Source organism: Chrysemys picta, chromosome 4, assembly GCF_011386835.1.
Source record: "Chrysemys picta bellii isolate R12L10 chromosome 4, ASM1138683v2, whole genome shotgun sequence".
Taxonomy (NCBI): domain Eukaryota; kingdom Metazoa; phylum Chordata; order Testudines; family Emydidae; genus Chrysemys; species Chrysemys picta.
The window spans coordinates 28179322-28240706 of record NC_088794.1 but is presented as its reverse complement, the minus strand read 5'-3'; the positions used below and the strand labels follow the sequence as shown (position 1 = coordinate 28240706).

The following is a 61385-nucleotide window of genomic DNA, read 5'->3' as shown; positions in this document are numbered from 1 at the left end:
GGTACCTTTCCCTGTCTAGGCAGCCAGTCCTCTCTCCAAAGCCCCGCAGCTTCTTATTGGGCACAGCCTGGCCCTGATTGGCTTCCCTCAGCTTCCCTCCAATTGGTTTCTGGCACAGCCCTCTCCCAGGGCTGTTTTTAACCCTATCTACTCCAGTGCAGGGCAACCACCTCATCACAACCCCCCCTCAAGCTCACCACCCCTGGGGGCAAAGGGGTCTGCGAGCCTGGGAGACCTGAAGTTGCCCCTTGAGCCTTGCCCACCTTTCTTCAGTCTCTGCTAACTGAGCATGAAGACCTTCCTTCTCCTCAACGACCTTCTCCATTTCTTCCTTCACCTGCATCAGGTCTCCCTCTGCCCACAGGCAGGCAGGGGCTGGGTCCCTACCATAACCTGCTCCACAATGGCGTTAGTCTCGACCTCTCACTGGGCCCTCTGCCCCATTCCCTTTGTCTGCCACCTCCTGTAGGAAATGACTCCCTGGCAGATCTACTGTCATCACCGTGGCGTCCACCTTGCCTAGTGTTGACCCTTTTGATACCAGTCAGCTCTGTGTTTTCGGGAACCAGGGCACAGTATCCAGCCTGTCTGACTCATGAAGGCCACCCCCACCCCCACCCTCTGCTTGAACCAAAACCGCTCAGAGAAAAGACTTACAAAAAGCAATGAAAAGGCCGTGGGAGAAACACCTAAACCCCTCAGGACAAGGGTGACAGGATTAAGGCAACTCCCCTAGCCTCATCTGCATCAAAGATGGGACAGGGAGGCATCTCCATTAGCATACAGGATGGAGAACAAGAGATTCCAAGGCAAGAACCGCACTGAACTCTGGGACCAGAAAAGCAGGGAAGCACTGCATCATGGGGCATCTCGCTCCAGATGTTAATGCACCTATGCCTGCACACACCCAGATCAGCAGTTATCAGACCAATTCTAGTAATGAATCCTTGATTGATATCCAAAATACTGAAGCTGCCTAATTGCATTGTGAGTTCCCTGGAAGGAACACCACCCATAGCCAGGAGTGATCAGCTCCTATTGTCTAGCCTAAAGAAAACCCTTGAGTCATCAGTTTACCCATAAAAAAAATCTAGTGTTCTCCCTCGAACCATTGTTGTTTCCCTACAAAAACCCTACCCACGCTCAAGTGTTCTGATGCCTGGATTCAAACTCTGCATCAGTTCCACTGGGACTTCATCTTCTCCTGACTGATCGTGCTGGGGGCTCTGCCTGTCTCCAACACTCAGGATCCTGAGCTACCACCATCATCTGGGAACCCCAACCAGTTCAAGCTTCATGGAGTGGTGAGACCCCAGCTCTCTCCCTCTCTCTCTCTCTCTCTCAATGTGTTTTCTTTTCTACCTCAGGTATAACTTTTTAACCCTGACTTGTTTGATCAGGTATAGTTTTCTATATATGACTTTTGTAACCTTCAATAACTTTTATGGTTAAGCTGGTTGCTCCCCTCCCTCTATCTCTGAACTTTACTCTTTTGTGTTTTTGGCTTCCCCATTTACTCTGCAGCAACGCTTCTTTTACCTAAGCTAAAGATCCCTGTAGCACCCAAAAATACTGTGGGGTTTGCTCATCAAGTGGGTTACTACCAGAACAATTGTAACATGTAAGTGGGGATAGGGACGTGCTGAAACTGTGACATACGAGGGTGGCAGCTTGAAAGTGCTGCTCAACCCAGACTACTAAGCCCAGGGGCATATAAGGGTGGCAGCTTGGAAATCGTGCTTGACCCAGCCCACTGAGTCCAGGCAGCCAGTCCCTGTCTAGGCAGTCAGTCCTTCTCTCTCCAAAGCTGGAGAGAGACTAAGCTCCCTCTCAGCCCTGAAGCTTTTTGGCTGCTCTCAGCTTCCCTCCAATCGGTTGCTGGCACAGCCCTCTCCCAGGACTGTTTTTAACCCCTTCTACTTCAGAGCAGGACAACCACCCCATCACATATACAAACTGGGTATCATCCCACAAATAATACTTGGGTTCAACGTGAAAACAGTAATTCATTGTCCTCAGCCAGTGCCACACTAGGAGGCAGCTTTCAGAACAAGACAGCCTAAAATACAATGCCACCCAATGTAATTTTCCCAGTACTACTTCCTCTACTTCAGTAGATTTTACACCAGAGTGGTTTTCTTTTACATAATAAAAGCTGGCTGCCTCCCAGATTGCAGTCAGAATGAGATAGGGTATGTGGTGTAGAATCCATACCCTGGGGGAAACACTGCAGGGCTTGGCTTTGCACTGTGGGCCATGTGGAGAGCTGAGGGTAGAAGCACAAGGTTGAAAGAGGTGAGCAGGATGGGGAACATTGCACTGTTCATCCTCACAGTTGAGCACTCTACTACCTAGGAGGAAGGAGGCCTAAGAGGTCAGTGTAGCATCCATCATTCATGACTTTGCTGCAGCTAAAGCTAGGAGGAAAAAATTGTTTGTTTGAAGAATTGAGTGTAGTGAGAGTAGAATAAACTTATTAATTTTACATAAATAATGTGTAAATATTGATATATAGATAAATGTTTGATGATTTTGTAATTTTTTTGCAATATGTAGTTCATACTTAGGCCCTTCCCTCCCATTAGCCTTAGACCTCTCATAATCTTAATCCGGCCCTGAACGTAAATGTTCACTACTCCATTATAACGGGATACAGATAAGTGAAAACAATGCAAGTAACATTCCACTAGTTTTCATAATGTTTAAACACCAAATACACTCTTATACATTTAACAACCACTTTGAGCTATACTAATACACAAGTGAATTGGCCATCGGCTCTGGCATGACCTGGCATCTGGTCTGCCAGCGTCACACCTGTGTCCCTGAGAAAAGACTTGGGGTGAAGCCCCCTGGAAACAGGGGGAGCTCATTTTATTCATTGTATTTATTTGCTCTCCAACTCTTCAATGAGGAACTTGTTTTTGGCCTTCAGCGCCTGGTAAAGCTGCTCTTTGCAGTACCAGTTCCAGCTCGGCATGAACTCGTACAGCTTCCGCATCTTGTCTGGATTGGTTTTCTCGGCTCTGATGCTCTGGTATTGCTCTTCATCTAACACGGTGCCATACAGCATGTCTATGATGCTGTCCACCATGCAGACACGTTGGATCAGGTCTGCTCGGTGCCGGTTCACAAAATGTTCCCCTGAGGAGGACACACCATAAGAGAATGAACTGACAGAGTCTTGAGCTGTAGGTTTCTAAGCAGCCTTGAAGCTCTGACCACTGTCTGACTCCTGTCCTCAAAATCTCCTACCCCACATCCCCCAGGTTCTAGTGTGCTGATCTATCTATTCACTGTAGATTGCTGCCACATTTCACTGGCTACTCAACATGATTCTTAAAAGAACAGTAGAGTTACAAAAATAAACAAAAATATTAAAAAAATCACAGTGAAAAACTTTTCAACCCATGCCTCCAGATACCCTTAAATCTGGCCCCAGTGGGATCTCAGCCTACTCTTTCACCATCTCGGCATGTAGTCATTGAGTTTATGATTTGTTTCATGCATACATCTCTCAGATACTAAGACAGCTGTGTTGTCACCATGGTAAACTTTCCTCTTGACAGTAACAACAAGGAGTCTGGTGGCACCTTAAAGACTAACAGATTTATTTGGGCATAAGCTTTCGTGAGTAAAGACCTCACTTCTTCGGATGCATCCGAAGAAGTGAGGTCTTTACTCACAAAAGCTTATGCCCAAATAAATCTGTTAGTCTTTAAGGTGCCACCAGACTCCTTGTTGTTTTTGTAGATACAGACTAACATGGCTACCCCCTGACTCTTGACAGTAAATCATCTAATTTCAGGACCTGGGCATATCAGGGTTGTGCATAGAAAGATACTACCTATGTGCCTAATGACACCTGAACAGAGTCTTTGCTGCCATGTAGAATCACAAGAATTGATTCTGAGGGGTGGCTGAGCATTGTCCATGAGTTACTGAATCACCCTCAGTGGATGGCAATGTCATGCTTTGGGGAATGATGAATACTTGCCTTCAGCTTGCTGTGTCTAGCTAGGATTTTATTCCATGGTGCTGTGTATAGTCACACTGAGAATGCAAAGCACTGCAGCCACAGGACTAGGGGGTTACTATAGTCAGGGCTGTACTGTGATAGATAGATATAGCACAGTCGCATGGGCCTTCCTTTTGTAAATGGCAGAAAATCCCTGTGGGTGAGAAAAGGAGACAAATAGCAGGGAATCCCTAATGTATTGTCAAGGCCCATCACACTCTATGGCAAGTTAGGCCTACATTCTGTAGCAGGGTCCCTGGATTCTGTGCAATTTCTACACAGATACAACATTACAATCCCAGAATCTTATTATATAGATTGAGGTGGGGGCAGTATAATAGAAATAAGCATTAGCAAAGACCAATGTTTCCCAAGTTTTTGAAAGCTGAGCCCTGCTTTAGGAATGAAACCCTCCAACCTTAACTCTGTCCCTTGTAATCCTCTACTAGCCAGCAGGGGCACCATTGCAGATTTCAATAGCAGGAGAGGGGCAACTTTCCATGGAGGTCCAGGGACCACTTAGGCATGACAAAGAGGTTGACATTGACGTGAGCAGGGGTCTGCATGGCTCTCCTCTCTGAACCCTCTGCTCTCTGCCAGGTCACAATGTTACTCAAATGTGGGGTGGCTGAGCAGATAACCTCCTTATAAAAATTCTGGTTGGGCCCCTGGCTCAAACACTGGTGGGACTGGTCCACTTTCCAGAAGATGACTTCATGCATAAGGAGTGGGGGGACTGTTCCTATTGAATTAAGTTTAAGTAGTTTAGGAGTTCATAGTATTAAGAATGCAAATGTTCGTCTATTATTGTGTAAAGGTGTGTTCTTTATGGCTAGGTTTACTTGGTCCTGCCTCAGTGCAGAGGACTAGACTTGATGACTCCTCAAGGTCCCTTCCAGACCTATTTTTCTGTTCTTCTAACAGCATGTGTGTAAGCTCTTTTATTGGTTTTAATACACTTTCTGTGTAATTTCTGTGCTTTTATCATAAGAATAAATATGCTTGCTTAGAAAGAACTGTGAGGTAACTTAACTGTGGGCAATTATGCTGTTTACTATATGTGAAGAGACAAGTACAGCAGGCTATCTTAGGCAATGTGGTTTTGCCAGGGAATTCACATTAAAGTCTGGGAACTATGCAGCCTGGAAAAACCCCTTTTAGGAGGGAGAGAGATGCAGGTCTCTGCCCAAAAGAGGTGATGGCTGGGAGCCAGAAGTCTAAGTGTGGGTGCTCTTGCTGACCATGGAGGGGGAATACAGATGCAATTGCCCCAAACTGTGACATCTTCCTCCACATTATGCATGAACCTATTATTGACTAGATGCCCCTCTCCATCCTCCCACTCGCGGTCAGAGATCTCATACACAAGACAGAGAGAAACTTCCCCCCCTTCCCTTGTGACATACAAGCACAGACCTCCCAGCAACCTAAGATGGACCTAAGATCTCTCTGTTCCTGATACAGGATCCAGTCCTGCAAACTCTTGGTAAAGTTAAGCCTGTGTGTAAGTGTTTATAGATTGGGGCTGGGAGTAGGTAGTGATACTGCTGTACTCGTGACAGCCTCTAGTCTGGGGAATAGATGGGGAACCCTGTACTAATGGTATGATCTGGAAAGCCATAAAGATTTTGTTAACTTATAATTTCAGGTGTCACAAGGACAGTTCCAGGAAAGCATGCAATTGAGTAAGTAGCCAACCACTGTATGGGGGTAACTTCCCATGTAGGTACCACATATCTTTTGCAGACAACTCTAAGGGTTTTCCATTTGGATGCAAATCTGAAAGGGAAGTTACATTTAAATAACATGGAAAGAAATGTAATGCTTTTCAATACAAGTTCATTGTTATTCTGTATAGAGCCATCTAGTGATGGAATGATGCATTTGCATCCTGCACTAAACTGTAATTCTTGAAGAAAACACTGCTACCAGCAGTCATTTTTATGAAGTGCCATTTGTGAAATACTGTAATGGGAGTTCTGTTTGTGTGAGCTCTCTGCCTGTTTCTATTCATAATTCATCTGCAGTTATGCACTTTACATAATGAGCAGGCTACATCCTCAGAGAAACACAGAACAATGTGCACTGGGGCAAAGAGTCAATTCAGGAGCATTTGTAAGGAGAGGGAATCCCCTTAGAAATAGTTGTGTTCCAAAGCAGATTAGATTAAACTATTAAAAGGTCCATAGAAAGGACAACTTTGCCCTAGTGCAGGGAATGGACTAGATGGCTCAGAAGATCCTTTCCAAACCTAGGGATCTAAGACACTGAGTGTTGGCAGAGGGACATTTTTATTTGGGACAATTATAATCAAGAAGGAGACACTGAGGGTGGACTAAGGGGGGCCTTTCCTCAATCCCAAACTTGTTACTATATTGAATGTTTATATTATGCTCATTGCCCAGCTCAATTAGATGCTGCTTTACAAAAAATACACACCTCTATCCCGATATAAAGCTGTCCTTGGGAGCCAAAAAATCTTACCGCGTTATATCGAACTTGCTTTGATCTGCCGGAGTGCGCAGCCCCACCCTCCCGGAGCGCTGCTTTACTGCGTTATATCCGAATTCATGTTATATCGGGTCACGTTATATCGGGGTAGAGGTGTATACTTGTATAGACAACAAGAATAGTTTGTGTAGCGTTTCATTACTTTTGCCAAGCATCTGTTAATAATTCAGTCAGGGGAATAAAGTACCCTCTGCCCACATCTCAAAAATAAGGACCTACATCATTCATTATTTGCATCTGGTAGGAGTTTAAGCCCCAGCCAGCGATCCAGGCCCCATACTAGGCACCGTACACATGTACAGACTCTTCTTGCCTGAAAGATCTCTCAGCCTAAAACAAATAAATGACCCCTGCCTGGCACTCTGGGGGCTACTAAACTCAAGCCCTTGGCAGGGGCTCCCAAACTGTGAACTGTAGCCCAAAGGTGGGCCGCAACACAGTCCTGGGTGGTCCACCAGCAGGAGCAAAGATTGGGGAGGCATGGGGGGTGTTGTCCCCCCAAACTGTATAAGTTGGCAGAATGGCGGCTGCCAATGGCCCCTGCTCAGGGCTGGAGGAGTCCAGCGCCCTGGAATGCAACAGGCAGAGGGCAAGGAGAAGGGGCAGACCCTGAGAAGCAACAGCTGTCAGGGTGTCTGGAGGAGGCTGGAGGCCTGGCTGATCTTATGGGTGGGTGACTGCCTAGGGAGCTGCAATCGCAGGAAGGGCGGCTCCTTTGGCTCCCCAGGGTGCAATGCAACTCATGGGGTCTAACACGGAGAGTGGCAGATGGGGGCTGTCTCGCCTGGCCTGGCTGCAGCGGGCTCAGGAGGTGCAGGGCTGAAGAGCTGCTGTGAGACTCCCTGCTCCAGCTGCTCCCCAGCCTGACAGTGAGCAGGTACCATTAAACCCAGAGCCCGAAGCCACAGGCAGCCCCTTCCCTGCCCTGCTCATCTCTCACCTTCTCCAACCCGGATGGCAGCAGGGAAGCCGCCTCCACCTAAGTTGAGAGCTGTGCTCCCAGGAGATCTTCCTCTCTGACTTCCCCCACAGTATCTATCCAAAGTTTGTTCCTGTGCCTGCTCACCTAGGGAACAGGAGATGGAGGGGGAGGAGCAGCTGCACACCACTACAGAGCAGGAGCAGGGGAGGCGAGGAGGAAGGAGAGAGCTCTATTAGAGAGCTGGCTCTGTCCCCCTCCCCCTGCCCCCCAACCCTGTGTAGAATGGCCCTGCAGACTGCTATGGTCTGCCCCCATGGGGATGCTGAAACTGCCCACCTGCCTCTTCGGCAGGAAGAAGGTAGGGGCCGCTGGGGGAGGGGGCTTGGGGCACCCTGGGCAGAAGGGCACCAAAATACAAGTTCTCCCAGGGCACCATTTTCCCTAACGCCTCTTGCTGGCCCTTGTCCCTGCTGAGGTGAGGGGCCGCGCATGCCCCGTGGTGTCCCTTTGCCTGACGGACCACTGTCAATAGTGGGCCACACAGTGCCTACTGCAGCTGCACAGGAGGGCCTCAGGGAAAAAAGTTTGGATACCCCTGCCCAGGGGGACAGTCCAGGGGAGTGAATTCCAAAGGCCTCTAGGGAGAGCCCCACTGCCAGCCCTGGAGCGTTCCATCCCAGGGACCCCAGGCAGAACCAACCCAGCTGAGCTCCATTGTCACCATGGGGTAGAGGGGAGAGAAACAGGAACAGGAATGACTAACAGGGTTTGAACTTAGCTCCATCACAGAGCACAGGGATTCTAACACTGCCTCACTTGAGTGGATCCCCATAGGCAATCACTCTTACACTTGTGTGTGACACTTAAAAGCAGCCTGCGGCCATAGGAACTGCAGCTGTCCAGGTTTGTTGGTTACTTAATAACTCAGTTAGGAGAATAAAGTTCCCTCTCCCCCATCTCAAAAATAAAGACAAAAAAAAAATGTTGGCTGTTTGTATTACACTGAATGTGTTTCTTTAATGAAAAATAGCCTTAAAGATAAAGTTCCTGCCTGGAACCCCAGAAAGGTCTCATGGGGCCAGTCAGCTGTTTGGGGAGAACACACTGGGCCAGCCTCTCTGCTGTGATCAGCTTCTAGTTACAGATCCTTGATTCTCTGTCCCAGTCCTAGCACAGACTAGAGCAGCCTTGGGATTCTTCTAACTTGTGCCAGCTGCCGCTGGTCCCCAAAGAATGGTGCTGCAGCTGGGGATGCCCTCCAGTCACTCCTCCTCCCCACCTCTCTCTTTCCATGGCAATCCCTCTGCATTGCTCTGTTGGCTCTACATCCACTGGGGACGTCGCCACACCGAGGATTTCCTCAGATGCAGAGTTACAGGCTGACTCTGCTCCCCTTGTGCCAGCTGAGTGGTGAAAAGGGAGGGGTTCAGGTCAGAAAATCTGCTGTGGGCATCTCGGCTTTGAGTCCCCCTCATTTCCAGCTGGGATTCACAATTTGTCATTCCTGCCATCAGCCTGTTTTTCCTTCTGCTCCCGTTGCTGCTGCCCGGGGGAGACTCCCAGGTTTTAGAGTAACTTTAGATTTCTTACCTTTCTCTCTGTATTTTTTGAGGTTATCAGCAGACCCTCTGACATTGATCTTAGCTAAAATTTCTATGGTTACATCAACTGCAGCATCTCCACCATAGAATGTGATCAGGCTGTTCTTAGTATCTATCCTGTCAGCCTTCTCCAGCCGACCTCGGGGGATGGTACCTTTTCCCTTAAAGACAGAATGTGATAGTTTGTCTTTAAATCTTTTGAAGTCTTCCTCAAGAAGATCGTCAAGGGCATCTTGAAGCAGGTCACTGATTCTGCTTTGGTTTTCCATCACCAGGTATCATGAAACAAAACTAAAATACAAAATAAATTGCCGTTAATAATAATGAATATGGAATAAGCACAATATTTCCCATGTAGAGAAAACCCACGTAACCTTGGGGCTCATAACTCCTCACAAAGGACTTTGTTGTTCTGTGCCTCAGTTTCCCCCTTTCTAAAGTGGGGATAACCATAGTGCTGTAGTACACAGTGGTGTTATACAGCTTAGTTAATGTCTATAAAGCCTGTTGAGGACCTAGGATAAAAGGTGATATAATAATAATATTTATCATCCAAATGGATCTGAGAACTCAAAGGTGGGACCACCCCCACCCCCGCCCCCGCCAATTTAAAATATTTCAGAAAACAACCAAATACAATCTGGAATCTGTACATCACACTCCTGGAATATCAGGACCTGTGTACTGAGACACGGTGTTAGCGTTGCATGGCCTCAGGAGGGTTTTGGATATCAGGGCAGCAAGATGCAGGGCAGCAATGGTAATTTCTGATATGCTGAATAGGGCCCACTCTGACAGGTCCCACTACTGTATAAACTGTAACTTGTTCAGATTAGAAGTAGCCTATCCTCAGAGAATGATGTATTTACCGTTAGCCTGACAGCTATTAGAAACAACAGCTAGTAACTCTCCGCTGATTTGTTCACTCTTCTCAATGCTCAAACACAGGCACCCAGAGACTCTAGAGGGAGGAACAGGAAACAATTTGCTCAAAGTTTATTTCTGCAGTAAAGAAAATGTAAAGCATCTCCAGTTAAAGCTGCCCTTCAGAGCTCTCTGAATTTCTATAGCAGCCTTCATATTTTTTTCAGCCTTCGTAGTACTAATTACACACACACACACACACACACACACACACACACACCTTGTCATCCGTTTTTTATTCCTGTTGGAAGCTTGCCTTTTGGACACACCCCTTTGGCCTCAGCAATTTGCACCACTGTTTTCTGTGACTACTATGTCACAAACTCCATAGACGTGTTCATCTCTTTCCCCCTCTCACATACTCTGTACGGGGAGAAAATAAAGTAGCAGATTGACAGTAGTGTAGAAGTTTAACCAAGAAAACAATGTGTAAAGTAAAGGGTGTGACAGAGAGGAGGGAAATGTTCTCTGCATCTGCTTAATATGCAAATAGGAGTGATATCAGCAAGGGGTGGGGCTTCAGTCTCTCTCACTCGGGTTTTTCTGTGACTGGGAGGGCACATTCATTGTTTTAAATAAAAAATAATGAAAACAGGTTTGTTTGTTTGTTTGTTTGTTTGAAAAAAAAAAAAACATTAAGGAACAGGGGTAGATCTTCATGGACCAGGAATTTCATAAGCTTACAAAACAAACATGAATCAGCTTTACAAGTCTCTTTTACGGTTACTCAGGAGGAAGTTGCTGCTTGATAAATGGAGGCTGGGAGGAGTAATTTCTGACACAGTTCTATGAGACTCTTTATTGCCATTGTTTTTCTGGGGCAAGCTCCTTTATTCCCTCGAAGATTTGCTCCTCTTTGGGTGCAAAGCCCCCAGTGCTGGCTCACACCCTGACACCATCTGGAGCTTTGGGCTTGTCTACACTGGCATTTTACTGTGCTGTAACTTGCTCGCTCAGGAGTGTGAAAAATCTCACACCCTGGAGTGCAGTAAGTTTCAGCACTGTAAAGTGCCAGTGTAGACAAGCGCAAAGCTACTCCCCTCGTGGAGGTGGATTACACACAGAGCTGGGAGAGCTCTCTCCCCAGTGCTCACATACAATCACACAGCAGCAACGCTTTAATGTTTTCAGTGTAGACTTAGCCAAAGGGTCTCATTTTGGTTTCACTAACAATAAGTGTTGACCACATTTGTTGTTTTCGTTTGCAGCTCCCAGAAACTCCTGTCCCCGCTGAGAAGTGGAAATGGGACATTCGCCATTCATTTCAGCAGAGCAATGAGAAGAATGGTCATAAGGAATCCACTGGATGGGGCTGAAGCACCCATGGAGAAAAGTTAGTGGGTGCTCAGCACCCACTGGCAGCCAAGTTCCCCCCTTTCAGCCCTCCCCCCAGCCTCTCACCCGCCTGCGGCCCTGCCGATCAACTCCTCCCGCTCCTTCCCAGCACCTCCTGCCCACCACAAACAGCTGTTTCACGGCTAGCAGAACACTCTGGGAGGGAGGGGGAAGAGCGGGAATGGGTCGCACTTGGGGGAGGGGGCGGAAAGAGGTTGGGTGGAGTGAGGGCAGGGCCTGGGATGGAGGGGAGGGGTCGAGCACCCCCTGGCTAGAGGAGACGTTGGAACCTATGGCTTGTCCCGTCCTGGGAGAAAACTTCATCCAGTTCTCTGGGATCCAAAACACTCACTTGGACTCTGGATTTTGTCACTCAGGTTCCTTTATATGGCAAGCAGAAAAGCTACGCTGAGTTGATCAGAGTGAAGCAGAGGGGGTGGGTATAGAGCGTTCCACAGATCCAAACTTACACAGACATCCTCTTCCTTTATATACATTTACACATTGCACTGCATTCACTATACATTACACCACACATTTTGGATTGGATTGGTTACTCTGCAGGAACCAATCCCTATACAGCATTCTCTGTCCATGTGCTGTTCATGTGGAACTGGTGATTTACGTTCCAGGTGTATCTTATCCATAGTCCCTAGCATCAATGTGTTTCTACTTAGCTTTCACACAGACATCCTCACTCCAGCATACTGTATGTCAAGCCCCTATTTACAACTTAACCTTCCACTCCACCTTCTCAATTACACCCACTAAGAAATGAGGCAAGTTATATATGTCAACCCAGGCCTAAACTTAGCCCCCAATTCAGTAGGAGAGTGTGGGACTTGGCTTACCCCCGATTGTCAGGTACCTGGCCCTGTTCCATGATCCCTCCCTTCTGGGCCTGTGATGCAGTCACATCACGCAACTAGAATCCCAAAATAAGATCTCCCCTCCTGGGGTCTGGTATATTAACACACAAACTATACCCCTCCCCTTGCCCAGGAAACCCCCTCTCACCCACACCTTGTCCACAGGCTTCCACAGCCCCCTCACTAGATTTTGTGCACAAAGTCCTTCAATGCAGATGTTCCACAAACCTTAACTCTTTGTGTCAGGGTTTCCCCAGCTTCTTCTCTTAGATTCCACGGGGCACAGATGTCCTGGCAGGGGTTCCCAAAGTCCTACACATCTTGGTTGCAGGGGTCCCTTGAGCCCTCACATAAGGGACAAAGTTCTGCAGCCCCTGGTTGCATCTCTAGTTGGTGCCTAAGCCCTCCCTGTACTCCAGGCTCCAACCGTGGGACTACGTGTTATCAAGCAGCTACCCACCTTGCAATTCCAAACTGTTCTGCTTTACAAGGCCCAGGGCTACTTCAAACTTTTCCCACAGGCCTCCTGCTAGGCCTCCTCAGACAGTGTCAGCCAATCACAGCCCCTCATAAGCCGCAGTCCCAGATTCTCCCTTAGAAAAGGGCCAAACCAGCCCCCCTTGCCACTGCTTCGCCTGGCTTCCCCCCTGCACCCACAGAGCTGTTTTATATCACACTTCCACCTTCCCAGCAGGCCTTGCTTCCTCTGAGCCACATGTTCCCTCTGGGAACGCGGCCCTGAGAACGCCCGGCCATACAGGGGCTGCAACCTCACAGCAACAGCACTGGTTAGACCAGGTTGAGGCAGCGTAGTCATTTTTGCCTTTAGTAGGGTTACCATATTGCAATACTGGAAAAAGGGGACACTCCAAGAGGCTCCGGCCCTGGCCCTGCCCTAACTCCGCCCCTTCCCCTTCCCCGCCCCAACTCCCCCCCTTCCCCAAAGTCCCTGCCCCAACTCCGCCCCCTCCCCTGAGCACCCTGCATTCCCCCTCTTCCCCTCCCCTGAACGCTCCGCCCCCCTGCTCCTCCCCTTCCCCTGCTTCCCGCGAATCAAATGTTCGCGGGAAGCCTGAAACAGGCAGGCAGCAGGTAAGATGGGGCGGGGGGGGGGCGCGAGGAGGCGCGGCCCAGTCTGGCCCCCCTGGCCAAGCGGCTCCCTCCAGCGGCCGGTCCCGGCGAAGAGGCTCTGGCCCCAACGGCTCCGGCCCGGCTCGGGCCCTGGGGCGCCGGCCCCGACCGAGTGGCTCCGGCCCAGCCCCGGCGGTTCCGTCCCTGGCCCTAGCGACTCCAGCTCGGCTCAGGCCCCGGGGCACCAGCCCCGGCCCTGGCCAAGCGGCTCCGACCTGGCCCCGGCCCTGGCTGAGTGGCGCTGGCCAGCAGCCGAGCACCCCCAGCCCCGGTCCCAGCAGCTCCGGCCCGGCTTGGCTCGTGCCCCAGTTCCGGCCGAGCGGCCCCAGCCCCGGCCCCGGCCCAGGCCAAGCGGTGCCGGCCGGCAGCCGAGCACCCCTGGCCCCAGCGGCTCCGGCTCCAGCCCCAGCGGCTCCAGCACGGACCCAAGCCCCACGACCCCGGCCGGAACTCCAGCCGGAGCGCGGCCCGATTCCTGGGGGAATCAGGCCCCACTCTTGCTAAAGCCGGCGGAGTTGTTAGTTTTGTGCAGCCACTCCACTTGCACTCGGGGTCCCCTGAGCGTCTTTTGCCCGAGTGCGAGTGGCTGCAGCAAAACTAACAACTCCCCCGATCTGCGGGGGCACAGAGGCAGCGGGCGGCATCCGAGTACACAGTCGCCTCCTCCCCGGGCTCCAGCTGCTGCTGCGCTGGGGAAGTTGCTTCAGCCCCGGCATGCAGTGGAGAGCGGCGGGAGCTGGGAAAGTTGGAGCCCGGAGAGGAGGCAGTCCCCTTACCATGCCTCCCTATTTTCCCGGACATGTCTGGCTTTTTGGAAATTCCTCCTGGACGGGGATTTGAGGACCAAAAAGCTGGACATGTCCGGGAAAATCCGGACGTATGGTAACCCTACCTTTAGAATTCTGCACAGAACTACAAACCAACCCACATTTCCACCACCAGTACAAAGAAGCCAGGATCAAAATGAGAAAAAGGGAGATGGTGCAACAGGGACAGTAAAACACTTAAGAAGAAAGGTGATAAAACCCAACCAAACACAGATTCAGAGATGTGAAGGCCAGAAGGGAGCATCAGACCATCTAGTCTGACCTCTTGTGTAACACAGGCCATAGAACTTCACCCAGTTAGCCCTGCATTGAGCCCAATAACTTGTGTTTGATTAAAGCAGATTTTCCAGAATGGCAGCAGTCTTGAAGACTGTAAGAGATGGAAAACCATCGTGTCTCATGGTAGTTTGTTCCAGCCCGTTAATCACCGTCACTGTTAGAAATTTGTGCCTTACTTGTCTGATTTTAACTTTCAGCCATTGGATCTTGTTATGCCCATCTCTATTTAGTAGCTGGTACTGTCTTCCCCAGGAAGATACTTCTAACTCCATGATCAAAAGGACCTTTTGATCATGGAGTAGAAGTGAAAAGGATCAAGAGGTGACTTCATCAACTGAACAGATTGAGCTCTTTAAATCTCACTGTGAGGAATTTTTCTCGAGCCCTCAAACAGAACTGTGGCTCTTCTCTGCAATCTCTCCAATTTTTCACCATCATTTTTAAGATATGGACACCAGAACTGGACTCAATATTCCAGTATTGATCTCACCAATACCATATACAGAGAGAATATCATCTCCCTACCCCTACTCACTATCCCCTGTTCACATTTCAGAAGGACTCCTTTAGCCCTTTTTACCACAGCATCATGTTGGGGTTCATGCTGAGTTGCTCATCCTCTATTACTCCAAAATACATTTCAGAATCACCGGATACAACCCCCCATACCGGGGGCTCAACCTGCACTCAATGTTCCGACACGTAGGCTCGTGTTTGCTGTTCCTCCCTCCCCTCACTCACACCCAGAGCTGCTGAGACATCTGGGAACTAGAAAAAAGGGTAGAATATCCCTCTCCTTTCCAGGTTAGGTATTTGTGTGTGTAGATACAGACTACAGCAGATACAGTCCTGGGATCAGATCTGCTCCGCTTCAGGAGACAGTGGAGAACTCACTAGACCTGTGGGTCTCAAACTTATTTGATCAGACTCCCCTCCATTGTGTCTGTAGTCATTTACCCCTCCCTCCCACAAGTACATATACCACCACCCAGCTCTGAAGGCAGAGCAGAAAGCAGTGGCTGCTGGCTGACTGACCAGCTCTCAAGGCAGCGCTTTGCAAGCAGTAGCACAGAAGTAAGGGAGGCAATGTGAATATCACTTTTCACAGCACATTCAGCACCCCATTGCTACCCTTACTTCTGCACTGCTGCTGCGATTCCGGGGCTGACAGCCAGAGCCCTACCAGCTACAGGTGAGGGATTGGGGAGGAGGGGAGGAGAGCCTGAACCTGGGCTGCCTCCTGGTGAGGGATTGAGATGGGGAGATGGGAAAGGAGAGTCCAAGCCTGGGAGGTGGGGTTCTAGCTGTCCCCTTTAGCCCCACTTCCTGGGTGTGTCCAGCTCTTCTGCATGAGCCCCAGCCACCCAGGGCTGACAGCCAGAGCTCTTAAAAAAACACCACCAAAAAAAACCCCACACAAAGCTCGCACCTCCCTTGACACATTCCCGCGCCTCCCTTGGAAGGCCCGCCCCATAGTTCAAGAACGCCTGCACAAGAGAGCTGCACCTCCCCATGTTCTTCGCTCCTAACAGGAGACATTACTGTCTTCTAAAAAGCAAAACCCTGATCTGACCTGCCATTAGTCAAGTACAGTATATTTCATGTTTCCCTCACCATGCAGCACTGAAGAGAGTTCGTTCAATTTGAATTATGATAAATTTCTCTTAGTCTCAGAACGAGCGAACAAGTTCCACAAGCTGGCGAAATTCAAGAAGTTTCACTTTCTAAAAGTAATTTAGGCTCACTTCCTGTCTGGCTGTCAGCACTGAATTCACCTCATTTCCCCTCTCCTTTTCTGGGTAAAGAAAATACTGTCTTCCCGCCCCACCCCCATACAAACACAGTGCAAGAAACAGAGCAGCCGTAAAACAAACTTAAGAAAAGAAATGCTTAGTAAATGGCCATGAATACACAGTTTCAGGAGCAATATTGATTAATACACTTTACAGAGATCAACAAGTTCTATAAAATACTCTGATCTAGTTTAGTCACATATTTACCATCCTCATGTACTTTGACCCAAATGTTCAAACTTGAATGCTAAGAAGTTAGGGTTTGTCTAGGTGACCAGTTAGTGTGTGGCAAGCTGGGGTGCAAACCTGCCCTGTACTAGCCTGCCATGCACTAACTGTCCATGTGGACCCTGCCACTGCATACTAAAAGTTCCCTAGTGCACTTTGATCTACCCCTGTTTCAAAGTGGAATAGATCAAAGTGCACTGGGGCAGTGGTTCTCAAACTTTTTTTTCTGCGGACCACTTGAAAATTGCAGAGGGTCTCGGTGGACCACTTAATGATCTTTCCAAATGTTGTTTGTACCTCACCTTACATGTGCGTCTTCTCCAGGGTCCAGGCACCTAATTAGTGGAGCCCTGCCCACTAATTTAGTCTCTCTAAATTAGGGAGCAGGCGAGGCTCCACTAATTAGGTGGGAGGCCCTTCATTGTTTCGTGTGCAGCCGCCCAGGCACGTACCTTAGAGGGAACTATCCACAGAGCACATGAATGGAGTTCACGAACCACTGCACTAGGGAATTTTTAGTGCCTGGTTGCAGGATCCACACTGACACTCAATATGTGGCATGCTAGTGCACTGTAGATTTAGCTTGCTGCACACTAACTGCATGTCCAGACAAGCCCTAATAGACGTGGCCTGATTTGCAGAGCTGCTGAGCACTTACAAATCTCTTTGAAGCCAGTGGTTTGCCAGCTCGAGCAATTTAACAGCGAGTCTCAGAATATTTGGTGCTTTTCTTATAGTCTTGGCTCCTAGAGTCCTGCGGTTTCAAGAGAATTCTAGCCCTCATGGATGTGAAGAAAAGCTTGAAAAAAATGACCCCAGTGAAGCCTAAAGGCTCAGAAATTAGAAAGCAAATAAAAAGCATCACAAATGGTTTTTTCCACCCTCTTAAAATTCTCATAATTGTTAAGCTAATCTCATGATTTTGGGGGAGCCTGGCTCATGATTTCTGAGCATCTGGAGCTGGCAATACTGGAGAACCACTTTCAAAAATCAGCTCACTTTTAACTAATGTCTTTCTCTCAAGTTTGGAATTTGGGGTGAATCTCCACAACAGCCTGGGGTATTTGAGGGCTGAGAGACATGGCCATAGTGCTTTGTCCTAATACTTCAAAGAAAAGGAAACAGCTTATTTCTCATATCTATATATGGAACCAAATGGCTCTGCTATTGAACTCCCTTTCTATTATAGGTAAAAGCCTATGTCTTCATCTTGGGCACCCACCCAGGACACCATTATCGGGGTGGTCGTGAGCAGTGCAGGGACGCATGGAGCTCCACAAACTTGCAAAGGAGATGAGTGGGGAGCACCTAGATTTCTCCACAGAAGAAAGTGGGGGAGGGGGAGCAGTGACACACATTACTCCTGGCATTGCTGCTCTCATGCCCTCACCTTACACAGCCCAGGTGCGGAAAGTGACCTGGATGCAGGAAGCGCCAGGTGTTGCTTCTTGCTCCCCCATCACAGCACTCTGGCGGGGGGGGGGGGTGCAGAGCAACATTCAAGGGGGGAAGTGAGCAGCAATACCTAGTAGTCCATGACTCCAAGTTAGTTTCCCCACATGGGCGCAGGCAGGAAGGTACAGGGGTGAGGGGAGAAGGGGGCACAGTGCAGGGGTGAGGAGTTAGGGGAGAAAAAGGCACCATGCAGTGGTTGGGGAGAAGGGGTTATTAGTTATTATTGTATATTTTACAAATAATTTCAAACATGTCTCAGATTAGATGCCTGAAATCAAGCTCAGTTTTATCAGTGACTATCGTCTCTCAGCTTCTCTGCACTACCTTTAGATGGGTCCATCTCCCCCTCCATCTCCTGGATTCTCTCCTTCCCTTACTTTATTCTAGAGAGCATGCAGAATTCGATCAGCAGGAGCCAAAGATTTGATCCTGAAACCTTTACTCTGCAAGGAGTCCTTACTCGTACACTTAATCCCATTGAATTCACAATGGTTGCAGGATCTTTCCCAGCTCCTGCTGTAGCTCAGTAGTTCAGAATTTTGGACCAGCATTATATTTGTGATGATTTGTCTGCAAACATTTTAATGTTTTGCTGCTTTTATGAACAATAAAGAACAATTTGATGTTCTACCATACAACCTCTTTCAATACAAATTAAGCATGAGGGGAGGCAGCATGGCCTGGGGGGAGCCCACAGGGACCAGGGGTGAAGGGGAACCCATGGGGGTCAGGGTAATAAGGGTTGGGAAGTCCGGGGAACCTGTGAAAGCCAGGAGCAATGGGGGGGTGTATGTGTTTTATTCTGTATAAAGCTTATACCGGGTAAATTCATAAATTGTCTGCCCTCTATAACACTGATCGAAAGATATGCACAGCTGTTTCCCCCCACCCACCCACCCCCAGGTATTAATCACTTACTCCGGGTTTATTAATAAACAAAAGTGATTTTATTAAGTATAAAAAGTAGGATTTAAGTGGTTTCAAGTAATAACAGACAGAACAAAGTAAGTCACAAAAGCAAAATAAAGTAAAAACATACAAGTCTAAACCTAATACATTAAGCAACTGATTACAGGTAATATCTCACCCTTAAAGATGTTCCAATAAGCTTTTTTCACAGACTGGACTCTTTCCTAGTCTGGGCCCAATTCTTTCCCCGGTACAGTCCTTGTTAGATCCAGCAGCCATCTCAGGTGGTAAGCAGGGGTTTCCTCATGAGTGTACTAGGGGGCTAAGCTGAAGAGCTCCTATTAAGCACAGACACAGTATTTGCTGAGATTGGGGAATGTGACAGCGTGGTGAGTAAACCGGGATTAATCAGCCCCCTACCACTCTAGCCCCAATCAAGGGGAATGGATTGGGGCTGATTGACCAGCCCTGTGCCTGCCTGGCAAGGAGAAACAAGGGGCTATAAACAAGGAACTATAAAGGTTGGGAGAATGGAAGCCAGAGGAGGAGACGGGTGGGAAGAGAAAGGCCAGGCACAGAGAGGGGTGGGGCCTGGCCCAGCCCTACCGCACGGTCTGCTACTGGCAAAGTTTGACTGTGAAAAATCTGTACAAGCACAAAGAGGAAATGAAATAATTTCTGAGCATGTGGCTGAATTAAATAAATAAACAGAACATTGCCAGTGTAGAGAGTTTAAATGCCTTGTGCTAGTACCAGTGAGCCTCATATCTCTGCTTCTACTACAAGTGGCCTTAAGAGGACAGAGCAGGAAGGTGTTGCTGCTACAGCTACACGGACAGAGCAGACACTGCTGCAGATAGTGTTGTGATGCCTATGAGACATTATCCAGGAAGAAGTCATAAACCACCTGTGACTGAATTTGTAGCATATTGTATATTTACTGATAGTTTTGACAGAAATATATTTGTGACTAACTCCTTTACATCAAAGGGGGAGGAGGATGTAGTGCATAAAAATAGACGAGTATCATTTTAAATGTTTTCTGAACCCTCAAGTGACATTTACCCTGTGTGACAACGATGCCTGTGGGAGCCAGCTGACGTGACTCAATCAGGGCGGACTGCACACAGAACAGGGCAGACAAACCCCAAAAGCTGGTGGATATTCCAATATATAGATTCACCAAGCCAGCATGAAATAGCTTCTGTAATACCTCACTGGTTACTCAGAAGTCCAAACAATGCAGTTCCCTTAAAGTACAACATAGTGACAGATGATGTGGAAAAAGCTGAAGTACTCAATACTTTTTTGCCTCGGTCTTCGCAGACAAGGTCAGCTCCCAGACTGCTGCACTGGGCAACACAGTATGGGGAGGAGGTGAGCAGCCCTCAGTGGTGAAAGAACAGATTAAGGACTATTTAGAAAAGCTGGACGTGCACAAGTCCATGGGGCCGGATCTAATGCAACCAATGGTGCTGAGGGAGTTGGCTGATGTGATTGCAGAGCCATTGGCCATGATCTTTGAAAATCCGTGGCGATTGGGGAGGTCCAGGATGATTGGAAAAAGGCAAATATAGTGCCCACGTTTTAAAAAGGGAAGAAAGAGAACCCGGGGAACTACAGACCGGTCAGACTCACCTTGTCCCTGGAAAAATCATGGAGCAGGTCCTCAAGGAATCTATTTTGAAGCTCTTGGAGGAGAGGAAGGTGATCAGGAACAGTCAACATGGATTCACCAAAGGCAAGTCATGCCTGACCAACACTGATTGTCTTCTTTGCTGAGATAACTGGCTCTGTGGAGCGGTGGATGTAATATATCTTGACTTTAGCAAAGCTTTTGATATGGTCTCCCACAATATTCTTGCCAGCAAGTTAAAAAAGTAGGATTGGATGAATGGACTATAACGTTTATAGAAAGCTAGCTAGATTGTCAGGCTCAACGGGTAGTGATCAACAGCTCAATGTCTAGCTGGCAGCCGGTATCAAACGGAGTGCCCCAGGAGTCAGTCCTGGGGACGGTTTTGTTCAGCATCTTTATTAATGATCTGGATGATGGGATTAATTGCACCCTCAACAAGTTCACAGATGACACTAAGCTGTGGGGGAGAGGTAGATATGCTGGAGGGTAGGGATAGGGTAACATATTAATGACTTTTAGCCCATCATCATATACAGCACCTATTGCTAAAGCAAGTCTGTGGTTAGACATCTCCCAATGATTCTATCCTAAAATATCCAAGCCCAGTATCAGTTCAGTGCTTGGTATCATTATGTACCAATTCTCTCTCGAGCAAGCTATACCCAGTTCTCCAAAATCTGAGGTAACTGTTCGGCTATTTTATCTATGCTAAGGGTCATAGGCCTGCTTTACTTATGCTAACTTGCTTAACCCAATGTCTGACAAGATACAGGTCTGTAGGTTTCTTATGTTACTGCTGAGTAAAATAAAAGGCTAAGTTAGCTCCATGGAGTGCAGTGTCCTTTCACACTTCCTTTCTTTTTCTCTGTTTATCTGTTAATCTTTGTCCCAGGATTAATTGTGGCAAATTGCCTGTGAGGGTCCCTTTAATTAATCTGTGAAAGGATTCCAGACTTTTGTTCTCAAACTTGCTTACTGAATAACATAACGTGAGGCTCTGACATGAAAATATGCTGTCTTTAGAGTGCACTAAAAGCCACAACATTATCCAACTTTGTAACTAGTAAAATACAAGCTGCCATGAACACAGCAGTGGGAGAAGAACGAGAGCCAGTTTTGTGGTTGGGACACGGACAGTAACACTGTAATTCCAATAAAAAGCACTTAATCATGACATGGAGGACTTGTCTTCACAGGACTTTAGTGTGCGGCAAACAAGGGTATGAATCTAAAGCGGAAGAGCTTCCATGCAGTAACATCCCAGGTGGACACTGCTACAGTGCACTAAAGGTTCCATAGTGTGCTTTGACATAGTCCTCTGTAGACAAGCCCTAAGTTAACAGACACAAATTAAAGGGACCCAGCTGTCACTTACCCCAGTTTCTGAAGTTTGCAGTTTGGATGTTTCAGTCCCCACACAGTAGCTGCACCCCTGAATATTTCAGCTTTTCCATCAGCAGGTTCAGTTCTGTCCAGATCTGGCTGGTTCTGAGAGCAGAGGAGAGCTCCCTGCAACAAGCAGCTGTGAAACAGCAATACTCATTCTGCAGGCTCTAGAGAGGAAGAAGAAATAACTGTTTATTGTTGCCTCATTCACGGATGTCAGAAGTGTCTATTAGGAGATTCTTTACTCAGGACATGCACAGTTAAATCACAATGCTCCATTGGCATGACAGGCCCCTGACGGATTTCCTTTCCATGTGTGCCTGTTGTGTCGTTGTGACAGAAAGCACCTCTGTATTCACACGCTACACACTATTGTAATGATATTTGTACAAAATATGCCATGTGAGGTATCATTTAAGAATTAATAACTTGCTGGTCAATAATACCATGGCGAACTGTGTGTAGCAACATTATAGATAAAGTTATGAATTCAACCTGTACGACAATGTTAGCAAATGTTCAAACCCACACAGTCCTGACTAGGCAAGAGTTATTAAACAAAGCAAGGTGTAATACCTCCATTTACATATAAGTAGTAAACAGGGACCTTGAGAAAGCAAGAGAGGGAAATGGCAGGAGACAAGGCAAATCTGCATTTCAGCATACACAGGGGAGAAGAAAGCACATGAAGCCACCTTCACCACCAGACTCCATGTCGCCTTCTTTACTGTTTGAATAAACTTTGCACTGAGGGGTGATGCTCAGAAGAATCTACTTCAAAGGATGACTGGACTATAAAAGTGAGGGGCAAAAATACCCCAAGGCATTTCTCCCTGTCTTTCACCTAAGACGAGAAAGGAATCAGTCCTTTGACTTTGCAGGGGAGATCTTGACCTGAGAATTTGCTAAGCCATGTTGCTGGGAACGTGTGGTAAGGATTTTACTTGTGTTAAGTTTTAGTTAATAGAAATCATTTTATCTTTATTTCTTTTGTAACCATTTCTGACTTTAATACCTTATACTTGTGCTCACTTAAAACCTCTCTCTTTGTAGTTAAATGAACTTGTTATATTTTTAATATAAACTAATCCAGCGCTATGTTTAAATTGAACTGTTTGGCAACTCCAGTTAAAGTAGCAAACTGTTGAATACTAACCCTTTACACAGGCAACGGACCTCTAATATCTGAACTGTCCAGGAGACACAATCCCTCACTAGTCTGGATTGCACCCTAGAATATGACAGTCAGTTACTGTGTATTCCATAAATGAATGGCTGGCTGAGTTGAAGGGAAAGGTAGGTTGAGGGGCCATTTCTAATGAGTGGGGGAGTCCTAACAATATGACATAATTGGCTATCCCATCTAGCAGAAAAAGTTATAACATGGTCCAATGGCTGGAAGATGAAGTTAGACAAATTCAGACTGGAGGTAAGGTGTAATTTTTTCAATGGTGAAAGTAATTAATCATTGGAACAATTTACCAAGGGTCAGGATGCATTCTCCATCACTGGCAATTTTCAACTCAAGATTGGATGTTTTTTCTAAGAGAGCTGCTCTAGGAATTATTTTGGGGAAGTTCTATGGCCTGTGATACACAGGAGGTCAAGGTACATGATCACAATGGTCCCTTCTGGCCTTAGAATCTATGAATGAAGTTCTTGATCCCTACTGGGTACCCCACCCACCTAGAATGAGCTGGAGAGTAAGGATTGGGCCCCAGGTAACTATGGGAGAGGCAGGCACCCAGATCAACATCTAGCCAGTAGAAGGCTCTGAAAACCAGAAGAACCAGTGAAGAGACGTTACATTCTGGGGACAGGAGGTATCAGGCAGAGATAGAGATGGCCAGCGTGTGTGAAGGTGAGAAGCAGGCAGCAGAAAGGGAAGGCCAGGAAGCAGCATCCTGAGAGCCAAGGCAAGCAGGTGGGAAAGTGAGAGCTGAACAGGGAAGCAGGATGTGTCTGGAAGTAGGAGAAGGGCACATGAGGAGCAGCCTGCAAAGAGGAGGGAGAGGCAATTGCTAAGGCTGGACAATGGGAGGACAATGTGGAAGGGCCCCAGAGAGATCAGAGATGACAGTGCTGAGCTCTGGCCAGTGGAGCCACAGACCAGCCCTTAATTATCCGCCATGAGAAGGTTGGGTCAGAAAGGGCACCCGATTGCTGGGCCACAGCCGGCTCTCCCTTGCTGGCTGAGCTATGTTATCAGCAGTTGGGGTGACGCTGCAGATTTGGCCTGAAATGCTGGGTGATGAGCAGGGGGGAGTCCCAGGCCCTTTGTGGAAAACACGTTAATGTGGACGTTATTCATTCACATTAATTGTTTGCAGCCTATTTGGGAGAACAGATCCGTGTTTAATTCATTTTTCTTTCCAGCTCTTTTGGAAGAGCAGGAGTGATGGCTCCAGTTCAAGAGGGGGGCAGAGAAGTGCTATTGTTATTGCCTTACTGAGTAAAGGTACTGTGTTTCTAACATTGGACTATGCGGTTTCCGGAGTATGCTAGAAACCTCTCAGTCCTCAGCTGCAGTAAGTTCAACTCGGCGCCACAGATGAGATCTGGAAGTGAAAATATTTGCTCTAAACCACTCCCCTGATCCTGGAGAGGTGGGGGCCCAAATGGCCTCTGGTATAACTTAGAGGAACCTCAAGGCTGCTCTAAGTTTCCCCAGCCATTGTGCCTACCTAGACAGAGCACAATGCATTCCACCCTGTCCCCTCCTGCCCCTGTCATAGACCTCCATGCCTCTGCACACCACCTTGGATGAGGCAGAGGGTGACACAGAGTTGTCTATATGTGCTTTGCAATGCTCAAGGATTACCCTGTGTCAGGGGGATCCTTGGCTGCCCAGCTGCTTTGCCTGCTGAACAGGGCCTAGGGATGGAACCAGCCATGTTGTTTAATTGCTTAGCTAGTAAAATACAAGCAGTGAACACATCAGTGGGTCTCTGTTCTTTGCCTAGGAGCAGAGTGGGGCTGGTCCACGGCTGGGTTCTATGCACTCTGTAGGATATTGTGATACTGGTAGCAAGAGTGTAACTTACACTACCACCATGTTCACAGGCATACACTAAAGGAAACCAACTGTTACTTACTGTTTTTGCAGTTTGGATGTTTCAGCCCTTCACACAGCAACTGAGCTCCTGCATCCCCTAGTGTGTTCCCCCCTCATCCTTGCTCTGTCAGGGGCTAGCCGGTACTGAGGGTAAAGGTGAGACCCCCCACAACCAGAGGTGAAAGTAAGCTGGTCCAGTCCGGAACGGCGTACCAGCAAGAGCCAGTACGCCGTGCCAGACTGCATCGGCTTCTGCGGCAGGGATTTAAAGGGCTCGGGGCTCCCTGCCACTCCTGGGAGCCCAGAGCCCTTTAAATCCCACCTGCAGCTCCAGCGGCCGGGATTTAAAGGGCTCAGAGCTCCCCGCCACTGTGGGGAGCCCAGAGCCCTTTAAATCCTGCCCGCAACTCAGCGCCCGGGCTGGGGCCGGGATTTAAAGGGTCCATAGCTCCGTGGCGGCCGGAGGCCTGGGCCCTTTAATTTGCCCCTGAGCCCCGGGGGCTCCCAGCCACCTCTGCAGCTGGGAGCCCCAGGTTGATTTAAAGTCCCTGGGGCTCCCAGCCACAGCTGGTGCCCCAGGGCCTTTAAATCTTGAGAGGCCCCACCTCTTCTGGTTGAGGCCACGCCTCCCTCAGGACTCCGGCAGTACCGGTAAGTCCTGTAAGTTACTTTCACCCCTACCCACAACACACAACTGTGAGAAATCCACAACCTGCAGGAGACAGACATATATATATATTTTTATTTCCTCTCTTTGGTATCAGTGTGCAATCTCTAAAGTAACTGACTCTTAGTTCTGGGACAGTAGAGAAATCATTTTATCCATTTCTAATAATAATTAGAAGTACACCTATACAACGGTCTAGAATTTGAGCTATGTCAAACCAAGGTGGGGAACCCCAGAGCCCTCACACAAATCACCCTGCCAGCCACCCCCTCTCTTTTATAATAGCTCAAGCACCCCAGAGTTGTGGCTCCACCCACATCTAAAGCCAGCACCTGTGAGTCAGAACTAAAAAGCTAGAGTGACCAGATGTCCCGATTTTATAGGGACAGTCCCAATTTTTGGGTCATTTTCTTATATAGGCTCCTATTACCCCCCCACCCCATCCCAATTTTTCACATTTTCTGTCTGGTCACCCTATAAAAAAAACTCACTGGTAAGCTGCAAATTGTGCATTCTTCTCTGGGTGCAGAATGAGCTTCTTTAGCTAGCGAAGTTCAGCATCACACTGAGAGACAACTGAAGACTTTTTTCTTAAGTAAATGCATATGTAAAGTCTCCCTTCCTCTATCCATTATTCACACACTCATCCTGCACCCCCTACCTCTATCCAGTCATTCACTCCCTTGGGAATCCCCCTCCTATGAACAGTCACCCCCTCTGCACATCCCACGTATCTGTGAAATTCCCTTCTTGGTCCTATCCACAGCCTCCTCTCCACCTTCTTGACTTCCCACTCTCCCCTTCAAGGAATCTCCTCCCCCCACCACCCCCGCTGTTCTTCCTTGTCCTCCCCACCACCCGAGAGCAGGGAAAGGACTCGTCTGTTGCTGTTTCCTTAGGGCAGCTGCTGTAGCCATAGCTTCAAGACTCCTCTGGATCTGTCAGTGTTCCTCCTGCTGGTGGCTGCTTGCAAAGTGCAGGGCAGCAGGTGTTGCAAGATGGCGGAAGGCTCAGAGAGGTGCCAGTATACCAGATGGCTGTGTACTGGCAGTTTCTGGGCCCTACCTATAACCACCTGAATTGCTTGTGTTCAGCAGGTGTTATAATCTGCACTGCCAGTTGATTGAGTAGAGACAGACAGATGCTGAGACAGAGCAGCAGAGCCACTCTCCACAGATGGCAGAGCACAGAGAGCACACCTGCCACTGCTGGACTACCGTTTCAGAGCTCTTCACCCAGATAACTCTGGTGGAGGAGGCTGCCAAACAAAGGAATGGGCAGGCTGCAGTTGAGCCAGGTTTTCCGGGTCCTGGTCAGCAAGTAGCGCATTAACAGCACCACCCACAAGTCCTGATATCTGAGTGCCAACACCATCAGTCTCCTACAGAAGAAACAGAGGAAGGGTTCAATATCTACAGAGTTGGCTGGATTGAGGGCATCCCTGCCCCCCCACCCCCGCAGTGAGAGTGATGGGTTCAGTTATGGCCCAGTTCTGCTTGACCAAACACAAAGCAGAGGCATACAGCCCCTGGAAGAACCCCACAAGGTGCAGCCTACAGCTGCACACAGAGTTCCTAGAACCAGGATGTTCCCAGGAACCTCATGATCCACCCAGTCAGATGCTTTTGTCACCTAGGTTGCACAGCACTGTTTCTGCTCCATAGATGGATATCTGTCATTTTTAACAGTAGACAGACAGAGCCCATGATGAATAATGAGCTTTTATACAGATGTTCAAGTGAATAATTATTTGTCCAGACAAGCTTTTCTAATTAATAATTTTTTCTAAGTAATCTGGCCCTTGTCTCCATGTTCACAGATAATGGCTAAGAGGCTCCAGGAATAGCATTTTATATCACTAGTCTGTTGTATTTGTACATGTCCCTCAGCTGTGCTCTCACTGATGTCCATGCTATTGGAAATGCAGTGTTCAGGTGTATTTAATCAAGTATCAGCAACACCATTAAAGGAACACATATTCATATCAGAGGTCTGACACATTTGCAACTAGATTTAGCACAGATAAACCTTTCCCACCTCTTGCCCTTCCAGTGATCTAAAGCTAAACCCAAATAGCACACGGCCCAGTGCCCGTGGCTTCCAGTAGATACATATGATGTCCCACAAGAACATATCCCTGCATCTGCCTGAGGCAATGACTCCCCATCAACAGTATTTGCTATATTATCATGTACAGAAGGGAACAGATAGATTTAAACCCGTCTTGTAAGAGATGATTTTGCTCACGTCTTACTCTACTTTTGAAGTGAACATATTGAGCAAGTACTTTAACCAGGCCCCTGTATTCAAGAGGCTGGGGACATTCTATGTGTAACTGATTGTATTTTCACATACACACCAGTTCTGGAAAGAGATGATCACACCGCAGGAACAGCAAACCTTTCTTCCAGGAATCTCAGTCCAGCACCAATGTCCAGTTCTCAGGGAACAACTCTGCCTCCATAATGGACTATGATCAGGACCCAAGGTAAGGGATTAAGCTCTCCTCCCGTTCAAACAACTCCCTGTCTCCCCAATCTCCCTCTAATACAGACTCCCAGACGAGTCTGCTATTGAGCTCCATCACTGTTGTAGGAAAAACTGATGTCTTCACCTTGGATTTTTTACAATAACTAAGCTGTTCAAAATGATTAATATTAATACATTAACAAATAAAATGATACAAATCTTGTAGTCTCCTGCACTCCGGTCAATGCTTCCCATTTACACTACTAATTTAACTCCACTGATTTCACTCACTCCGGATTTACACGGGTACATGGAGAGCAGAGTTCAGCCCCACAATATTGCCTCTTCACTTAATTACTTTGTGATACAAAGTGTAACTATTGGGATTGTTCCATTCTGGAGTACACCAAACCCCTAGCACGCCACATGTACCACAACTCGGAAGCAAGCACTACAGGTGCCAGGGCCGGCTCTAGAATTTTTGCCGCCCAAAGCAAAAACAATTTTGGCCGCCCCTCCGTTCTTTAATTACCCCACCCCTGGCCCCGCCTCAACTCCGCCCCTTCCCCAAATCCCCAGCCCTGCCTCCTCCCCCCAATCTCTCAAGCCTAGGAGGGAGGGAGGGGGAGAAGTGGCGCCCGCGCCGCGGCCACACGGAGTCTCCCCCCCTCCCAGGTTTGAGAGCCTGGGAGGGAGGGGGAGACTCCGAGTGGCCGCGGCGCAGGCGCTGATTCTCCCCCTCCCTCCCAGGCTCTCAAGTCTGGGAGGGAGGGGAAGCAGCGGCGCGCGAAACGGCTGCTCGGGATCTCCCCCTCCCTCCCAGGTTTGAGAGCCTGGGAGGGAGGGAGGGGGAGACCCCGAGCCGCCCCGGCGCGCGAAACAGCTGATTCGCGCCCACTGCTCCCCCTCCCTCCCAGGCCTGAGAGCCTGGGAGGGAGGGCGAGTAGCCGCGCGCGAATCAGCTGTTTCGCGCGCCGTGGCAGCAGCAGCGGAGGTGAGCTATGGCGGCCGGAGCACATTTTTAGGGGCGGCATTCTGGCGCCGGCCATGCCGCCCCTAAAAATGTGCCGCCCCAAGCACCAGCTTGTTTTGCTGGTGCCTAGAGCCGGCCCTGACAGGTGCATTACCAGCTAGGCCTTTAGCTGCTAGCCCTGGTGGGCCCCAGTGACCACTCAGACACAAGGCTAAGGGAAAGGGTATTTTACAGGTCTGGCAGGAAAGGGAAAGGTGGCAAATACCCTTGGTACAGAAGCTTGAACAATTACAGTTCAAGCTGTATAACAGCAGTTCTTGTCTGGGGCCCTGAGGCAATCCACTTAAGAGTCAGGGGTCCTCAGACCTAGTGCCTGTGGTGCCCTCTCCAGTCCAGTCTCCAGATTTCCAAAAAAAACTTTCAGAAATAGACTTCAAAGAGAAACAGCAGAACTAAAATTCATTTGCAGATTTAACACTCTTAATTTGGGCTTGAATAAGGACTGGGAGTGGCTGGCTCATTACAGAAGCAGCTTTGCCTCTCCTGGAATTGACACCTCCTCATCTATTATTGGGAGTGGACTACATCCACCCTGATTGAATTGGCCCTGTCAACACTGGTTCTCCACTTGTGAGGTACTCTCTTCTCTTCATGTGTCATTATCTAATGCCTGCATCTGTAACTTTCACTCCATGCATCTGAAGAAGTGGGTTTTTACCCACAAAAGCTTATGCTCAAATAAATCTGTTAGTCTTTAAGGTGCCACCAGACTCCTTGTTGTTTTTGTGGATACAGACTAACACGGCTACCCCCTGATACTCTCCAGTCCTGTCTCTATTTAAACAAATAGGAGCTTATAGGTTTCCAACCAGGCCCAGTTAGTGTCTCTCATTGGGATCCTTCTGCACCGGCTCCCTGCCCAGCTATTGCTGTTCCCTCAATAATAAGCTCCATACAGGCCTGCATACTGCAACCATCTGTGATGTCTTGGGCAGAGAAAAGGGAATTGCAGAGGGGAGTGGGCTGATGGGAATTCTACTCTCTGCTCAGTCAGGAGGCAGTCCACAGGCTATGGAGAGGGAGCTGATGGGAGTTGTAATTTCCTGTTTAGCAAATCTGTAGCAACAGCAAATAGTCCTGTTTGCCACACTGCAGTCCCTGTGACCAAACCCTCTGTAACTAAGGCAGTACAGCCCGGTAGGGTGGGATCACTGAAAAAAAGAGCAAACAAAAAACCTTGTAAACTTCAGGCTGAAAATTTAAACAATCATCCAGGAATTCCAAAGAGAAGGTTCCCCATGTTGTCACTAACTGCCACTCCTCATCATGTTACTGCGTGAACATTCAACACATAATAAACAGCACAGTAAAACCAGAAATTGCTATTCTAATCTAGCATCCTGTTTCTGAAGATGTGTCCATGGGCACCAGGTTTGTAAAATTTTTGGTGGTGTCCAGAACAGGTACAAGCAGAGCCATCCCATCCATAGGATGGACCAGGGCAACTGCCCCGGGCCCTGTGCTTTGGGGGACCAGGTGCTTCAGGGGGAAGTGGGGTCCAGGGTGGCCTGGGGAGTTAGTGGGGAGCGTGGTGCCATCAGCAGCAAGCAACCCAGCCTCAGCCCATCTCACTTCATGTCACACTGCTGGCTCCTGGAGTCCCTTGGGGTGGGGGCGGAGCCGGAAAAAGGAGGGGCAGAGGTGGGAGCTTGGGGGAGGGGGTTGAATGAGGGTGGGGAGGGGGCAGAACAGGGGCAGGAAGAGGTGGGGTGGAGGCAGAGCAGGGTCGGGCAGTTGAGGGAAGGGTGGAGTGGGCAGGGTGGGGGCAGGGCAGGGGTGGGAGCTTGGGGGAAGGCGTGGAGTGGGGGTGGAGCGGGGCAGGCTGGAGCTGGGTCGCTAACTGCTGCCAGTGCCAGGCCCTGCCCTCTCCACTAGCTCCCCCAGGCCCCACTGCTAAGGGGGCTTGTAGTGTTTGTACTCTACACCATAAAAAGTGTGCAGTGTAGACATACCCAGAGAGTGGCTGCTTCAGAGAAAGATGGAAGAAGCTGTGTCATGGAATAATTTGAATTTTCTTACCTCCTTTTCCATAGTTTTTATGAGTATGTTGAACAACATAGGTCCCAGTACTGATCCTTGGGGGACCCACTATTTACCTCTCTCAACTGTGAAAATTTACCATTTATTCCTGTTCTTTTTTTTCCCTATCTTTTAACCAGTGATTGATCTAGGACAGAACATTCTCTCTTATCCCGCCACAGTTTAGTTTGTTTAAAAGCCATTGGTAAGGGACCTTGTCAAAGGCTTTCTGAAAGTCCAAGTACACTATATTGACTGAATTACCCTTCTCCTCATGCTTGTTGACATGCTCAAAGAATTCTAATAGATCGATGAGGCATGATTTCCCTTTACAAAAGCCATGTTGACTCTTTCCCAACAAATTGTGTTCATCTGTCTGATAATTCTGTTCTTTGTTGTGGTTTCAACCAATTTGCCTGGTACTGAAGTTAGGCTTACCAGCCTGTACTTGTCAGGATCACTTGTGGATCCTTTATTTTTTTTTTTAAATCAGCATTACATTAGCTACCCTCCCATCTTCTGGTAAAGGGGCTGATTTAAGCCAGAGGTTACATCCTACAGTTAGTAGGTGTGCAATTTCATATTTAATTTCCTTCAGTACTCTTGAGTGAATGCCATCTGGTCCTGGTGACTTATTACTCTTAATGTATCAGGCCTGGTTTACACTATGGGTTTAGGTCGACTTTAGCAGCGTTAAACCGAATTAAGCCTGGACACGTCCACACAACGAAGCCCTTTCTTTCGACTTAAAGGGTCCTTTAAACCGGTTTCTTTACACCACCTCTGACGAGGGGATTAGCGATAAAACCAGTCTTTGCGGGTCGGAATTGGGGTAGTGTGGACGGAATTCGACGTTATTGGCCTCCGGGAGCTATCCCACAGTGCTTCATTGTGACCGCTCTGGACAGCACTCTCAACTCAGATGCACTGACCAGGTAGACAGGAAAAGACCCGCGAAGGTTTGAATTTCATTTCCTGTTTGCCCAGCGTGGAGAGCACAGGTGACCCCGCAGAGCTCATCAGCACAGGTAACCGTGATGGAGTCCTCCCAGGATCGCAAAAGAGCTCCAGCATGGACCGAACGGGAGGTACGAGATCTGCTCGCCATATGGGGAGATGAAGCAGTGATAGCTGAACTCCGTAGCAGTAAAAGAAATGGAAAAGTATTAGAAAAGATCTCCAAGGCCATGAAGGACCGAGGCCATAACAGGGACACACAGCAGTGCCGCGTGAAAATTAAGGAGCTACGGCAAGCTTACCACAAAGCCAGAGAAGCAAACGGAAGGTCCGGGGCAGAGCCGCAAACTTGCCGCTACTACGCGGAGCTGCATGCGATCCTAGGGGGTGCAGCCACCACTACCCCAACCGTGTGCTATGACTCTCTCACTGGAGAAACACACAGGGAAGACGGTTCGGGGAACGAGGAAGATGACGATGGAGGTACTGTAGGTAGCTCACAGCAGCAAGGAAGCGGAGAAACCGGTTTCCCCAACAGCCAGGATATGTTTGTGACCCTGGACCTGGAACCAGTAACCCCCGAACTTACCCAAGACCCTCAGGGCACACAGGAGACCTCTGGTGAGTGTAACTTTGTAACTATTTGTAAACATTACAAAAAAAAAGCAAGCGTGTTGTCGGAGAAAAACTGAGTTCTCACTATTTTTGTTTAGGTACAGCAAGTCAGAGCTTTATTAACTCTCACATGTGCAGAGGAGAGAGAGCAAAGCAGGTCTCTCTACAGGTAAACAATTACAGCAAGCATTTATACCTTTCATTACAGATGTAATGAGGGACAGCAGCATTTTGTTTATACATAGGCCATCTTGATATCTCATTTCCTTACTTGTTTTGACTCTTGCCTACATACAATTAGTTTCTATACCTTATCTACACAAGGTCTTCTACACCTTATCTATACTGAGGTCACAATGACTTCTTACACAGCTCTTTCTCACCCGTCTCACACAATCCTCACACAATCCTCAATCCTCGCTTCTACAAATCTCGCGTTATCAGGGTTATCAGGGTCACAGCTAGCTTGACTCTTGCTAACAAAGACTGTCTCTTGCTAACGAAGCCTGACTCTTGCTAACAACCATCATGCATTGCAGTTCCCTTCTACAAAGCCTGACTCTTGCTAACAACCATCATGCATTGCAGTTCCCTTCTGTCAGTTCTTTTCTCTGCTTCCACAGTGTTTAATGATTACTTTGCCCTGGCAATCGCGGCCAGTACATCTACTGGAAAAGTCTGTTAACGTGTATGGGGATGGAGCGGAAATCCTCCAGGGACATCTCCAGAAAGCTCTCCTGGTTGAAATGGGGTGATTTTATTAAGGGGACATTCAGAGGCGCCCGTTCCTGCTCTTCTGACCAGAAATGTTCCCCGCTGTTAACCACGCGGTGGGGGGAGGGGTGAAGTGATCATCCCAGAAAATCGTGTGTGTGTGTGTGTGGGGGGGGGGGGGGTTACTTGTGTTTGTACCGCATGTTAACCGGGAAACCGCAGCCCCCTCCTTTTACATTGAAACCCCATTTTAAATGGACAACCCAATTCATCCTTGATATGGGAAATGCGCTGCTGTTTGCAACCTTTCCCGCATGTTAAGAAGGTTAAAAAAGCCAAAACACTGTGGCCTACGATGGCTGCCTGCAAGCCGAAATATGCGACCTTGTAATGAAAGAGTGTACCCATTGTTCTCTAAAATGTGTCTTTTTTAACCACCTCTCCCTTCTCCTCCGCCAGCTGCAAATGTTTCTCCTTCGCAGAGGCTCGTGAACATTAGAAAGAGAAAACGTAGGACGAGGGACGAGATGTTCACGGAGCTGCAGATGTCCGCCCAGGCTGATAGAGCACAGCAGAATGCGTGGAGGCAGTCAATGACGGAGATGAGAAAAGCCCAATATGAACGAGAGGAGAGGTGGCGGGCTGAATCGCGGGAAGAACAGAGCAAGTGGCGGGCTGAAGACGATAGGTGGCGTCAGCTTGCAGACAGACGGCAAGAGGCAATGCTCCGTCTGCTGGAGCATCAAACTGATATGCTCGAGCGTATGGTTGAGTTGCAGGAAAGGCAGCAGGAGCAGAGACCGCCGCTACAGCCCCTGTGTAACCAACAGCCCTCCTCCCCAAGTTCCATAGCCTCCTCACCCAGACGCCCAAGAACACGGTGGGGGGGCCTCCGTCCACCCAGTCACTCCACCCCAGATGATCGCCCAAGCATCAGAAGGCTGGCCTTCAATAAGAGTTAAAGTTTTAAAATGCAGTGTGTCCTTTTCCATCCCTCCTCCCCCACCCATCCCAGGCTACCTTGGCAATTATCCCCCTACCTCTGTAAGGAACTAATAAAGAATGCATGAATGTTAAAAAAAATGACTTTATTGCCTCTGCAAGCAGGAGGGGAGGGTGGGGTGGGGTGGTTGGTTTACAGGGAAGTAGAGTGAACCGGGTCGGGGGGGGGGGTTTGGAGGGTTCATCAAGGAGAAACAAACAGAAGTTTCACACAGTAGCCTGGCCAGTCACAAAACTCATTTTCAAAGCTTCTCTGATGCGCACCGCGCCCTGCTGTGCTCCTCTAACCGCCCTGGTGTCTGGCTGCGCGTAATCAGCGGCCAGGCGAGTTGCCTCAACCTCCCACCCCGCCATAAAGGTCTCCCCCTTACTCTCACAGATATTGTGGAGCGCACAGCAAGTAGCAATAACAATGGGGATATTCTTTTCGCTGAGGTCTGAGCGAGTCAGTAAGCTGCGCCAGCGCGCTTTTAAACGTCCAAATGCACATTCCACCACCATTCGGCACTTGCTCAGCCTGTAGTTGAACAGGTCCTGACTCCTGTCCAGGCTGCCTGTGTACGGCTTCATGAGCCATGGCATTAAGGGGTAGGCTGGGTCCCCAAGGATCACGATAGGCATTTCAACATCCCCAATGGTCACTTTCTGGTCCGGGAAGAAAGTCCCTTCCTCCAGCTTTCGAAACAGAGCAGAGTTCCTGAAGACGTGAGCATCTTGTACCTTTCCCGGCCATCCCACGTTGATGTTGGTGAAACGTCCCTTGTGATCCACCAGGGCTTGCAGCAGCATTGAAAAGTACCCCTTGCGGTTTATGTAGTCGGTGGCTTGGTGCTCCGGTGACAAGATAGGGATATGGGTTCCATCTATGGCCCCGCCACAGTTTGGGAATCCCATTTCAGCAAAACCATCCACTATTGACTGCACGTTGCCCAGAGTCACTACCCTTGCTATCACCAGGTCTTTCATTGCCCTGGCAAATTGGATCACAGCAGCCCCCACCGTAGATTTGCCCACTCCAAATTGATTCCCGACTGACCGGTAGCTGTCTGGCGTTGCAAGCTTCCACAGGGCTATCGCCACTCGCTTCTCAACTGTGAGGGCTGCTCTCATCTTGGTATCCTGGCGTTTCAGGGTAGGGGACAGCAAGTCACAAAGTTCCATGAAAGTGCCCTTACGCATGCGAAAGTTTCGCAGCCACTGGGAATCGTCCCATACCTGCAGCACGATGCGGTCCCACCAGTCTGTGCTTGTTTCCCGGGCCCAGAATCGGCGTTCCACGGCATCAACCTGCCCCAGTGACACCATGATTTCCACATTGCTGGTGCCTGTGCCTTGTGAGAGGTCTATGTCCATGTCAATTTCCTCATCACTCTCGTCGCCGCGCTGCAATCGCCTCCTCGCCTGGTCCGGGTTTCGCCTTGGCATGTCCTGGCTCTGCATATACTCCAGGACAATGCGCGTGGTGTTCATAGTGCTCATAATTGCCGCGGTGATCTGAGCGGGCTCCATGATCCCAGTGCTAGCTCTGGCGCCTGGTCAGAAAAAAGGCGCGAAAGTAGTATCTGATGGACCAGGAGAAGGAGGGAGGGCGGGAGAGAGGGAGGGCCGAGTGACGACATGGCGTACAGGTACAGGAACAGGGAGAAACACAAACAACTGTCACACAGAATGGTCCCCCCAAAGATTAAAATGAAAACCCTGGGCTTAGCAGGCCGTTGATTTGACGGAGGGAGGGGGAAGTAAATGAATACAGAGCAAATCTATTTTGTACATCTTAAGACGACGGTGCAGCGTGACTGATAGCCCTCAGCATCTTTCTGGGTGCTTGGCAGCAAATACGGGGCGGCGTATGACGATGGTCTTCAGGCCTATTGCACAATCGGCTGCTCGGGGAAGACTCTGCTAACGTGCGATGACCCGACTTGTAATAGGACGGCTAATAGTCGTAATACACCATTTACTGCCAAAAGGCAAGCCCCACGGCTGCCAGCACCCAGATCGCCGATGAAGGCTACCAGTCTACTGCACCGTCTACCGCCAAAAGGCAGTTAGCAGCTGCTGCTGTGTAGCAATGCAGTCCCACGTCTGCTGGCACCCAGAGGACATATGGTGACGGTGAGCTGAGCTGAGCGGGCTCCATGTTGTCTGCACAGGTAACCCAGGTAACCCAGGTAAAGAGGCGCGAATCTATTGTCTGCCGTTGCTGTGACGGGGGAGGGAGGGGCCTGACGACATGTACCCAGAACCGCCCGCGACACTGTTTTGCATCATCTGGGCATTGGGATCTCAACCCAGAATTCAAAGGGGCGGCGGAGACTGCGGGAACTGTGGGATAGCTGTGGGATAGCTACCCATAGTGCAATGCTCTGGAAGTCGACGCTAGCCTTGTACTGTGGACGCGGTCCGCCGACTAGAGCACCTAGAGCATTTTATTGTGTGGACACACACAATCGGCTGTATACAACCGATTTCAATAAAACCGGCTTCTATAAATTCGAACTAATTTCGTAGTGTAGACGTACCCTTAATTTGTGCTAAAACCTCCTTTGCTGACACCTCAATCTGGAACAGTTCCTCAGATTTGTCACCTAAACAAAATGGCTCAGGTGTGGAAACCTTCCCCACATTCTCTGCAGTGAAGACTGATGCAAAGAATTCATTTAGCTTCTCCACAACAGTCTTGTCTTCCGTGGATGCTTCTTCAGCCCCTCAACCATCCATTGATTGTTTGGCAGGCTTCCTGCTTCTGATGTACATAAAACAAATTTTTGCTGTTTGTGTCTTTAGCTAGTTGCTCTTCAGATTTTTTCTTTGTTAGCTTGCCTTATACTTTTACACTTGACTTGCCAGAGTTTATGCACCTTTCTATTTTCCTCTCTAGGAATTTGACTTCCAATTTTTAAAGGATGCCTTTTCCCCCCCTCTAACTGCCTCTTCTACTCTGCTTAAAACAAAAAAAAGAGTAAAATCTGGTTCAAAAGGTAGATCAAGTGTACAGTTTCTAATTTGGGTTGAAAGCTATATATCTATTGGACTTCTTGGGTATCAGGAAAGTCTGACCTCTGAAACTTTCAGCTATTAGGGGAGTCACATGGCAATGGGGTTAAACCTGTTTTTTCTGTTTGTTTTTTAAACACTCCTTTCTCAAATGTGATTAATTTCCAGAACACAATAAGCCACATGCAGAGGCAAACAGGATGCTACTCTTATTAAATCAACCTTTGTTAGGTTCTTTGTAGTTAGACAGCAGGAGAGAAAGAAGTTCAGTCCATAGGTCATTAGAAGAAATACTTGCATAGTGACTAACAGACACTATTTAAAACATTGCATTATTTAAAACATTGCATTTCCTATTCCTGAGTAATAAAGATTCTTTAGACAATGTGGCCACAAAGGTATTTAGGCTCCTAACTTCCACGGGCCTGTATTCCTAACATGTGGCTTGTTAGGTTTTTTGTAACTCTTAGCAACAGAGATGGGGTTAACAAGATGCATCTGGTCATGTTGTTTTATAACCTTGTTAAGGGAACAGAGCGAGTGTCCTGATTACAGAGGCAGAACTGTATGGCTGTGAACAATATATTCAAGGTATAGTTAACATCCTCCATTATCTTGGATTTGTCAGCACTGAGTTCCATGTGCCATCCTGCTTCTTATTCACTTAGTGCAGAAAGTCTTGTCAAGCCCTGACTCTCCTATATAATGTCATCTTCACATTTTCCCACTGACTGTTCACACTCCTCTCCAATCTATTCATGATCATATCAGACAATACTCATGTGGCTGGGGGCCTGACTCCCCGGCCCAGGGAAGGTTGAGGCCACACCGAAGTTTGGCTCAGGCCCTTATCTCAGGGCACAGTGCACACAAAAACTTGGGCAAACCCACCAAAATAAAGAAGTTCCTCTGCCCAGCATGGGCTATGAGTCCCTGAGGGTTTTCCCTTGGTCCTTTTGCAGTTCTCCCTCTTCAGCCTGCCTGCCTAGGAGTTGCCTAATATCTCAGTTCATTTTCCAGTAGTACAGGGCCTACTACATGAACCAACCTGCCCTCTAATGCACCTCTCAGCTGAGCCCTTGCTGGCCTTTATAGGAACCAGGTGCTCTTCATCAGGACCTACAACCTCAGCTGGAATGTAGCTAAACAGTCATATGTGGGGCTGGACTGATCTTAAAGAGGCCAGTCACTGATGACAGCTGATCTGAGTACCGACCCTGAGACACCCCACTTTTAACTGTTTGCCATGTTGAAAATTCATCATTTATCCCTATAATTTTATTTTCTGTCTCAACCAATTTCAAATCCTTGGCACATATGTATTTCTCATGCCAGAGCTACTTACCTTCCTAAACAACCTCCTGGGAGAGATTTTGAGAAAGCCTTTGAGAAAGTCCATATAAATCATAGCTACCAATCACTTTTGTCTACTGGTCTGAGGTGCATGAGCGATTCTAACAGATTGAAAGGCTTGACTTACCTTTACACAAGTTGTGTTGGTTTCCCCATCATATCGTTTTCACCTTGGTATTTCACTAAAAGAACATGATGATAGTTCAAACCAATTCACCTGGAAGTGAAGTAAGACTTTTCACAATTTCAGGAAAACTGCACCTCTGATTCCCTCTGGGGTCTGCTCAAAGGATGCACCCTTAGGTCTCAGGCCTCTAGCCATCACCTCTCTCTGGGCAGGGACCTGCATCCCTCTCCCTCCTGACTGGGGGGTTTAGGAGACAGTCCACCCACATTTCACTGAGACTATCCCAGCAGATCTGACCTGAGACCACCCCCGGCAGTTCTCTTTCTCTCTCAAGGGTCATGACATTGAATCTTAGTGACCAACCAGCTTTCAGAGAGCACAGAGCCCTTTATTTGCAGAGGAAACATATAAGGAAAAATAAAAGGTCTAACTGCATCCTGAAGTTTACCAGGTCCCTCATCTTTCCTGGGGAGACCCTCGCAGGTTCCAGTCCTTCAACCCCTTCAGCAGGGTCACCCCTCTTGGTTCAAAGTTCATGCAGGTTATTGAATCATAACATAAACCCATGAGCAACCAACTCACCCCCGAGTATGTTGAGTAGTGTCCTTTTGCCTCAGGTTCTTAAGTCCAGCAACCAAAAGTTCCTTTAACATGCCCCTCCCTTCACCACACCCCACTCACAGTTGTTGTCCTTGGTCAGTGAAGACCCAGATTTCAGAGGTACATCTGCAGTGTTCACCTCCCACCCTGATAAAAGGAGGAGGAAGGCACCTTGCTGGCTCTGCTGCCCGGGTGCTTGCTCTAGCATCTGCCGCTCCGCTGGCTGCCATGCTGGAAGCTCACTGCTGTGCTTCACTGACTGCTCGCTGCTGCAGTCTGTCAGCCACTCCACTGGCCACCCTGCCAGCCGCTTGACACTCCCCTCTACTCTGCCAGCCACTCAGCAATGTCTTGACATCCCACCACTTAAAGCTCTCAGTGATCTCAGCTGTTAGTGGGGGAGTTTCACTGCTAGCACAGACTGGACAGTCTCTTGCATCAGAGGTACTGTGCCAAAGTAGATCTAATGCTAAGACCCAGTAATCAGTGATTTCATCTGTGTTGGTCTGCAACAAGACTCTTGGTTGAATCTTAATCACCTCTATAATTACACAGTGGAGAGAAGAAGGGTCAAATGGTGTCTGGGAAACCTTAGGCACAGCCCACACCACCAAGTTCAAGTTCCTGTCCCCACCCTCTCTCAATTCCACTGGGCTTTGGCACCCATATCCCCTGCTTAGCAAGTGCAGTTTCGTTGAGGGTAAGTCCCTCAATCAATGTATGCCAAGCACAGTTCTGTTGCCCTTGATTCCCACAACAGGGATACAAAACCCTTTATTACTCCTGCCCCAATAACAAAGTGACTTGCGATCCAACACCAGGCAAAAGTAATCATTTGGGCAAAGCATTCCCATTGTGCTGTGTGCCTAGGCAGAGTGGGCGTGTCTATGCAAACAAGATTGGTTCATGAAATCTTCTTCCCCAGCTCATCACTAGATGTCAGGGGAAAGTTCGTGCAGACCCTGCTTATATATGGTTAAGTAGCTTCTGTGATGAACCTAAGGATTTTAATATCATACATTTGACTTCAGGGTCATAACAGTGAGCTTCTCCATTTTTTTTAAAAATCCCCATCTCTGAATTTTAGTGACATTGTGATAATTTTTGCTAGAATCTCTCCCATGAAGATGTTGCACTTAATATTGTGGTCACTAATATTAGTTGAACCAACTCCTCTGTGTCACTTAGGACTAAGCTGAGAACAGCCTCTCCACTTGTGTCTCCTAGAACAGGCTGTCAGGGTTCTCTTCCCACTCTGAACTCTAGGGTACAGATGTGGGGACCTGCATGAAAGACCCCCTAAGCTTATTTCTACCAGCTTAGGTTAAAAACTCCGCAAGGCACAAATTCTCCCTTGTACTTTGGATTAGGTAAATGCTACCACCACCAAGTGATTAGACAAAACTCAGGGAAAGGACCACTTGGAGTTCCTACTCCCCCCCTAATATCTCCGCAAGCCCTACACCTCCTTTCCTGGGGAAGTTTGAGAATAAACAAGAAAAAAGGTAAAAGAAAGCACCTCTGTAAAATTAGAATGGAAGATAATCTCACGGGGCAATCAGATTCAAAACACAGAGTATTTCCCTCTGGGCAAAACTTTAAAGTTACAAAAAGAAAACCAGGAATACACCTCCCTCTCAGCACAGAGAAAATCACAAGCCAAAATAAAAGTAAGCTAACATATTCCCTTGCTAGTACTTACTAATTCTAATGGAGTTGGATTGCTTGCTTTCTTGATCTGTCTTCGGCAAGCACCCAGAACAGACAGATAAAAGCCTCCCCCTCCCCCACTCAGATTTGAAAGTATCATGTCCCCTTATTGGTCCTTTGGGTCAGGTGCCAGCCAGGTACTTGAGCTTCTTAACCCTTTACAGGTAAGAGGATTTGGTGCCTCAGGCCAGGAGGGACTTTATAGTACTGTATACAGAAAGGTGGTTAACCTTCCCTTTATATTTATGACACAGGCATTTAAGTTTATAGAAATGTTCAGTCCCTTTTTATGTTTTTTATTATTATATTACACTACAATAGCACCTAGAGGCCTCAACCAAGTTGAAGTCTCATCATTCTGTTTGGGACTCTTTAGGCAATGACATGTAATAATAAGCTTTGTATCTCTCTGGCCATCTTAAATTTTGTTGGGCAGAGAAGCTTTCAGCAAGGGATGCTTTGCCTGATAAATGGAGTCCTCATTGTACAGAGCAGAGATTCAGTTTCAGTATTAATAGATTTACATCAGCATAGACCCCCCAATGGCTCTCGGGAATTAACCTTTCATACTCTGTCTCTCATTGACACCTATGGAGTGTATCAAACTCACTCTTTAGAAGGGGCTGAATTCTATTGTTACATTATGGTCCTTGGATCAAGAAATAAATGTCAGATTCCACAATCTTCTCAATCCACAGGAGAGCTCCCACTGATGGCAATGGGAGGTTGGCACAGAGATCAATGGTAGAACATGGCCTTAAAGTAGCAATGATACCAAGAAATGAAAAGTTCTGTTGTTTATTATTTGTTCAGTATCTTACTGCCACACTCAGTATCACTTACTGGGTAAATCTTCTCCCCTTTAAGACTAATTCTAATTTTTGCCCTTTGTTTATCTCCCCCCTTCACTGTCTGTGTCTCTCTTCTGGTTTTCCATCTATATTTCATTCCCTGTTAACTCCCATCTTTCCACCCATATGGACCTGCTTCCCACCATCTTCCACATTCCATCCCCTAAAACAGTCAGCAATGAAATAGTTCATGTTGACTCTGAAGTGTTACCACTGGAGTTTAGAACTAATACCCCAAGGAGATTACTGAGGGTCAGGGTTTAACATTAGAGGTCATACCACCCAGAGTCTTCAGACCATCTGCAGACTCAGGGAGTTGTGACCAGGGTCCCAGGGGGGGCCACACTGGTTACTCAATTAGGGGAAATGGCAAAGAATGGGGCAGACAATCCCCAAAGCTGGTGGTTATTCCAACACTTTGATCCACCAAGCTAGCCACAAAACAGCTTCCACAATACCTTACTGGTTTACAGAGAAGCCAAAACACAGTTCCCTTAAAAGCAACCCACCCTTTGGGCTTCCTCCCAGACGGCCAAGTCAAATATGAAAGTTCTACCAATCCCAAAGGATCAGACACATTACCTCCCAGGTTAATGAATATTTCAGATCTTACCCAAATACATGCTTACAACCAATTTTTATTAATTAAACTAAAATTTATTTAAAAAGAAAAGAGAGAGAGTATTGGTTAAAAGATCATTATGCATACAGATATGAGTACAGTTTGGAGATCAGTTTAATAGTAGAGATGGTGAGCTTTGGAGTTGCATATAGTTATTTCAGAATTAGTCCATAGGTTATAATCCAATGTTCATATCCAGGGTGATCCAGGTGGGACTGGAGATCTCAGTCTTACGACTCAAGCTTCCCCTGAATAAAGCTCAAGCAGATCTGAGATAATCAGGACCCAAGAGTCCTTTATACAGTTTTAGACCTTCACTTGACAGCATGGAGTCTTCAGGCAAATAATAGGTTTTTGAAATAATCTTCTCTTTCCTAAATATCACCAGTAATTAACTATATGGATTCATCATCACTCCCATAACCACATTGGTCGTTGGGTCACCATCACTGATGAGCAATCAACCAATTGTCTCCACCCCTGACAATTGTGTCAGTGCTTGAGTCTCTGTGAAGTCCGTTCCTGTCCACTCTTTTATGTTGTCAATCCATCTCTTCTTTTGTCTACTTCTTCTTTTCTTCCCCTCTAATGTCCCTTGGATAGGCAAAATGATCTTGTTACATTGCCATACCACTTCAGTTTGCACTTCTTCCCAGTCATCAGGAGATCTTCATGTGACCCAGCGCATTGGGTGATGATGTTGTGGACTTATTCATTAGTGAAGTAGAAGATGTGAGTAGTGAGTAGGTTGAAGTAGGAGATGCCCCAGATTTTATGGAAGTTTCTCATCTCTACTGCCTGTATTTTCCATTCAAGTTCTGCCATACGGGTCCATGTCTCGCACACATACAAAAAAATGGAGATGACCAGCGCATGCAGCAGTTTCAATTTGGATTTCAGGGAGATGTTCTTGGTCCTCCAAATTGGCTTTAGCTTTGCCACTGCTGCTGTTGTTTGTGCAGTTCTTCCCAGAATTTCTGCCTTTGATCCTTCATCAGTGATGATTGCCCCCAAATATTTGAATTACTTCACTGTCTCCAGCTCTTGTCCATGACAGTGATATGTGAGCTGATCCCATCACATTTGTTTGTCATCATCTTGGTTTTCTCTGCACTGATTTCCATGCCATATTTTGTGGAGGTTTCATCCAATCGTTTCACAAGGCTGGCAAGTTCATCTTTGCTACCTGCCAGGCCATCAGTGTCATCAGCAAACCAAAGATTTGAGATTGTTCGCCCCAAAGTACTGACTGTGCATATGTGATCTTTTAGTGCATCAGTCATTATGCTTTCCAAGTAGATGTTGAACAGTGTGGGTGAAACAGTGGTGTGAAACCACTCTCCTATTGTGCCTTTGACGACAACTGCACTGCTGGCCCTGGCGTGAAGTTGATTAATGGTAATAAGTTTTCGACCAACATCGTACTTCTTCATGGTTGCCCAGAGAGCTTCATGCCATACTCTTTCAAACGCTCTCTTGAAGTCAACAAAGACATGGTAGATGTCCTGCTGGTGTTGTAAGTACTTCAAACATAAAACATGAAGGCTGAAAATCTGTTCTGCGGTACTTCTTCCAGCATGAAAGCCAGTGTATTTTTCAGTGGTGATATTCTCTGCTTGTGGCTTCAATCTGCTCAATATGACTTTCAACACCACTTTACTGGGATGGCTAATTAAGCTTATGGTCCAGCTTTTGACACAATTGCAGGTTGCCTTTCTTTGGCAGAGTGATGATTTGTGACAATGTCCATGTGGAGGGCCAGTCACTGCTCTGCCAGATCTTGTTGCAGATCTTGGTGAGTACATCTATTACTATTTCTCTTCTGAATTTTATCAGTTTAACTGGGATGTTGTCAATACCCGTAGCCTTTCCGTTCTTCACTGATTTCACAGCTGTCTCCACTTCTTCATGCATTATTGGAAATACATCCTCCTCTGTTGAATCTGGGCTCTCTAGGATACTAGGATCTCCATTTGTCTGGTGGTTGTATAGATAAGAGCAGTAGTTTGTCCACATATTTCTTCTGGAAGACTGTTCCCTTCTCTGTCTTGAATTGCGTTAGCTTTGGTCCATCTTTCTTTCACCAGATCTTTTACAACCTGGAAGGCTTGTTTCCTATTTTTATCATTGATACACTCTTCAATTTTAGAGCATTGTTTTTTGATCCATATGTCCCTGGCCACCTTCATTCTTTTCTTGATCTTTCTGCCTATCACTCTCTATTTATCAGATCCCTCATTGCTGTTCTTGTCTCTCTTTGAGTTCTCTTCTAATATCACACATTTGCAGTATTTCATTTGTGACCCAAGGTTTTGTCTTCTTACGGTGTTTCCCAAGGATATCCATTACTGCCTCATTCATTACCGTGTTAAAATTGTTGGTCATTGTTTCTACATCTTCCTCTAGAACAAGCAGTGGGGTAAATTTTGCACCGATAATGACTCTGCAATGCTTCAGTCTCTGAGTCTATCTAAGTCCAACTTGATTCTGGTGAACTTTGGCTTGACAATTTTCCTTAGATGCAGCCAGAAGTTTATCATCACAAGGTTGTGATCACTTCCAATATCAGCACTGAGGAATCTCCTAATTACATGGATTAACATAAGGTAAAAAAAAACAAAAAACGAGGAGTCCTTGTGGCACCTTAGAGACTAACAAATTTATTTGGGCATAAGCTTTAATGGGCTAGAACCCATGTCATCAGATGTATGAAGTAAAAAATACAGGAGCAGGTATAAATACATGAAAGGATGAGGGTTGCTTTACCAAGCGTTAGGTCAGTCTAATGAGATAAATCAATTAACAACAGGATACCAAGGGAGGAAAAATAACTTTTGAAGTGGTAAGAGAGGGGCCCATTACAGACAGTTGACAAGAAGGTGTGAGTAACAGTAGGGAGAAATTAGTATTGGGGAAATTAAGTTTAGGGTTTGTATGACCCACCATCCCCATAAACATGATATAGTTCTGCGGTGACCTAGAATCCTACTTTCAACATCTCCGACTCAAGACATATTTCCAACACACCACTGAACACCACATTAACACACAGGAAGCTTCCTACCAACACTACAAAAAGAAGGATTCTGTGTGGACTCCTCCTGAAAGTCAAAACAACAGATTGGACTTCTACATAGAGTGCTTCCATCGATGTGCATGAACTGAAATTGTGGAAAAGCAGCATCACTTACCCCATAACCTCAGCCATGAAGAACACAACGCCATCCACAGCCTCAGAAACAACTCTGACATCATAATAAAAAAGGCTGACAAAGGAGGTGCTGTAGTCATCATGAATAGGTTGGAATATGAACAAGATACTGCTAGACAGCTCTCTGACACCACATTCAACAGGCCAGTATCCTCTGACCCCACTGAGGATTACCAAAAGAAACTACACCATCTGCTCAAGAAACTCTCTAAAGAAGCACAGGAACAAATCTACACTGACACATCCCTAGAGCCCTGACCAGGGGTATTCTACCTGCTACCCAAAATCTATAAACCTGGGAATCCTGGACGCCCCATCATCTCAGGCATTGGCACCCTGACAGCAGGATTATCTGGCTATGTAGACTCTCTCCTTAGGCCCAACACTCCCAGCACTCCCAGCTATCTTCGAGACACCACTGACTTCCTGAGGAAACGACAATCCTTTGATGATCTTCCAGAAAACACCATCCTGGCTACAGGGCCAGATTAACTTTTTGTGGGCCCGGCGCCAAACATATTGGTGGGCCCCCATGTGGTTGTGATGAACCCCTTCCAGATATGGTCCTAGCATGACAGCACGATTGATGCCATAGTAAATGTGGTATTGCCGGGATGGGGATGAAAACATTTATTCAAAAACAAAATAAGATATTTGAAGCCAAACTGTGACCTCCACTCAGCCCATAGAGAACAAACTGGGCTAACATCAATGTACTCAGAACACTGAATTTGGTTTGTGTGGGAGGGAGGTTGTTAGTTTTGTCTTTTTTCTTTAAACACCCAGGGCCTGCTTAGGGCCCTGAACACAAGTGCTTAATTAGGACACTTATGAGCCATATTAAGCCCGGCTGCACCAGTCAGTGATGTCGCACCTGCATCTCCCCACCACCACCTCCTCCACCCAAAGTTATGTTTCCTAAATACATTTTTTGAAGGCTGCATTTTCTACTTTGGTACAATAATGTTTACAAAACTTTGGGGCGGGGTGTGTGGAGGAAAATTGCTGGTGCCCATCTTTTGCAGGGAGAAAGGGCCACTGAAACACACACACTTTACCACAAAGGCTACCACAATCCAGCCTCAAGTTCCTACCCCAATCTTCACACCTGGGCTCTCCTCCCATCCCTCCTACTGTCCCCATCCCATACAACTAACCCCCTAACAAAGGCTCTCCTCAATCTCCCTGCTACTGCCCACTCCCTACACACTTTCACCCCAGGGTTGTCACCTCCATCTCTTCTACTACCCCCCTTCTACACACACACACACACACACACACTGAGCCAACCCCCACCTTCAACCCAGACTCTCCCCTCCCTCCCTCTGCCCCCTGCCACACCAACCCCCACCTTAACACCCTGCTTCTCCCCCCACACAGAGTCACCACCAGCTCCCCCATCACACCCAGACTTGCCCCACAACTGCCCCTTTCCCCCAAAACTGGTCTGCGCCCACTCCCCGGAGTGCAGGGAGGTAGTTTCTGGGCATTCCCACTGGCAGGGGGCGTGGCAGCCAGCACTGACAAGTCCCACTGTCATTGCCCCTCCTGCTCCCAGGCACCACAGACAATCCATGTGTGGGGGTGCTGAGGAGGTGTGAGGGGAGTGCAGGGTCAGGGCAGGGCCAGGGGCTCAGGGGGCTGGGGGTTTCAGCGGTTAGGGTGGGCAGGAGGTTGCAGGGGTTAGCGTGGGCAGGGGGCTGCAGGGTGGGCTGGAGTCAGGGGGGTGATCACGCAGGGGGCTGGAGGGGGTATGCCCCAATTCCAGCCCCTTCCCCTAGGCCTCACCCCAGCTTGTCTTCTCCTCCTCCCCAGAGTGGTGTGCTGCCGGTCGCACCTCCTTGCCCCCCTCCTGCCTGCAAGCCTGATCCAACTGACCAGTGGGGGGGAGGGGAGGAACGTAGCATGCTGAGGAAAGAGGCGGGGGAGAGGCCTCATCCCCGCCTCTTCTTCTCCTCCTCCCTCCCGGACTCAGAGCAGCATGCTGCGGCTCCCTCCTCCCTCCTCCCCCCGGCAAAACGTAGGTAGCACGCTGGGGAAAGGGGCGGGGCAGGAGCAGGGCTGCCGGCAGAGGCTGGCATGGAGCTGCAGCAGCCCGCAGCATCAAGCTCTGACCCCACAGGAGGGGGGGGGCAGAGGAGAGTGCGCTGGGGCCCCTTTCAACTGTGGGCCCGGCGCCATGGCGCAACTGGTGCCATTATAAATCCGGTATTGCCTGGCTACTATGGATGTAGAAGCCCTGTACACCAATATTCCACACAAAGATGGACTACAAGCCATCAGGAATAGCATCCCCAATACCATCATGGCAAACCTGGTGGCTGAACTTTGTGACTTTGTCCTCACCTACAACTATTTCAGATTTGGGGACAATTTATACCTTTAAGTCAGCGGGACTGCTATGGGTACCCACATGGCCCCTCAATATGCCAACATTTTTATGGCTGACTTAGAACAACGCTTCCTCAGCTCTCATCCCGTACTCTACTTCCGCTACACTGATGACATCTTCATCATCTGGACCCATGGGAAGGAGGCCCTTGAGGAATTCCACCAAGATTTCAACAATTTCCACCCTACCATCAACCTCAGCCTGGACCAGTCCACACAAGAGGTCCACTTTCTAGACACTACAGTGCTAATAAACGATGGTCACATAAACACTACCCTATACCGGAAACCCACTGACCGCTATACTTACCTATTTGCCTCCAGCTTTCATCCAGACCACATCACACGATCCATTGTCTACAGCCAAGCTCTCAGATACACCTGCATTTGCTTCGATCCCTCAGACAGAGACAAACACCTACAGAATCTCTATCAAGCGTTCTTAAAACTGCAATACCCAGCTAGTGATGTGAAGAAATAGATTGACAGAGCCAGAAGGATACCGAGAAGTCACCTACAACAAGACAGGCCCAACAAAGAAAGTAACAGAACACCACTAGCTATCACCTACAGCCCCTAACTAAAACCTCTCCAGCACATCATTAAAGATCTACAACCTATCCTGAAGGACGATCCCTCACTCTCACAGACCTTGGGAGACAGGCCAGTCCTCGCTTACAGACAGCCCCCCAACCTGAAGCAAATACTCACCAGCAACTAGACACCACACAACAAAAACACCAACCCAGAACCAAACCCTGCTACAAACCCCAGTGTCAACTCTGTGAACATACCTATTCAAGGGACACCATCATAGGACCTAACCACATCAGCCACACCATCAGGGGCTCATTCACCTGCACATCTACCAATGTGATATATGCCATCATGTGCCAGCAATGCCCCCCTGCCATGTACATAGATTCATAGATTCTACGACTGGAAGGGACCTCGAGAGGTCATCGAGTCCAGTCCCCTGCCCTCATGGCAGGACCAAATACCGGACAGTCTTTATGCAAAAGAATAAATGGACACAAATCTCACATCAGGAATCATAACATTCAAGAACACTTCAATCTCTCTGGTTACGCAATAACAGACCTTTTCTCCAACAAAAAAACTTCAAAAACAGACTCCAACGTGAAGCTGCAGAACTGGAATTAATTTGCAAACTAGATACCATCAGATTAGGCCTGAATAAAGACTGGGAGTGGTTGAGTCATTACAAAACCTAAACTTATGTTCCCCAATACTAATTTCTCCCTACTGTTACTCACACCTTCTTGTCAACTGTCTGGCCCCTCTCTTACCACTTCAAAAGTTATTTTTCCTCCCTTGGTATCCTGCTGATAATTGATTTATCTCGTTAGACTGACCTAACACTTGGTAAAGCAACCCCCATCCTTTCATGTATTTATACCCGCTCCTGTATTTTTTTACTTCATACATCTGATGAAGTGGGTTCTAGCCCACGAAAGCTTATGCCCAAATAAATTTGTTAGTCTCTAACGTGCCACAAGGACTGCTCAGGTTTTTTTACTGATACAGACTAAAAGGGCTACCACTGAAATCTAACATAAGGTAATTATACATCAAGCAGTTTATCACAAACTTTAAAGAGACATACAGACAATGACATTATTTCACTCAAGTTTTATCTAAATGTTATATTGTTAACCTCTAACAAGATATAGGTAAACATAAACTACTACAATCACTATCTTCTTCCAGTTCTTTAACAATACAAGTTTGCATTTCAAAGCCCTGATCTATCTAACCTTGCTTTGCTAGCTACTTGTAAGGAATAGCCCTAATTACCACTTACATACTTTCCTAATATGTCTTCAAAGGTAGAATTTGGGTCATTTACCCTGCCAGTTGCTCAACCCTTTCTGGCTCAGTATCACAAGAGTCAAAAACTGTCAAAAGACTTGTTAATTCTCTATGTGGCCTTGCGTTTCAGATACTTAAACATTTATCAGCCAGAGAAGACAATATGTAGCAATGCTTAACAGCAGAACAAGTCCAATCTGCAGCCAGTGAATCACAAAAATATTCCACACCATTTCTTTGCTCCGAGTCTTTAGTCTGCAGATGAATATACGGCGTTGAGATAGAAGAAAAGCCATCCTGCTTGTCCTTGTACCTGGGCTTTTCTGATGGCTGAATGCTGCATAATCCACAAGTATAACACCAGGTTTTATCTTCTGCAAAACTTGCAACTCTTCACTTGTCTTTTCATCTATGTGACTTTCAGACAAGCTGTGAAAACAAAAATGAACAATGGCAAAAAACTATCAACCTAAAGTCAAATTAGTAAATATTTATCAAGAACTTAATAGAAACCAATCTTAATGGAGCATTGCGATTTTAAAAGCACAGATGTCAGGAAAATCAGTGTTAAAGTTACAATAAGAAAAGACAGCTTTGGAAAGTACAGAAATGCAAAATTAAGGTCCATTGACAACACTAACTCTGCCCTCCTAAACCCCGCCATCCTATTCACCCTCCATCTCAGGTAGATGTGTCTAACAGCATCAGAGAGTACGTGGCAGTTCAGCCAGGAATATCTCAAACCCCACATTACTGTGGACTTTTGTCTGAAGACATCTTAAATCCCTTCCAACACACATCATGCAGCTGATTATACTTAACCAAATTGCGAAGGAAGAGGAGATGTAAGATGTTCACTGACGCAGGGAGCTGGATCACTGTGGAGAGTGAATGGTCAAAACAGTTGTCAAATATCCAGGGGCTGACAGGAGGAATGTGTATCCTGGAATGGGAAGGACTTGGAGAGACCTTTGGTGTATCTGGGAAGAATCAAACCACTGCTTTGATTTTCCATTTAAGGCTCTGGATTTACTGTACAAACATGAATGAATTTAGCCTAAGAACACACCTGTGAGGCAGCTCAAAGGTAACCGCATTTGACAGATAGGTAACTGAAGCAAAAAGAGATTAAATTTTCAAAAGCCTGTGCAGCCAAACCCGGCGGGGGGCAGCTACAAGGGTTTCCTTTTTGTTCCTCTGGAAGCTCAGAGAGATATTTAAATGAAGTGTGTGGGGGGGGGGGAATGGGGGACATACATCAGGGGTCTAGTGGGAGTATGGAACAAAAGGAGAGAACAGGGTGTGGTTAAGGGCACAGCGGCTCATTCTGAATTTTCAAAGCCATGGTCCCAGACAGGCGCTGGTCTCATCACAAGAGACATGGAACTAACTCAGAAGGTGCAAATTCACACCCTCAGCTCCCGGCCAGGCATTAGTTCAGACAAGACTCACCATACCCAGAGACCCCCACTGCACACGGATGACCCAGGGCCCAAAACACACTGGACAATCACAGCTGCACAAGGAGTCAGGGCACTATGGAGAACGACACAGATAGAGCAGCTGTGGATTCATGGGGGAGAACTGGGGAGAATAAGGGGGAAAGGGGCCAGAGAGGAGCGGCACACATCCCTGGGGTTGAAGGGATGCAAGGGGAGAGGGAGAGAGAGCGAGAAGGGGCCTGTGAGGAAAGTCTCTTCCCCAGGGGGCTGCTGGAGGGACAAGCAACACTGCGGTGAAGTAACTCATAGAGCAGCCCCCATGGCTTTAACAAGGCCATGGAGACTGAGAGAGGGAAGGGGAAGTAGAACACAGGACCTGGGCAGATCAAACAGTGGTTCCAAGTCCAGGACCACAAGAGGTTGCTGGGGAATGCAGCTGGGAGCACCATGGGGTGCTGTCTCTGGTCCTGTGCCCAGACATGGGCCCTGAAGGGTTGCAGACACAGGGGAGCAGACAGGGAAGCAGAGGAAGCCCCTGAAGCAGCCACCATGCTGCCAGAAGTGACAGGAGTAGGACCGGGGGATCCAGCAGCAGTAGTATCAGAGATGGAGAGTGGCAGGAGAGAGGTGCAGTGGCAAACACAAGTCAAAGTTTGCCCACAGTAGCAGCAGCAAAGTGGTGCCACATGTTATCAGTGGCTGGGGCAAGCTCACAACGTGGCTCTTGAGGGATTTCTCTCCAACAGCAAAAATATGATATGGTGCGTGTCCATCAGGAAGTCCTGGAAGCCAATCGGCAAGTAGAGGCAGATTGGGAAGTGCTGACCAAGGGCTTCCAGCAATGGGCGCAGGGCCAGCACCAATTTCAGGACCATTCCCCATAATCAGTATTAAATGTAGAAATGTAATTTTATGTACTACACAGACAGCCATGGGCACAAGCCAAAGTGTTCAAATCGTATCTAGGAAATACCACACACTCCTGTGTTTCTACACAAAATCATTAAGGATATCTGGGAAGCCAAGGAAATTCCTCAGGGCTTCAAATATGTCATAGTTACACTATGCAAAAATGAAGGGAACAAATCCGACTGTGGTAATTATCAGGGTATCTCCCTGCTATCTGTAGGTGGTAAAATCCTAGTCCGTATTTTGCTCAATTGGCTTCTCAAGATAGTATCAGAGAAGTTTCTACCAGAGACCCAGTATGAATTTAGATCAGGTTGGAGCACCACAGACATGATTTACTTTTGTGAGACAGACTCCAGAAAAATGCATTCAACAAAACATGGAACTGTATGTTGTTGTTATTGATCTTTTTGAAAAGTTTGAAACTGATCAGAAATGGCCTTTGGAAAATTCTAGAAAATGTTGGCTGCCCCACCAAATTCATTATCACCATATGTCAATTCCACGAAGACATGACTGGTCAAGTGTTCTCAGATGGTGGCTTCTCTAAACCATTTCCCATATCTAATGGGATGAAAAAAGACTGCAAACTGGCACCATTCCCTTTTGGTCTCTTCTTTCCAGCCATTCTGAATTATGAAACTGACAACCTCCAAAAGGGCATGTACACAAAATATAGAATTGATGGAAAACTCTTCAATCTCCAAATGCTTACTGCAAAGAGGAAGTTCTTGAGAAACTCAAACATGAAGCCCTTTTTGCAGATGATTGTGCTCTATTTAGTCATAGTTAAATGTGACCTACCGCTTATCCTTGATAAGTTCTCAGAATGAACTGTAGCAGAGAGAGAAAGAGAGCCTGGGTATAAGATCTGATGTCTGAAACAGAGGCTGTGAACTAACATTGGGCCATGTAATAAAGCAGATGCTTATGAGTTCACTGTCCAGTACATGAAATTGGTCAAGTTGCTGCTAGCGTTGCTAAAACATAGATACTTCTAAGAAGCATTAGGCACTAGATATTTATGTAAATATATTCCAGAAGGCTAGTACAAATACACCCTAATCTAGCACAAGATAAGATTGTTTAACAGAATAATGAAAAGGGATATCAGGAATAAGGCACAAGAGGGGGCAACAAACACATGTCATGAAACACGTAAGGTGGTACATAAGTTTTCTATCCCAGTCTATAAATGTCGGGGTACCTCACCTTAACCCTTTGTGTGGCCTAGGGGACAGCAGAGACTCCCACTGCTGACTGAGCCGCTCCTTGTCACGGGGACTCATGTGTTAATGTACTTGTGCAAGTTGTTAGGATTGTGTCTTGAGGGCAATAAACCTGGCAAAGTGCCTTTATCATCCAACCATGCCAGTGGTTCTTCTCTCTGAGTAACACTGAGGTCTGCTGAATTAGCAGGCAGCACTCTCTGCTAGCGCTGATAACATCGGAGCTCAAAGAACAGAAGCACTGAGCAGCTGTAACAGCTTAGCAGCCTTGACAGCATCTCAGCAACAACATTTCACCCTTCAGCAACTAAACAGTTTGGACGCACTGTCATCCTGGAAAAACCTGAAGTCCTCTTTCAACCAGCTCCATCAACTACTACTACTCCGGAGCCAAACATCACAATTGATGGTACAGAACTAATAAACATCAATCACTGTAAATGCTTTGGTAGCACCATCTCAAATGATGGTTCCCTGGATCAAGAAATATGAGATAGAATATGGAAGGCAAGTCAGGCCTTTAGACGTTGCTACTGGATACTCAACCAGCACACCATCAGTCAATGGAATTGATTATATATATATATATTCATATGGGAGTGAAACCTGGGCAGCTTACAACAGATACATTAAGCAACTTAAAAAATTCCAGATGTGCTTTCTCCACTCCATTCAGAAAGTCAACTGGCAAAACAAAGTCTCAAACACTAACATTCCTGAAAAAGCAAAAACCAGCGCTGAGGCAATGATCATCCAAACTCAGCTTAGATGGACAGGTCATGTTATCAGAATGGGCAACAACGGACTACCAAAGAAAGTTTCCTATGGTGAGCTGAAAATCAGAAAGCTCAAGACGGAGAGTCAAAGAAAATGTTTCAAATCACCCTTAAGCAGAATCTGACCTTATGTGGCATAAACAGAGATAACTTTTAAGACATAGCCAAGGACAGACATGAAGGGAGAGCTACTGTCAATAATGGTTGTGAACAGTTTGAGGAAGACAGTCAAGAAAAACTGATTGAAAAAAGGGCCAAGCATCATGCAAAGTCTTCCATGGGAGCCTGCACTTTCCTGGGTGACATGTTTGCAGTCTTGCACCTCATGGATCAGGCTATACAGCCACATGAGAACACGTGTAATGCTGTGACAACATTATCAGATATGACAGACAGCCATACATGAGTTCCTAATAGATTTAGCAATGATTGACTGGTTTGGTGTTAGGAAGGAGATAACATTGCTTTTATGTAGGGTGACCAGATGTCCTGATTTTATAGAGACAGTCCCGATATTTGGGCCTTTTTCTTATATGAAAAATGAAATTTAATGTGGATAAATGTAAAGTAATGCACATTGAAAAAAATAACCCCAACTATACATACAATATGATGGGGGCTAATTTAGCTACAACAAGTCAGGAAAAAGATCTTGGAGTCATCGTGGATAGTTCTCTGAAGGTATCCGTGCAGTGTGCAGAGGCGGTCAAAAAAGCAAACAGGATGTTAGGGATCATTAAAAAGGGGATAGAGAATAAGACTGAGAATATATTATTGCCCTTATATAAATCGATGGTACACCCACATCTCGAATACTGCATACAGATGTGGTCTCCTCATCTAACAAAAGATATACTGGCACTAGAAAAGGTTCAGAAAAGGGCAACTAAAATGTTTAGGGGTTTGGAACAAGTCCCATATGAGGAGAGATTAAAGAGGCTAGGACTCTTCAGCTTGGAAAAGAGGAGACTAAGGGGGGATATGATAGAGGTATATAAAATCATGAGTGATGTGGAGAAAGTGGATAAGGAAAAGTTATTTACTTATTCCCATAATACAAGAACTAGGGGTCACCAAATGAAATTAATAGGCAGCAGGTTTAAAACAAATACAAGGAAGTTCTTCTTCACACAGTGCACAGTCAACTTGTGGAACTCCTTACCTGAGTAGGTTGTGAAGGCTAGGACTGTAACAGTGTTTAAAAGAGAAATGGATAAATTCATGGTGGTTAAGTCCATTAATGGCTATTAGCCAGGATGGGTAAGGAATGGTGTCCCTAGCCTCTGTTTGTCAGAGGATGGAGATGGATGGCAGGAGAGAGATCACTTGATCATTGCCTGTTGGTCCACTCCCTCTGGGGCACCTGGCATTGGCCACTGTCGGTAGACAGGATACTGGGCTAGATGGACCTTTGGTCTGACCCGGTACGGCCGTTCTTATGTTCTTATATAGGCTCCTATTACCCCTCTATCCCTTGTCCCGATTTTTCACACTTGCTATCTGGTCAGCCTACTTGTGTGTGCAGTACACTATGGGAGGATAACCCAATTGGGCCTCGTATTATTTGGTGAATATTTTAGAAATCCAGATCAAGTGGGGGGAGGGGTGGTAATTGTTTTGTAAAGGGTCCACTAGCCAAAAATTGACCAAAATTCTACAAATTGGCTGAGAACATTTCAACTAGAGCTGCTTAGAAAATGTTTCCCTCCATCCATCCCCCTCACCCCTAAAATGTTCACCTTTTAGTTGGGCGGAGAATCCTGAAAAAACAAAAATGTTTTAGTTTTCAGCTGAAAGTTTTTGAAATTTGAGCGTTCCGGTTTCTGAAAAGAAGGACTGGGCATTTGAGAGGAAAGCAGATAGTTCACATGAAAATTTTCATTTAATTCTAACCTCAATTTTCTGTCAAATGAATTTTTGACCAAAAATTTTCAACCAGCTCTGCTGCTGTCTACTTGTCAATCTGCGAACTTGCCCACTGAGCTTTCCACGGCTGCTTGACTAAAATTAAAAACAAAAACAAAACAAAAACTCTTACTCTGTGATCAAGGAATACCAGCCACTGCAGCTTATCAAACATGGCATTTCCATCTTTTTGGAAATTCCAGTATTTTGACATATTTTTAGATCCTAAATTGGAGAGGTTGAAATATTGAAACTTTTCACAAACAAAATATTCAGAAAAAAATTGAGTTGGGAACATTTCGAAGTTTTGGTCCTACATTTTCCATCTATATGAAATATATCAATATTACTGCATGAAAACATTCTGTATCAGAATGTATTACTGAATGGCAGCCTGCCAGAGCTGCTGCTGTGTCTCTCGGGATCCCTGCTGCCTCCATTCGCCTCACTCCCTAGCCACACTGTCTCCCATGATGCACCACAGTCTCTTCCTGTGCCTGAGCTCTGTAGTGCAGGCCCATCGTGGGGGACGTTTGCTGGAAGGAGAATGCAGCTCATAAGTGAGAATGTGGGGGGTGGGGGGGAGGAATGAGGGACCCAAACTACAATTCCCATGGGGCACTGCGGCAGTTCAGACAGACACCCGACCTGAAATGAAATGTTTTAAATTGATTTTTGTAACAAAAAAAGTTGAAAGAGCTTCACAAAAATCAACATTTTTCCATACAAAATTTCAGTTAGGAGGAAACCACCTTTTCTATCGAAAAAATTAATCAGTGGGAAATTCCAGACCAGCTGTACTAACTGCTGTACAAACACTGGGGGAGACACTGTCCCTGCCCTGAAAATCTTGCATCTCGTGAGAATTAAACACACCGGGAAGAATTCACCCTCCTTCTACAGTCCCTGCACACTGCTGCAGCAGCCTACGGAGAGGCCAGTTACATCTCCTTAGCTAGCGGGGAGGGAGGAATTCTTCCACTGCTAGCTTTGTGCTAGACAGTCACAAGCTGCTTTGTGCAAGCACTAGTGTAGGAGTTGGGAGGAGGCAGGTTGCCTAAGTTACACTGTTGGATGTTTAAGGCCTTGACCAGCCTGGAGTCAAAATGACACAAAAGTGACTTAAAGCCACTTTGGCCCCTTCCCTGGGTTGCACTTGTGTTTGCAGCACCTCCTGGAGACACAGAACACACTCCTGCCCTCAGCCCTGACGGATCAGCCCAATTCACCTCATTGGTCCATGCAGTCCATACACAGCTAGGTGACTGGAAGCCCAGCACACACTGCAACGGATGCTTTTGATACAGAAACCAGAAGTCACTTACTCGAGCTTCTCTAACTTGCAGTTTGGATGTTTCAGTCCTTCACACAGAAGCTTCACGCCTGAATAACTCAGGTTATTACTGCTCAGGTTCAGCACTCTCAGGGACTGGTTTGTGCTGAGCAGAGAGGAGAGATCTCCACAGCAAGCATCAGTCAGATGGCAATCCCAAACCCTGCAGAGATGGAGATGGGCACAGTGAACAGAGAGGAACTAACCACCCACTCCATTTAAGTCATTCACCAGTGTACTGAAGCACTAGTGACATCTACAGTTCAGGATGCTTCAGGATTTCCCCTCATGATTTTCAGTCACTCAGGACTTTTTCAAACTTACCTTTGGCTGAAATATTCCAGTTCTGCTCACTATTGCCCAAGTGTGAATGTCTTCTGGAAGTTTGAGATAAAACAAACCGTCCAGCTATTTTTGAGAACAAGGCAAGTCAGGGGCAGGAGGGATGGGGGGGTGGGAGTGGGAATAAACTTTCCTTCATTATAAAAACAAAATTCAAAACTTAAAAGGAAGCGCAAAACTCCCTCTCCAGTGCTTGTGTGAGTGCATTGTTTCTTTAAATTTGTAGAATCAAGCTAGGTATGAGGAGTGAGGGAAGGCTCCAGGAAGAAGCTCAAGAGTGAAGGGGAGAGAATAACTTTAGGCATAACAGTCTTTTCCTTAGTCTAATAAGGTTCCTTGTTCATTGTCAGAAAAAATCAACTCTTTCTGTGACTCTTGACCATTTTCATATGAGAGCACAAAAGTGCATGTAGATGTAAAGTGAACACTTGTGGGAGAAATGGCCCTAGGCTGGGGAAGTGCTGTACAGTGCCCTGCAGAAAATGGATTTTCTCGTGGCTGTTATGAACGTTTGTATACAACCATAAGATTGAATGTACAAACCCCACATTTACCTGCCCAAATGTTTGTGCACACAATTTAGTAATTGTATAGCCAGTTGCTCCCGCAAATGCAAATCCAGTTGCTCCTGCAAATTTTCATAAGTGAAAACAGGACCTCAAAATATTATCAGTGAAAAATTAGACAGGGCTTTTGCAAAGGCTGGTCTAACAAGGAAAGTATCAAGGAACCCAGCAATTACTTACACTAATTTCTGCAGTTTACAGCTGGGATGTTTCAGTCCTTGACATAGAAGTTTAATTCCTGAATCTCCCAGTTTATTCCCACTCAGCTCCAGCTCAGTCAGGGACTGGTTTGTACTGAGGGCAGCAGAGAGATCCCCACAGCAAGCAGCTGTGAGACTGCACTGCCACAACCTACAGGGTGAACAGAGAGAAAAATAACAAAAAACAATACATGTTTAGCAGAAGAACATGATAGTGTTAAATGGGGTGGGGGTGGGGGAGAGTGACGACAGGGGCGTGGGGAGCTGTTTCTTCAGGTAACAGTGTCAGAGGCTATCTCTGAACTTCGTGCAATCACAAAGCCATGGCTTTTGTCTTTTAATATTTTTATAAAAGCATGCTAATATAGGTTTTTTTCCTATTAAAAATGATTTTGTTGCAGTAGTTAACAGCTTCAAATAATAAGGTGGGAGATATTTATCTTACTCCTTCATGCAGTTACTCATTCTACAGGGCTTTTGTCTTTTTAAACTTTGATTATAAATGATGAGGATATGATGTTCACCCTTTACAACACTTAAATTAAAAGGACTCCTTACAGATAAAGTCAATTTCCAGTAAAATTTTAAGAAAACGGAATAAAGAAGTTTGATATAACTCCTGGTACAAAACTAAATCTGTTTTTTTAAAACTTTCCTTGGTTTAAATTTAAAAAAATAGCCTCTTTTACATAAGCTGCTTTTCATTTTAAGTTAGCCGGAGTGTGTTTTGCATAATTTCTTTACAGAAGTTTTCCTTTAGGCAAACATTTTAAAAAGCAAGCCTGTGTTTTTTGTTTTGTTTTGTTTTGTTTTGTTTTTTTGCAAGATAGAGTTTTCATATTATACTTTGGGCAAAACTGATGTATTCTTTTTTGAGATTTTCGTATTATACTCTTGCAATCTTTATAGTAGAACATCTTTTTTTAAAAGGTGCATCTTTATTTCCCTACAAAACTCAGTCACAGTGCTGTCTTTTATGTTAGGAAAAGAATCAAGAAAAGGGTTTGTTTCTTCAGATAACATTCGATCAATGTTCATCTTACATCTTCACTCAGTTGGGTGGGGGAGGGTGCTCTTGTAAAATCTTAGTATGATATGATTGGTTCAGGAAAATGCATTCTATAATGTAGCTATAGAACAGTTTCTGATTGATCCAACCAAGAGGCATGGTTTGCTTCCAAGGCTCACCACCCAGAATAGTTGTTATTTCACTACAGGCACCAGCTGGGGTAAGGTGCTTTGCTCTCCTCCTCTCTCTCTGCCATGTGCCCTGTGACACAGGCTTTAAACTCTCTCTCTTTGCCATATGCTCACTGACACTGTATTTTCTCCTCTTCTCTCTCCTTTAAAATCTCTTTGTCATGTATGCACTAACAAAAAGGAAATCTCTCTACCATGTGCTTACTAAACTTTCTCTCAGCCTAACAAAGAAATCTTTATTTTCTTTAAAACTCTTTATTTTTCCCTCTTTTCTTTCATACAATCTTTGAAATGATCTCATCTGTATTCTTTAATTTCTTTAAAACCCATTTTCTTTAATTTTCCTCTTCTTTTAACAATCTACCTTTATTTTTTTACTCTTTTCTTTCATTTCTCTCTGTCGCTCTATTCTTTATTTTCTTTAAAACTTTTAAAAACTTTTCCCTCCTTTCTTTAATTTCTCTCTCTCAGCCTAACAAAAGATTCTTTCATTTTCCTCATTTTTCATGAAAATTTGAAGCAACCCCATCTTCATTTTCTTTAAAATCCTCTTTTCTTTAATTTCTCTCTTTTTCTAACTCTTTATTTTCCACTCTTTCCTTCTTTCTTTCTCTCATCTCTATTCTTTATTTTAAAATAACCCTTATTTTTTTCCAAAAATATTCTTTTTTCTCTAAAGCACTTTTTAAACCCCTCTTTACTCCTCTCTCTGCCATGTGCTCAATGACAGAGGCTCTCTTGCTTTTCTCATCTGTATTCATTTCAAAATAACCCCTTTCTTTTTTTTCTTTAATTTTTCTCTCAAAACCCAGCCAAACATAGCATGCACACAATCACCCCCAACATTCCCCAATACAAAAATAAAAAATGAAAAAAAAAATCCAAAATGTCAGATAGTTCCAAACATGTACATGGCCAGAAACAGGACCAAAGGGTGGGAAATAAACCATAAAATGGTGTGGAAACCTGTCAGAATTTCATGGTGATGAGTGCTATCAAGTGGTTTACTACTGTCAATATGTGCAGGGCAGGAAATCCTAAACTTCTGCTGGAATTGGTGTTGATGGATCCTTCACTGAGCATCCGTGGTGGGAGTCTTGCCACTGTGCTGACTTCCTTCAGTTCTGCCACCGTCTTAGCCAAGCGTCTCGACTTCTCCATTCTCATTGAATTCCATAACCACAAACTCACATGTTAGGGCTTCCCCTCACCCTCCCGTCATGCAGACAAAAAGCAAAAGACCAGAGTCTGAAGTGCAGGCAATGCGATATTTATTGGGGTTACCAAGCAAGCATAATCCATAGCTCTGTATACCAGTAGAGCTTTTCCCTGTTCCCCCTTTCTCTTTCTGAGCAGGCATAATTAAACCTGTAGTGCATGCCCCTGGGACCACCCTGTACAACTTATGGTCATGTTCCATTTTGAAGGGT

General features: G+C 46.6%; 1 protein-coding gene across 6 annotated transcripts; it reads right to left on the bottom strand.

Moving 5' to 3' along the window:
* Positions 1–2676: 2676 nt before the first annotated feature.
* LOC101948869 (apoptosis-associated speck-like protein containing a CARD) lies at positions 2677–17009 on the bottom strand. 6 transcript variants are annotated; one of them, XM_065591901.1, is made up of 7 exons: positions 16032–16192; positions 10197–10339; positions 9922–10013; positions 9042–9343; positions 7470–7637; positions 5758–5797; positions 2677–3146 (listed from the first exon to the last, which is right to left on the bottom strand). In XM_065591901.1, exons 4-7 carry the CDS (start codon positions 9319–9321, stop codon positions 2888–2890), a joined length of 747 nt encoding a protein of 248 aa, XP_065447973.1. In that variant the 5' UTR covers positions 9322–9343; positions 9922–10013; positions 10197–10339; positions 16032–16192; the 3' UTR covers positions 2677–2887. The 6 variants fall into 6 exon arrangements, with proteins under 6 accessions (XP_065447973.1, XP_065447974.1, XP_065447972.1 ...); XM_065591902.1 differs by lacking the exons at positions 10197–10339; positions 16032–16192 and adding an exon at positions 16891–17009; XM_065591900.1 differs by lacking the exon at positions 10197–10339 and having other exon boundaries at positions 16032–16190.
* Between the last annotated feature and the right edge of the window lie 44376 nt (positions 17010–61385).

Excerpts from the sequence above, each read along its gene's own strand:
- LOC101948869 (XM_065591902.1), bottom strand. The coding sequence starts at position 9,321 with ATGGAAAACCAAAGCAGAATCAGTGACCTGCTTCAAGATGCCCTTGAC. Across the intron at positions 7,638-9,041 it reads CAAAAAATACAGAGAGAAAG|TGGTGTGCAGCTGCTCCTCC; the intron begins GTAAGAAATCTA and ends CCTGCTCTGTAG. Across the intron at positions 3,147-5,757 it reads CCCTTAGAGTTGTCTGCAAA|AGGGGAACATTTTGTGAACC; the intron begins AGATATGTGGTA and ends TGTGTCCTCCTC.